The 51,761-nt window shown below is 37.3% G+C and overlaps 2 protein-coding genes across 5 annotated transcripts; one reads left to right on the forward strand and one right to left on the reverse strand.

Annotated features, from left to right (window-relative positions):
* Positions 1-1,678: 1,678 nt before the first annotated feature.
* Positions 1,679-31,720, reverse strand: MOV10L1 (Mov10 like RNA helicase 1). Its single transcript, XM_064732723.1, has 27 exons — positions 31,543-31,720; positions 30,248-30,432; positions 28,075-28,231; positions 27,557-27,669; positions 26,518-26,708; positions 24,339-24,479; positions 23,228-23,454; positions 22,901-23,096; positions 20,270-20,464; positions 18,801-18,915; positions 17,306-17,483; positions 16,609-16,679; positions 16,152-16,243; positions 15,346-15,404; positions 14,683-14,798; positions 13,562-13,592; positions 12,273-12,451; positions 11,624-11,770; positions 10,725-10,846; positions 9,819-9,918; positions 9,278-9,442; positions 7,685-7,858; positions 6,780-6,929; positions 4,437-4,544; positions 3,596-3,733; positions 2,747-2,838; positions 1,679-2,226 (listed from the first exon to the last, which is right to left on the reverse strand). Exons 1-27 carry the CDS (start codon positions 31,619-31,621, stop codon positions 2,217-2,219), a joined length of 3,531 nt encoding a protein of 1,176 aa, XP_064588793.1. The 5' UTR covers positions 31,622-31,720; the 3' UTR covers positions 1,679-2,216.
* A 4,634-nt stretch (positions 31,721-36,354) lies between these two features.
* On the forward strand, positions 36,355-50,374 carry MLC1 (modulator of VRAC current 1). 4 transcript variants are annotated; one of them, XM_064702774.1, is made up of 12 exons: positions 36,355-36,469; positions 37,146-37,329; positions 39,422-39,511; positions 41,510-41,563; positions 41,713-41,814; positions 43,457-43,558; positions 44,456-44,527; positions 45,003-45,119; positions 45,835-45,891; positions 47,012-47,134; positions 48,507-48,674; positions 49,818-50,374. In XM_064702774.1, the coding sequence occupies exons 2-12, from the start codon at positions 37,150-37,152 to the stop codon at positions 49,890-49,892; spliced, it is 1,140 nt and encodes a 379-aa protein (XP_064558844.1). In that variant the 5' UTR covers positions 36,355-36,469; positions 37,146-37,149; the 3' UTR covers positions 49,893-50,374. The 4 variants fall into 4 exon arrangements, with proteins under 4 accessions (XP_064558844.1, XP_064558846.1, XP_064558847.1 ...); XM_064702775.1 differs by lacking the exon at positions 36,355-36,469 and adding an exon at positions 36,495-36,567 and having other exon boundaries at positions 49,818-50,020; XM_064702776.1 differs by lacking the exon at positions 41,510-41,563 and having other exon boundaries at positions 36,369-36,469; positions 41,728-41,814.
* The last annotated feature ends 1,387 nt before the right edge of the window (positions 50,375-51,761 follow it).

Genomic DNA, 51,761 nt, shown 5'->3' on the forward strand with positions numbered 1-51,761 from the left:
AGACATGCCCAAGCACGTTAGGACCTGACATACAGGGAATGTCTCATGGACCTCTCTTCTGCATTATCACCTGTGTGGTTTTATGAAAGAACTGAGAAGCCACAAAGCACCACCCAGCTCCCTCAGCCACCAGCTAGAGCAGCACCTTTAGCACCCCTGTGCAGATTCAATACTACCACCTTTCCTTAAGAGTGCAGGTAAATTACAGTAGCTGCACATTGTGCATTGCAAGGGAAAGAAGCACAGCGCATACCAGGAATGGAAGTGACATGAAAGGACTGTAAACAAGACAAACAGAAGCTTCCCATCTTTTTCCCCTGCTTCCTTTGTTTCTCTGTAGCCTATACTCCTATCTAACACACTTCTGTTTGATTTCTGTTTAATTTTTTGACAAAAAGCCATCTTGCTGTGTGGGGGCCTGAATATATGTTGTATTGTAAGACCTTGTGGTTCTGAGTTGCTCCAAACGAGCTGCAGCTGCAGGGTCCTTAGTTGGGCAGCAGCTGTAGCTCGTGAAGGTAACTGAAATAAATAGGGGTGGGTTAAGAGCCCAGGAGGAGCCCCTGAGAAGACAGGAAGGACTGTGCTGCAGAGAATGAAGAAGAGCCCCAGCAGAGAGGCAAGAACAACACTGCAGCGAAGATTACAACAACTGGTGCCCCGTGTGAGGAAGAACACTACAACCAAACATTGAAAGAAGGTATGGAATCCCCCGGACAGCTGAGAGCTGGGACTTTGGAATATCAGCCAGAGAGCTGGGACTATAGAAGATAGGACAGCTGAGAGCTGTGGCAGCCTGAGAGCTGGGACTGTAGAATATAATATGGCCTTTGAATTAAGGAGCTGTAGCAGCAGAAAGCTGGAAGAATATGGCCTTTAAAGAAAAGAGCCTTGGAACATCGAAAGACAGCCGAGAGCTGTGGCAGCCTGAGAGCTGGGACTGTATAGGGATATGCATATATTCTATGTATGTATCTAGGACAGCTGAGAGCAGTGGCAGCCTGAGAGCTGGGCCTGTATGTGTATTGTAATTGTATAATTGTTAAAAGAAAAGGGGGGAAATGTGGGGTCCTGAATATATGTTGTATTGTAAGACCTGTGTGGGTCCCAGTTGCTCCAAACGAGCTGCAGCTGCAGGGTCCTTAGTTGGGCAGCAGCTGTAGCTCGTGAAGGTAACTGAAATAAATAGGGGTGGGTCAAGAGCCCAGGAGGAGCCCCTGAGAAGAAAGGAAGGAGTGTGTGGCAGAGAATGGAGAAGAGCCCCAGCAGCGAGGCAAGAACAACACGGCAGCGAAGATTACAACATTGCTGTACTGGCAATTTTTAAACACAGTGTCTAATTGTTGTGCTACTCCTGAAGTGGTGTCTGGCAAGACTTAATCACCAAGGAAAGGACAAGGAAGAGACAAAAATACTGTTTAATGGGAAAGCACAGTGCCAAATTAAGCCAAGAGCAGAAATACTGCTAATCTATGGTTTTGTTTTAATTTTCCCAAAATAAACACAATACTTTATTCTATAGCACATTTACAGGAGGGCAAAACAGTTTTAATTTTCTTTTTCTCTTTAACCCATCATTTAAGGCATTGCTCTGGCATGCACCACAGCAGATGGCTAAACTACAGTGGAAACCACCTGTGTAATCTCAGCTGTATATACAAAGGCCTTAAAATCTGGAAGTAAAACTGGAAGTAGGGTTTTGGCTTAAGGTACTCAGTATCAGTTGAGTGGAAATATTTAATGTATCATTTCAGTTCACATCAAACATATATTACTGTAATGCTCCCACAACAATGACACATATTTATGTTCTTGGGACAGTCCAGTTTTAGGTGGCACTACACAAGGCTGAGAAAACTGAGAAGCTGAAACAATTATGGAATATGGAAAAGCTGATGTAGGAGTCCTTCAATACTTTTCTCCTGAAGTCTGGAGGATTCAGGCATACTGTTCTTTGCAGAGGCCCATTAATACACATTTTAAACAGAAAAGCTAATAAGATGCCCCTACTACTTTACACTATTAATTTCGATTTTTTCACTTCTTAAAAGAAAAAAAAAATCTTGTTTGCAGAAACTTCTATCCATTTCAGAACATATACCTCTCCCTGAGGACAAAAAGTGCTTGATCTGCTCAGGACTAAATTTCTTATAAGTACTTTTAGTTTCAAAACAGATGAATACCAAACTCTTGAATGCATCTTGAATACCAAAAAACTAGTCACACCTGTCAATTAAAGAGAGTAACATAAAAATCTTGCTTACCTTTCCCATAAACAACAGTTTTGATTAAAAAAAATAGTATAATCTAGGGTGATTATATATAATCATTGAACCCTATAATACCCATTGAACACTGTATTCATTACATGTTATCAGAAGAAACATATTTAAAATGTCAAGCACATTGTTTTTAACTACAGTGAAATCACCTTAAATACTTCTGCTGTACCCCCCACCTTAATGATGATCAAATATGCCATTATCATTTGGGGGATACATAAGATACCAAAGTCAACAACAGCTCTTATTTAATAATTAATGGTCAAATTCTTTTATGGGGCGGGAGAAAACAGGGTTACATTACACCATTATGTTTACATAATGTTTACTTAGGAATGCAAAATCCAATCCTACTATGGTAACCCAGGCTGTTGTACTGATCAATCTTCCAAATGACACCAGCTCTAAAAATACTTTAAACTGATCAATATCTGGCAAGGTTAAACTGAAGACCAGACACTTACTTGTGCAGGTGTTCCAGCTCTGTGGGCAGGTCACAACCTATATAAACTCTGTTCATTAAACTGTATTCTAACAGTGCACAAAAACAGGGATCCTACAAGAGAAAATTAATATATAACTGTAATCATGGTGCTCTGAAAAGGAAATTTGCAAACAAATTAACACGGCACATGAATGTAAGAGACTTAATAGGATCTCTTCCAGAAACAGAACTCTACAAATGGTGCAAGTATGGTGCAAAATGCGAGGAAGGTACCTACAGCTGCTCTCACTTACATAGTTACATATCAGGTGTGGGGGAACTAAATTTTCATTCAGACCATTTCTGGAACACTGTTTTCCTTGTTGTTTGTGAAGTCAAACATAAAATGAGATATCAAGACAAGCTGAACTTATTCCTGTGGAAGGACCATGCAAGAGTCCAAAAGGAGTCCTCCTCCCTGGCACTTGTTGCATTAATTGGGAACAATCACTTCTGCCACCCTCCACTTAAAGTGATGCAACTACATTTTGTGAAGAACCTAACTGTGTGAGGTCATTCAGAACATGCTTAATGGACTTGCATGCTGCTGGAGAACTTGAGAGGAGGTCAGAGCCTCCAGGCTGGAGACAAAAAGGAGCTAGGAGTCCATATGCAGAGAGCATGATTTCCCTTGTGCTTGGAAATCTGCTGTGTGTGCCTGAACTGTCTGTTCATACAAAACACACGGAGATCAGATATTCCCAAATGCAGACTGAGGACAATATTCCTAACATGTTCTGATGCTTCCTCACATCAGATTAACCACAAAATCATACAACTGCTGGGGCAAATAACATATGCAATTCAAAGATATAAACCCAAAACTTACTTTCACAAGAATGTGAGGATTTCCCACGACAATCAGCAAAGCTTTTGCTCGAGTAATTGCAACGTTAAATCTCTTTGGGTTACAGAGAAAGCCCAGAGAGTGTTTCTCATCATCAATTACCATTTTCTGAGATCGCACCTAAAATTAAGGATAGTTTTAGAAAGAAAATGATGAGAATACAACATACCACAGTGTAACTTTAACATAGTATTTCCTTACTCCAAAAATCCACTCAGCTGAATGACAATTCACAATGTGTCTTTCAGTATGCCTTCTTCAGTAGCCTCATCAGTGTGCTTTGTCTTAGCATAGGAAAAACAGCCAAAGCAAGTAGTGTGTTAAAACTATTACTCATTTTTTTACCCATTTTTCATCCATACTTGAACCTATCTTTGAAAAAAGAAAATTTTCATTATCTAAATAATGAGTTCTTATAAATAAGAATGTAGTACATACCTAGAAATGCTTTAAGGGACTTCTAATAGTGAACTGAAAAGCTATGGTACGATGCTGATCATCATACCACTTGTGAAAGTAAGTACAGTACCACTGCCCTCAGGAAGGAAAAAAAAAAGTGAGAAAATCTTGGACTCTTCCTCCAAGCTGCAAGTATGAAGTACTACTACCATAATTTAAACAGAAAGCAACAGATTGTTAACAATCCATATTTTAAAGAGAAGAGTAACTAAACAAGCATGCACTTAATAAGCTCTGCTACCAAATACTGTGATGGACTGACAAAAATATAGCTTCTAAATTTTTTAAAGGCCTATATCAAAAATGAAACACAGAGAATTAGACACATAAAAATTCTCAATAGTACCACAGTAAATTTACGCACTGTTGATAAGATGATAACCATGTACTCCTGCCCTTGAAACTCTTCTACTGTGCCAACCTTTATGTCTTCCAAATCAATACTTCTGAGAAGAAATCTAATTTTTTCCACCTATCAAGAAAAAAAATGTGGTTGAGGAAATTTAGTGTAACATTTGAGAGTGGACTGCTTTAAAACCAAAACCATACCACATACACCAAGCTTTGCAATCATTCACTAATAAGATTTTCAAATAAAATAGTAACTTTTCCTACAAGAAAGTATCACAAGTAATACACGACTTAGGTAAAGGAGTACTCTCTACCATAAACTGAACAGAAAGCAAGAGATTTTTAGTAGTCCAGATTTTAAAGATAACTCCGATCCTTAAACCCTCTTTTTCCAGTGGGCATCATATCCAAAATGATGCATATGACAGATCCAAGGACAAGCAGCTTCCATTAGCCCTTGAAGAAGATGACTATGAAGATTACACCTTTGCTTGCCAGGAGCATCATGCAGAGTGAAAGGCAAAAGTGGGGTATGATCTTAAGTACCCACCAAAAGAGAAAGAGAACAAGGAGTCTCAGGCACTGGGATCCTGGTACATATGGGATTACTGCACTGCCATCTGCTAAAAGTTGTTCAGAGATTATAACTGAAGTGCTCCAAAAGATTTAAGAAGAAATCCTGCCTGACTAAAAATTGCAGTCAAAGACTACTTTCTAATCAGTGTTCCTGCAATACAAAGTGACTTTTTTAATGTGGACATTACTATCATATGCCTTGTATTATAGGCAGACGAAGGACAAAGTCGCATTAAATCATATGAAATCATTGTTTATGGAGTGTAAGAAATTCAGTCACATCAATGGTATGAATACTTATGAATATTTGAAAAAACAAATAACTGTAAACACAGGAAGGCGCATGCACCTGACCAGCTGGATCAATAAAAGCAAAGCTTTAATTTGCAAGTGAGATTTCTTCACAAGGGCTTGGTCTTTTTCATACACCACAGTGTTTTCCCCAAGCCACACGTGCAAGGTTATGAATACTGAGATGTGAAAACCAAGGAGAATTATGTGCACCGGCCAAAATTTCCTCTGGAAGTGAAAGACGATTAAGTATATTTTTAAAATGAAATTAAATAGCACATACTTAACACACCTGGATATAAATACTTTTAAAAATAAAACACAGCATTTGAAATTCATGCTTAACATTCTCTAGAGGTTTAAATAGCATTACAAACTTCAAGTCTGACTACAGGACAGCTAAGAAGTCACAATAATTGTTTCCTCTGGTCTCCTCAAGACCACAACAAGGTGTCATGCCATCTACTTCATAATAATTCCCTTTTGGTCCAGTCTTCAGTGCAGAGAGTGACAGAATCAGACTGCTGTTCCAGCTGTTGGATAATGGATTCTTAACTTGCACTCATTACTTCCAACAACTGAAAAATCTGCTTTTGTTTCCAAATTGGTCTCCTTAATTGCTTGATTTTTAAAACTGAAAACCCAGTAGAATGCCACTGTTGCTGTCATTATTTTAGACTTCAATGGCAGCATTGCAATGATTGATAATACACTGTGTATCAGGATACACCACACTGGAATTTTAGGATTCGCCCCCCTGCTTTAAGAAACACAGCCACCATATAAATACATGGGATGAAATACAGTGTGGGAACTCAGCACATCACTCCTGATGTCCAGAGTTGCCGAGAAAACCCTTTGGGGGCTCGGAAATCCTGGAATGTTGCCAGAAGTGCTTGGTGGTTGGATTTTGACCCTGCACGGGACGAGCCACCTCTATGAGGACAAGAGGTGTCCAATTCCTTCACCACTTGGGGATAAGTGGTGAAGGAATTGATTATTCACAGGGTGAAAATACAGGTTTTGGGATTTTGGTACAGGGGGGTTTTTAGGAGACAAGATGGAGGAATTAGGGCGTGCCTTGTCCTTCTTCTCTTCTTCTTGTTACCCATCTTTGGTGGTGATGCTGGCACTTTAAGATTGGTTCACATTAAATGTGCACTTGTTAATAAGGGTAAAAGGTATTGGAAGGTAAAGGTAAATATCTTATACGTAGTTTTTAGTATAAAAATGGACAACCACCCAGTGGGAGGTCAGTGTGCCCATGGCTGTCTTGCTGGGCAGACCTCTGTCAGGCTGGGAGACAACTTTGTAGATAAGAAATAATAAACAATATTGAAGACCGAAAAATCTGCAGAGGGCACTCGTCCTTTGGAGCGTGGTTGTCCCAAGGCCATTCTACACCCGACCGGGCAGAGACAACAAGCTGAGAATGAAGAATACAGCAACTCTGAGGCTCTGAAGACATCAGACCTGTTGAACATTGTACCTGTTTCCGGTACGGAGCAATCACTCCAATGTCTGTCACTGGCACTGCAGAGTATTCACTTCTGGCCAGCTGACAACAGTATGTCATTACTTGGACTGCCTCGGCTGGATTGAACCATGAAGGACTGCGACCTTCACGGGTTTCACTGCCCTGTGTTGGGGAAAGAAAATGAGATGATAGAGATCAGGTGCAGAAATGACTATGTACTTATTAACACATTATTCTTATACCTCCTGAATGCAAAAAAAGTGATGGGATATTATATATAATTTCTCTCCCTCTCTACACACCTTTTCTAGAGAACAAGTATCACCTCACATTTTATATATATTTTTATACATTTATAAATATAAGTGATATAACAAAAGTATTTTAAGTATGCTACAAAGGAGTTATATCTCAACTCAGAATAACATGTGAATAAGCTGACATCTTGCTTTTTTCAAGGTGGAAGAGTTCTAAACCAAGCCTCTCCAAGCAGCAGATATTACCACTTCTTACTAACTTCTTGGAAGATTCAAGAATTTTTTTCCCCCAAGGTACTACTTTTTCCCCTGCCAAGTTGAGCTCTAAAGATCCTTTAGTTTTAGAGGCTTGTATCCATCTGAATGTAGGAAACTCTCATCAAAAGCAATCTAGAGCAGCTGATGGTAACACCAGTCTGGTCATCTGCTATGAATTTAAACTTCCATGAAAACGTCTCCATTTCAAGAGGCAGCTGTTCAAGTTCCTAGCAAATATGTGACTTAAGTATTTGTTTTTAAAACCAGATGGTCAGGAAGTCACATTACCTGTGAAAGGCATATTAAGCTTTTTTCATATCCTTTCTAGAATTTATTGTAAAGAAATCAGCAAGCTGCTAGCAAGCCTATACATTTAGTTCACTGTATGAACATTTCACATACCCTTATTCCATGGAAAATTAATGGAAATCCCTTCCTGGGCAATTTCTCCCAATTCAAGAAAGAAGTCACTACTGAGGTATCTGCACAAACTTCTAGCTCCTTATGATAAAACAATTTAGATGGTAAGGCAAGCAATGCAGAATGAGACCTGTAGTTCTTTGTGAGTTTAGTGATCTGCAAAGACAAAATCCAAGATCTGTAACTGAAGCAGGTAATTTATTCATCAGACTTCTCAGAACACAGCTACTACCTTACCATCCACTAGCATTTAGCATTTCTAAGGCTGCCGAAGAACTGTATTCAAGGCAAAAACTGCAGTTGTGGTCTTCTGTAAGTAAGAAGTACACCAAAGCAGTTTTTTGAAGGACCATCTCCTTCCCTTCCAAAGGGGAAACAAAGAGAATTGAATGTACATGACAGACAAATGGGACATTCTCCAGTTTCTTGAAACATTTGATGTATAGACACATTCTCCTTTTTTTAAGAGTCAGATTATTTCCATGGGATTTCAATGGATTCAATGTCTTTTTCTGAGAAAGTCTTGACAGGCAAACAGGGAGCATTGGAACAGCTGACAGAAGCTGGCCTTAAAACATCTAAAAGTTATTTGTCTTTAAATGAAAAAATAATCTTAAGGAAGCATTCCAGAAAGTAATAACCAGCTCAAAGAAACCCAGTCCTGTAAAAGGGATAACATAGGATATTCCAGTCAAAACCTATCCTTAAAGCTCTCCCATTTCCTGATCTCTCACTATGCCAATTCTCCTTAAGCACTGTGTAAGGAACACAACAACCAGAGTTTGTGCTAACAGATTTTAGGAGGAACTGTGACAGGTTTTTCAGCAGGCTGAACCTGACCTAAAGCCTAGGTCCAAATACCCTCACTTTCACCCTCAAATGTGCCATCAGATTTCCTCCTTTCTCTACATCCATGGTCATTTAGTCATCTTTTGCTCTCAGTTTAGTCCTTTGAAGTATGTCACCATGAGGAAGCTGAACATCAGCCCTACGTTTGGGATTCAGACAGTAATTAAAGCAGCTCAAACATCTGGAATTGTTTAAATGCTATGCTACCTCTGCCACTTAACATAGATTTTAGGTACTTGCCCATACAGAAATCTGGGGAAGCTAACCTTCAAATGAAGACATGATACAGAAATAAGAACAATTTCTCTTCTTTCCTTTGTGAAACATGATGTTTGCAAAATTAATCTTCAAAGAAGATACTCTGTTTGTCTTTTTATGTTAAAAGCAGAAATTGTACTTTTTCATCTGTGGAAAATGAAGCAATGGCAAACCCGGACTATGAATGTGAAAGAGAATTTTTAGCTATTATTTACAACTGTGCTTTGTGCACCATATTTGACTTATGATACTTAAGAATAGAGGATCCCTTCAAAGAAAAGTTTTACCATGATGGAAGAGTCAGTATCTTTACTATTCAGACTACATATGCAAACTAATCAAGCTTTTCTAGAGTTCATGCTCAAGCTAGACTTATCATTAAGCATCAGGGAGCAAAATGGTGGCAAGAAACCACAAGTTCTCCTTTTTTGATTGAGCTGGAAAAGACTGATGGCAGGCTTAACTCACCAACAAAGGATTGTATGCTCCACAGGCCCCAAAAGCATCCTCATCTCTCAGATATAGCTCTCTTGATGACAGTCTTTCTAGCAAGGACATACTTAATCCAAAAGACTGTGCAAGTTTAGATTTTATTACTGGCCCTAACTGCTTCGGATCTCCAACGAGAATTATCTGTATATGAAATTTAAAAACATCCATTTTAGATCAAAACAATTGTTAATGAAACTTTATTTTATAATGACATACATGTTTCAGAATTCAAAGACCAATTCATATCAAGTATTCTGCTTTCCTTCAAACATTTGTTTGCAAAGAACAGAACACATCCTTTATTGTGGTATCTCCCACACAGACCCAGTCCTCCCAGCAGATTTGCTCTAGAGGTAAAGAAACTTGTTAAAGTGTTGAGAATTAATATTATGCATGAATAACCTCTATTAAAAAACTCATTACCAGAAAATGGCTGCTTGCACTCTACATAATCCACAAAATATGAAAATAACAAACAAGCTTTTTCCCTTTCAGTAAATGATGTTAAGAGAATTACCTGTCCATCAGCTTCTGAAATCAACCCAATAGGAATGAGACTCTCTGGTTCACTTGCTTGACCTGCCTCATCCAGAATCACATGAGTGAAATGTCCAAGCCTATAATTAAGTAATATTAAAATGAAACAGGGCTGTTTTCAGATTAGTTCATTCTGCCACCCTGTGGTTGACCTCAGCAATTGTGTTAACATCCTTGTCAAGTGTGCCAGGCAGCCTCAAAGACACAGAGCTAAGATGGGTATTTCCAGAAGGAAATACAGAAAAAACAATCCCCTAACTTTCATTTTTCTTCTTTGATTTCACTTACATACACTGATATACACAACCTTTAATTAAAGCATTGTAGCAGCGTTAAGACAGTTAGAAAAGCTCCCCTTATTCTCTGTTTTCCTAAGATATTGAATTAAAACAATGCACTTGGTACAGCAAAAACAATCCCTAAGCTTTGTTTCTGCCAAACAACTTGAGATAGGAAAGCTTTAGAACTGTCCTTTTCCGAAATTAAAATCCAAGTCAGACACAACCTTGGTTAAAAGAACTGGATATGACAGTTGTTTATAGTTATTAAAGGGGACTTGATAAAAACCAAATACATGGTAATTTTTAGTGTGGCAATCATTTTGAGCCAAAGTGATTGTCAAGAGCAATGTAATTCCCACAGGGGGCAGAGGAGACATTATTGTTTCAAAAATCTTAAACATTTCTCAAGATAATTCTTAAATTTACCATGAGGAAAGTTTCTGCTTAAAACATTACTAAAACCAAGTGCTTTGCTCTCTAACACAATACAGGTTCATGCAATAAACTATTAAAACAGCCCAAGTTACAGGTGAGTCAGTCTGTAAAAGCTCTGGGGTTTGTGTCATCCAGCCACTTCAGTGATACTGCTATCTATGGTACTGTACCGTGTATCTGTTTGATAAAACAATCCTGCACTGCTGCATGTTGTAATTACAATCCTGGACCACAATGCCTTCTGAATATCATCACCATCTTTGCAGTAAGGTTTCACCATGTCATCAATTTGCTGCAGAAAAAAAAGTAAAAAAAAACTTGTAAAAAAACTAAATAAAAAGGTAAAACAACTTGCCAGCCTAAAACAGAAATTTTAAATGTGAATAGAAAAACTCTCTGAAAACTATTTTAAAAGCTAAGCAAAACACATAGACTAACACCCATTCATACACCAAAATGAATGAATTAATTTTCCTAAGACAATAGTACATATGCAAGACATCTGTGCTTTATTGTAAGGATCAAAATGGAACTTTTGGCTATTTTATGTACTCCTATATATACACACACACACATATTTGTGCATATATACATACACACACATATGTGTATATATACAAATGTATATCTCTATATATACACATTTACATGTAAATACATATACATATGTATAAATATATATGTATATATATGAAATGAACCCACAAGGTGTGTGTCCTGCATAGAGATGACAATCCTACTTGCTTATTTTTTGTGCAAGCAGTCTTAACCTGGAGTGATAACAAAAAAACCCTAAATGAAATCAAAACTCCCCACCAATGCCTATTTGCTGTCTGTAGAGTAATGCACAGCACGAAAAAGGTGAAGATCTTATGCTCATACAATCAAATTAAGGATTATGATCAACTTTCCAGTTAATCTTCTGGAAAAGCTGAAGAAATGTAAAACTTTGGATGCTAAGCAAACCTAAGCAGCCTCATAGCCACTGAGAGTTAAAATACTAAGTCAGTATTTTAAGGTAAAAATATTTAAATGGAAACCTTAAGTGGCAGGCATCTCTAATATTTACCTCTGCTGACCTGAAGGCAGCATTAACTCGAACCATAGTTCCTGGTTTTAAGAGACTGCTTTGATGCAGTCTCAAGCAAATCAGATCTGTTGCAGCATTTGATGGTGCACACACCAAAATCCGACTGTCTGGCAGAGTAAAGTGTATCTACATTAAAGAAGATATTAAAAAAAAGGTTATTTAAGAAGCAGCAGTAGTGCAAACATTCCCATTTTATTTCACTGAATACAGAACCCAGGAGGAGTTCTGCACATGTGTGATTTCCATTCATTCTTTTGCAGCTCAGTAATGCTCCTGCCAACAGTCATGACTAAGTAGTCTCAAACTGAGTGTACCCAAACAGAACTAATTAATGATTATCACATTAATGTACATTGTGCTTCATGAATACATTATGCACTACTGGAATCACAAGGTAGATACTGCTCACTGAAGTTTTAAAGACAAAAAGGCTTGAAAATAAGCCATTAAGAATTCTGTTAAACCCATATGAAGATGGATTTTCCTCCTTTTATAGAGCTGTAGAAAATTATTTTAAAAGAGTATTTTGAAAATGCCTTTGGAAAAAAATATGCTGGCACTTACAGAAATACTATAAATGTTCCAACATGGAAAAGACTAGAGATGACTATTTGTTATTTACTACTACCTGTAAAATAGCTTCAATTACTGTTACTGTTTTTCCAGTTCCTGGTGGTCCAAAGAGAAGATAAGGTGTTGGGCGACATTCACCACTCAGTATCCTTTTCACTGCCAGCTTCTGTTGCACATTCAGCACAGGATTGAAAAATTCCCCATCTCTGTGTTTAAGTGCCGCAGTTTCACCAGCTGTAATCAAGACAAGCATATCTCAGAACCTCACATATATTTTTAATGTAAGTAGATTAAAACAATTCCAATTCACAATATGCTTCTGCACATATTTTGTTTTCCTTTTGTGGTAACAACCAATGAATTTCTCTAAAATTCCATTTTCATTGAATATCAAGTAGAAAATAAGCCATTCATATTTCTAAAGTGTACTGGCTCTTTATTGAAAAGCAGAAAAGGACCCTGATTACATAACCAAACAATCAATAAAAACTCTATTCAGTAATTTTAGAATCAAGTTCACTTTCTTGTCCTAGAACAGCAAAACTTGAGAAGCTTCCAGTAACTGGCACTTTGGGAATGGTACCAGTATTACATGATCAGCCCTCTGCTACAACTGCTGGAATTCTTTTTCTTAATCCTGTCTGAATTAGTTTAACTTTAGCTTTCTGCAGTAGAATCTTATTAACCTTTGGACAGAGGTGCATTGTAGGTAATTTCTCAGAAATTCTTAAAAATACTTTTGATCAAAAATGGCATGATCACTCTCCTCTCAGGCATTTCATTAAAATGATATTTAAAGTCATACTTTCAAAAAAAAAAAAAAAGCATAGGAATAATCTGGGATACTTGAAAAAGTTTTAGCATCTTTAGCAAAACTTTCCCAAAGATGAGAAACAGCATCCCAATAACAAATTGAAAACTCTGAATATGATCAAAAAGTCATGAGTAAATGACTGGGAAACAACTATTTATTTATTACAAAATATCAGATGCTTGCTCCCCCTTCCCCCAAACAAAGTGTTCAAAGCCAGCCTGGATGAGCTCTGGGCAACCCAGTCCAGTGGGAGGTGTTCTTGACCGTGGTAGAGAGGTTGGAACTCGATGATCTTTAAGGTTCTTTCCAACTCAAATCATTCTAGATTCTGTGAATTAGAGATGTGTAAGTCATGCACCAAAAGCCTCCATAGAAACTTCCTGCTAGTATTTCTAGAATTTGTCTTTAAAGGCAGAGCCTGATTTACTGATGTGATACTTATTATTTAAGCACAGAAAATATACCAAGTTGGCTTTTTTGCAGAGTTACTCTCATCACCTCTGTCATGTTCACCTCCCTTGATGTCATACCTTTTGTCTGTTTGTTCTGCTTCTTTCTGACCTGCAAAGAGAAAGTGAAGATAAATGCATTTATAACCTTATGAAGACAGGCAACTATCTTCCCAGATACTTTTGAAGTTGCTAAGCTTTAATTTTTTTCCCATTAAATAGAATACCTACTGTTAAGACAGAAAGGTAAGAATAGTAGGAGAAGGTGCCAGGAATTTCCATGTTAAGTTTAAGATTTCTAATACTTTGGCTCTGTTAACATTAGACATTTATTTCATAAATACTCTGCAGCCTCAGATGAGGATTCTGAAGCCACAATTACATAACTTGTTTGCTTCCACACCAGCAGTCAAATTCCAGACCACTTTGAAAGATACATGCATCTTCCTTGGTGGACATGTCCCTTTAGATGGCAGCACAGGAGAAAACTGCTTGTACGGAATGTGGTGTTGGCAAGGTTCTGGACATCATCTTAAAAATACTGGTTCCAAATCAGATTGATTGATTACTCCTTGTTGTAAAGCACAAACTCCAGGTGAAATAATTAGGGAATTAGGAAAAAATCTTGAGTGTAAAGGTGGTGAAGTACAGGTTATGCAGACACTGAGAAAATTCTAGACAAAAAAAAAAAAAAAAAGAAATGCTGCCACACGCCCCCAAGCTGACTTGATTTAGTGCTGGTGACAGTCTTGCTTCAAAAAGGAAAGAGAATTAGGCAGCCTCCAAAAGTCCTTTCTACATTTTACTAATATATTATAAGTGGTAGCTAAGCCTGGGTAAATCTACTCAGAAAAGGATGATTTTTCTTCTATTACAAAATTATTTCCTGCCACATTGACTGGACTTACAGTATCAACTCAACAGTAGCTATGAGAACTAGTCTAAGGCAAATCTGACAATTTCCACCACAATCACACACTTTTTTTAATATGCACTTTCCATTTTGTAAGCTTTATAGTATCAGCTGTCATAAAATCTCCCATCTCCAGGCAGCAAACAAAAACTTGTCATTAGAATGCAGCAGAATACAACTTTGATTCTTTGATACTCCATTATGCAATTCCCTTCAGTCGCTGTACAGTAAGTATCTGGTACCCATCTGAATGAAGGAACATTTTAAGGAACATTTACAGAATAGTTACCTTACTTTCCTGCTGTGAAGGTTGTTTAAGGCCATCATCAGCAGCACAATACTCTGTAGCATTCTGGGTCTTGATAGCTTGTGGTGATTGTAACATAAGCCTTTCTGGAAATAACACTAAATTAAGCAGAGAAAAAGAAAGTAGAGAAATTTCAAACAAACACTTTGCATATTTCACTGATTAATTTTACTGTTGATACATCAGCTTAGTCTGAGCTGCCAAAATTGGTTTATAAGAACTAAGGTAGTAATAAGTGAAGTTCACATGCATTGTTCAACTCAACCATGGAACAGGAAATCAGTGTTTTTTAATAAATTCTGAGGTAATACAAAGCACAGCCATTTCAGAGGCTATTATTATAGCAGTATGCATGATTCCTACATTTCTTGTTGGCTCTAACAGTTCACAAAGTTTGCTTCCTATCCTCCTGCCTGTGATGGCCAACAGATGAAATAATTTTGACAAAACCTTCTACATATTCAGTATTGTTTTTTCTTCTTAAAAAACAAACCAAAACAAAAAGCCCCTAAGGCATGGAAAACTCCTGTAAGAACAAATTACAATGCATTCTTCCCAGTATGGCCTGATGTGAAAGCAATGGAATCCACAGGACTCTGCACAAAGAAACTCCTCTAGACAGCTTAACAATCAAATGAAATGTACCTTTTTCACCCAGGTACACAGCTTGCTGAATGGCCAACTGGCATCGCCTGCTAGGAATGCTGGAACCAGAATACAGATTTGTAATTAAAGTAAAAGCTTACATTTCCATATACTGTGAGAGCACACTCCTAGGAGTTACCTGGTACTTTTTACTGTGCATAAAAATAAAGGTTTTATATAAAAATGTGTGTTTTTTAAAAAAAGAATCTACTGAGAAATATGTTGCAGAGGTATAAACAGCTTAGCTATGAAAAATATTGACACACAGTCTCTGGCTTTTCCGTGATACAAAGATAGCCTGGTGTTCAACACTTTCAAGGAAGTTCTTTGCAAGGCTGAATTTACAGAGAAGATTTATTATATAACTCCAAACAGATAACAACATCCCATTAATTAAACAAAAGTATAAAAGAATGGGAGATTATTACCAGCTACTTTTACTTCCTGCATAGTCTTGCAGCCATATTAGTACATTAAAAAACCAAAAACAAAACCAAACCACCCAAAACCTAAGAAAAATACCCCCAAACACCCCACCTCATTCCTCCCCATTTTGCTATCTGGCATTAGTGTGGCTGTCTAGAAATGATTAAGATAACAACTCTTTGGACACTTTTACAGTTAAAGTCTTTTAACCATGAATATGGTGGCAAAGGTGGGTTGAGGAAAAGAAGTGAAAAACTTGGCAAGATCTTAACTATGTCTTTCTCTGTGTCCACCAAAATAAACAGCTGATGGTCATATTTTAAAAGTCATTCTACTAGAGGAATCATTAAACACAGCTTTCTGGAAGCTTATAAAAACACCTGCAATGAACAAATTCCACATCCATGGGCTCCAAGCTGTAAGCACGTTCAAAGTCAGCATTAACCTTAAGAGTAACATCATCTTCACATATCTGTTACAAAGATAAAAAAAGTCAGGATACTGATGAAGATTTAGTACTTTAAACATAAAAAAGCACCTCTGAAAGCACTTAACCCCCCAACAACTCCAAAATGTAAATCTAGATTTACCTACTAACAACACATTACATATCTAGATTATGTTAAAAGTGCTTTCAGAGCAGGCAAAGATTATAACCTCAAAAGAATACGGAAGCCAGAGTTATCAAAAATACAAAATCACCGTTCCAAATATAGATAGAATAAACCTATCTTCTCAGAAGTCAGGTTAAAATAGTCTCTAACTCCAGGAATTGCAAGCTTCCCCTATAAAACCTGTGGACCATGTTATTTTCAAGAGGAGAAACACTTTGCTTACCTCAGAGACATAGGCAATGTACTCTATTATATGATCTGAGTAGACCTGACTTTTCAGTATCACCTTATCACCTAATTGAAAACAAAGTTAAAAGGCAAAATACTGTTACAAGGAATAGCAACATTTTCACTGCAGCATGTAATTTCTCCTTCCCTCCTGCATGTTTAATCTAGGAATTTGGAAGAGGCTAACTTCAGCACAGTTGCTGCATCCATCAGTACTGTTTTGAAATGCCATATGTAGTTGTATATTATAAAAGGTATCTAGTACTGATGCCATCAGACAGCACCTCTTGAAAACACTATCTTGTATATTACTTGAAATTCTAAATTTAATTTTAGCTGCTTTCCCAGTCTTTTTGCTACACTTATTGCTTTTTAAGCTATTACTACATTGCACAGTTTATTTTTGCTGAAAGCCTCACTGATTATTGTAAAAGAAAAATCCTAAAGTGCTGAAACATCTGTAAGAACAGACACATGCAATGCTGCTTCAGATAGCAGCCACTGCAAGACTGAGACACTAACATAGTGTCCTTGAGTCCCCTGTCCCTAGTCCCCGGTCAAGAGGCCTAAATGAATAACTTTGTGCTCAAACATCTGAAAGACTCCTTTAAACAAATGAATAAACAATACAGTTTGCACTGTGAAAACATAGATCAACATGCCATTTGACTTTATCTCACATTCATTTCTACCTGGAATCAGGCGAGGTCTGCCCTCTTCTACTCCTGGCACTTCCAGCACCAACAAGTTCCCATTCCTTTTTAAAGTAACCCCACTCATGTAGTAATCTTTTAAATCCATTTCTGCTTTGATCTCTTCAAGCCATAAAAGAGTAGAAAAGTTTGCTTTATAATTATCTAGATTAAGACGCTGAAAAAAAAAACCCAGAAGACATTATTGTTGTACACTAAGATATAGAATCCACTATAGCTAACATTAAACAAAACACTTCTTGAGACAGACTGCAAAGCAACTGGGTTGCCAAATAAGATACCTAAATACATGCACCCATACACTACATAATATTTTAAACCTCCTTAATAGCCAAAATGAGATTGGTATAGTCCTTGACCTCAAATACAATAGCCCCTCAGCTAAAGAGTTAACCAATCTCTCCCTAGTACAGCAGCAGTTTCACCATCTGGATTCAGGGGCAGTCTACAGACTGAGTTCTAGGCTCAGTTTATGCCCAGAGAGCAAAAATCTAAATAGATGGACAGAGACAGCTGAAAAGAGAGAGTCATGTCAGTCTTGGCCCTGGCTGATGATCATGTAACTTACGGCGAGCTCAAAGAGCCTGAATTTTCTCCCTCAGAGCTTAACGAATCTCACTGCAGAGGTATTCTCCAACAGCACCAACTTCTATCTAAACTTAGGGTGTGGTTAAAAAAAGTAACCATTAATGGCAGACCTTCACTGTAAAATTATTATAAACACTACAAAGCTTTATCTTCCTTTTTGAGAGAGGATGTCTAACCTACTACACTTAATGCTGTGATCCCAAGTTTAATGTGAGATGTTTAGTCAGCAGACAATATAGCCTCTTACTTTTTAAAAAGGTGCCAGCTCCAGTTTATAAGTACTTAAAATTTATAAAAACAAGTGAGTTGCAGCCATATTCTACCAGAAATCAGAGCAAAGTTTTGGAGAAGGAATCATTGTAGTATTCTTGTTAAGACTTTATAGCTTTTTGGGGGGTGTTTTATATGTATTCTGAAACTACTATACTTGTGGGAAGAATTTAACAAGATTTAGTGAATTACATCTGAAGATGTTTACAAAAAAAAATTTTAACAACCAGAAAAGAATCCTCTGTTATTGCAGTAATTCAAGAGATTGCGATTTTCTATGAAATAACAACTTTCCTGACATCTCAGAAAACCCCTTCCAGTGATGCCTAAAAAGTGAGAATACAGAGAAATCTTCGTTCAGCTTCTGTGATATCCGCTCCCAACAAGCTTCAATTCTCTTTTCAGATTTTCCCATTTACGCTTTTGTAAGCTTGAATTCTGTAACATACTGAAACCCATGGAAGTTCTGGGATCCAAACTGAAGTTTAAGTCCACCTGACAAGTGTTATGTCATCTTCTCTTACACTAAGGTCTATGCATTCTTCCTAAGTTAAAGGTGCTTGAACAAAAACCCCGTATCAAAAATATTTTTTAAATAAAACCTACACTTACATACCTCTGCTAGGAGGGGCTGAAAGGTCAGTATGTCTAATTGCTGTTCCACACATTTTCTTAACTCATCTGGTATGGTAAAATGCGGGAGAAAGTTTGAACACCACCTTCTCTTATTTCTAAAATGAAAATGTACAACATAACATTTAGCTTGCTCAAGTAATGTACGTAAAAAACACCTGATTAACATGCCACATCACCATGACTATAAACCCAAAACACACACACATAACAGACTAGTGACTCCTTCAAAGGGACAACTGAGAAGTTTGTTATACTGGGAAGAAAGGTAAGAGATCTTATGAAGATGCTCCTTGACACTGTAGGGAATAAAATGCACGTGGCCAAAGCTCAATTGAAGGTGAAGCTGTCCAGTACTGTGGGAGACAACAAAAATGTTTTAAAAATATGCCAACAGCAAAAAGTACTATTGGCCTATTACAGGATGAGGATGGTCACCTCACACACAAGGACACAGACAAAGCTGAGATGTTTAACGCTTTCTTTGTCTCTGTCCTCAACATCAGTGAGGGGCTAAGGGAGTGCCAGTGCCCTTAGCTGGAGAGTCATGACTGAGAATGATAAACTCCAAGTTGAACCTGAACTTCTGCAGGATTTGCTGCTCCTGCTGGATTGCTGTAAGTCTATGGGACCTGATGGTATTCATCTGAATACTCAAAGGCCTGGTTGATGTCATCACAAGACAGTAAAGCTTTTGATACTGTGTTGCAGAGGATCCTTCAGGACAAAATATCCAGCCCACAGCTGGATAAACACATAATGTGACGGTGAACAATTGGCTCACAGGTTGGGCACAAAGGGTTACAGGGAAGGGGGTGACATCTGACTGGTGACCCGTCCCTAGTGGGGTTTCACTGGGCTCCATCTTAGGGCTGATTTTCTTCAACATCCTCTCAGATGACTTGGAAGCCACATTTGAAGGTATGCTGAGTAAGTCTGCCAATGATACGAAATAGGGAGGAGCTGAAAACTCCCTCAATGCAGAGCGGTGCTGAAGAGAGACCTACACCAATAAGAAAGATGGACAACCACCAACAAAAGTTTTGAATGAAAGATGGGAGACATTAGTCAGATGTAGACATTAAAGTTGTGTAATGAATTAAGAAGCTTATGATCTCAAAAAACTATTCCCAGTTTCCCATTTTTTTCCACAATAACACAATTGTTACTAAGTAGATAACTAAAGAAACAGTGTTTTATCTTATTACCACACTACACATTAGAAATTCTGTTTGAAAAACCTACAAAGAAATCAAGCAGTTAATTACTAAACAACCTCTTCTATCAGAAATGTCCACAACCATCTTGTTTACAACATATACATGCATATGTAAAACCATGTAGAGATTCTCCCAGTTTCACATTTTCTTTCTCAGCATTACAGAACAGATATAACAATACCAAACAGAGCAGTGTTAGGTAAGTATTATTTTATACTCAAAGTGACAGTACCTTTTTTGTTTAGGGGCAGCCACTGTTGTCTTCCTTAGCTGAGAATCTGGAATACTTTTAGGCTTTCCTGGAGAATAAGGTTGTACAGGTGCTAGAAGTAATTCTTCTTCATTTGTTACAGTGGCTTCAATATAGCGGCCAACAGTAAAATCAGAAAAGCCAAGCAGCAGGAGCTCTTTACTGTATCCATGAATCCTTCAAGTAAACAGAAGTTATCTTCTTAAAACCAACATGGTCACACTTTATTTTCCCCAGCCATGAGATACATTCTCATTTCAGTTACATATGAGAATTGCTAATTTAGGGCAATTCCTCAATGGTCCCCACCTCAAGTTCAATCCAGGTATCCCAAAAAATTAAAAAAACCCACCCACCCCACTCAGCCAAAAAATACCAACTCAAAATCCCAGCAAAAATCTCAACCCCACAATTTCATCAAAATCTTGGGTAAAATGCAAAATCCCTCCACTCAACCTACTAGGGCATAGAATTAATATTTCTGTTACAAGGAACATCTTGGAATTACTGCTACTGCAAAAGAAGAGCCAAACAGGTCCAACAGAGGAAGCTGAAGCAAATCCCTTCACTGTCTGCAGTAACTGCTCTGCAGCACCTTGTGAAAGGCTACTCAGAACTGAACCCTAACTTAAACACATGAATGGAGAAAGCAGGAAAAATCCTCTAATTCTGGAAAACATACTTTATATGTGCAAGTGTTGCTTGGGCAGTGACACATGGGATAAAACAGGAGGTTTGTTCAGACTGGTTTCTACAAAACCTAAGCACTTGTACAGTGCAATTCCCTAACTACATGGTCCAACACTGCTACCAAGTGCCACAAACAAATGCATCCCTGAAGAATTCCAGCTTACCTTCTCCTTGGCAGGAAAACCACTTTTGCCAACTAAGACTACCTGCTCAGGTTAAAACTATATCCTCGTTTTCTCTGATATAAAAACTCAAAACAGACACCAAACTGTCCAAATTTATGGTCTACAATTGCAGTCTCTATGGCCTCTTAAGTGGCCAGCAAACCCTTGTTAACTTCATGCTGCAGCCTCCCATGAAGCTTTGTGTGGCTTACTCTGTATTCTTAGAAGACTCTAAGACTTTGTGTCTTTTATGGATTTACAGTGAAATATAAATCATTCTTTCTACATCTCTATCCCCATGAAGGCAAGCCATGCCTGCAGCTCTATTCTTCAAACTAGAGCTAAATCATCCTCCTAAGAAATTTTTTACCCTTTACTTCACTATTTAAAAATGAGAAGTAGTGTGAATATTATTGCAGCATTACTTCAATGAATGAAACCTTGTTTTCCTCTGTCCAATTATTCCTTTACCATCCTAGGAATCAATGGCTGTGGAACACAAAGTCTGTGGAGCTACAGTTGGAAGTGAGGGAAAGTTACAGAAATGTAATACTCCTACTTGAATGCAGGAGCTCCCACAAAGCCACTTTTATTCTTAACTGAATGAAGAAAGTATTTTGTACAGCTGAGTATTTTTTGTTTTTCAGGGGTTTTCTAAGATTTGCAAACCACTTCCTCTGTGAATTACACCTTCAGTGAAGAAAGCTTTTTCTTTTCTATTTCAGCATACATAACTTACATTTCCCATCACAGAACAGGAAAACTTGAGATCAGGGCATGTAGCAATATGAGATACTAAAGACTAGAAGAAATGCATCAGACATAACAGAGGAAATTTGCATTAGCTCTAGTGCTCATGGAGCAATGGATTTACTACTAAGAATATATCCATCTGCAGATATTATCCTCACCTCACTGTGTCATTTTAGAGATGTAACCTACTCCCACTCATATTGTTTCATTAGCTACTACAATTTTATTTCAATAAAAATTCAGAATCAAGCAGTGAAATGGTAACTACTTTCAAGGTCACAGATTTCCAGATGATTTGCTAACATGTATTGGCTTACTTTACACTACACCATGTTTTGACTGTGGTAGAGTTAATTTTCTTCACAGTAGCTAGTATGGGGCTCTGCTTGGATCTGTGCTGAAGAGTGCTGATAGCATAGGGATGTTTCTACAGTGTTGAAAAAGGCTTGCAAAGAGTCAAGGCCTTTTCCCCTTCTCATATTGTCCCACCAGTGAGGAGTCCAGGGGTGCACAAGGAGTTGGAAGGGGACACAGGCAGGACAGCTGACACCAACTGCTCCAAGGGATATTGCACATCATAGGGCATCATGCTCAGTACATAAAGCTGGGGGAAGGAAGAAGGGAGGACATTCTGAGTGACAGCATTTGTCTTCCCAAGTCACCATCATGTGTGATGGAGCCCTGCTGTGCTGGGGATGGCTGAACACCGGTCTGCCCATGGAAGTCAATGTACTCCTTGTTTTATTTTGCTTCTGATAGTGGCTTTTGCTTTACCTTATCAATTCTCTTTATATCAACCTACGAGTTTTCTCACTTTTACTCGTCCCATCGTCCCTGTTGTCCCACAGGAAGGAGTGAGCGAGCAGCTGAATGGGGATCAGCTGCCAGCTGGGGTTAAAGCACAACATGCCAAGAAGAGAACTGTGCTCAGAAACAGAACTGTTAAGTTTATTTTCACTACTTCTTGGCATTGTATTGGTTAGAAATAATGGAAAGAAATACTTACACAGCTGTGCATATAATCACTATGGATATTTTTTCACCTGGTGCTATCACAATTTCTGGAGTAATATTGCTGTGCTTAGTTGGTTGCTCCACATGGTCTTTATGCTCACTTTCTCCATTTTGCATATTTTCATCTTTCACCAAGGAATTGTTTTCCTTTGTCCTTGATAAATTTGTATCTTGAAAATTAATTCCTTCTGGAGTAAATGTATAACAATAAACTTTGTTATCACAGTTTCTATTGCTAACATAGGCAAATCTTCTCAAACAAACCTACTGGTCTCCTGAGGAGCTAACATTCAGCACTCAAACACTCATTTCACTGTACCTGGAATGACTCCATTCTTCATAATGGATGTATGCTTCAATGACTCACATGCTGTTCCTTCACTGTTGTTAAATGAATTAATTGCAGCTTTTGAGAGGTTTTCTTGATTTATTGGAAAAGATGGACTGTTTTCACAGTTTTGAGGAATCTCAATACTGAATTGCTTGTCTTTCACCCATCCAGCTAGTCTGCAGCTGATTAAGGACTGTGGTAGGCTCCCTTTATTCCTAGAAGTAGTTATTTGATTAGTTACATAATTAAGTGCAGGGTGAATGTTCTTGAGAAGTTTATTTCTACCTGAAGTCAAGTACAATTGTCTGCAGCAGGTTAGTTCCCCTTATTTCATAACTGCTATCAGAAAGAAATTGCACTGCTGCTTCCAGCTAATGAGGACAAGAACCTCTGCTTTATGTTAATATTTCTAGGTCGCATCAACCACCACATAAAGCATATACAAAAACCATGTGTAATATAAACAATGGGAGCTTAAAGTTCATCACTGGGTAACCAACTCTTAGGAAAGAACACAGAATAACAAGGAATGGATATGCAGGTTTGTCTTCATTTAAGCCTTGAGGCCCAGATGTGAAAAAAACCCCACACACAAACAACTCCAACCAACCAACCCCCCAAAAACCCCCACCACCAAAACAAAACCCTCCCACAAGGATGCACCAAATAGTTCTTCAGCATCCAAGTTCACAAAAAAAGAAAAAAAACAGAAAAAAAAATCTGTTCTGCTTTTAATACAGAAATGTGCAACAGTCCTCTTGTTCTAAGATTTTGAAGATGGCAGAGTATCTGCAGCTTAAGTTAAACACACAAGTAAAAGCTTTTGCTTCAATCAGTGCTCTAGGAAGGATTTTACTAGGATTGAAAAGAGATACAGAAGTGGAGAGTCTCAAAACACTGTCCGCAAGATAAATGCTCAATATCAAAAAGGCTATCCTACAGACATTAAATTCAGTGTAAATTTAATTCCATAGTATCTGGAGGTTACTTAAATAACACAAACCACAAGGCTCAACTAGAAGAGACTTCTGAATGTAAAACAGGTTAACAGATAGAGTGAGAGAAATAAAGAAATCTTCAAACAATCAGAAAGGCTTACTCTATCCAGACCATCATTCTTTTAGATTCCCCCAGCTTCAGAGTTCCAAAGTCAGTCATTCTTGATACTTTCAACTCTCCTTTGTCTCTCATTATATCTTCATAAGGTTCATCCACATTACCTTCATTAGAGTGAGACTGTCTGCAAAAATAATTTTAAGTAGCAGTTTTTAAACACTAATAGCCTCAGGAAATATCTTTGACTCAGCACAAGTTTAGGAAACTATATGAAGGCACAGTTACAATATTTCAAAACAAGCAGGTGAGATAGTTCATTTTTTTTCTCAGCCATTTATACTTCCAAGAAAATTAGATTAAGTAATTTAAGCAGCAACAAGTCTTTTGTCAGCAGCACAGTAAACCAGCATAAAACTTTGGATGCAAGACTAAAATGATTGGAGGAGTTAACAAATCCCTGCTAAAGAACTAAATCAAATGGTGAGTGAAGGAATTTCATTTTCATGGCTCTCTTTGGGAGCTGAACAAAGACACAACAAAGAGCAGCTCCTTAGCAAAAGTCATGATTAGCACTGCAGCTAAGAGCTAAAATGACTAGACTGGAAGTGTTTCACCCTATGCACTTGTGTCTTCTGCTTACTGTTCCTATCTGAAATCAACAAGCTGAGGACAAAACTAACAAACAGTTGAAAACCAAAGATTACCCTTGAAAACTTTTATTACACACAACTAATGAAAAAGGCCTATGAAACCAGGCATGTGCTCTTTCCTGTCTGAAACACTGAGCACAGGTCTAAACTCTTGGTGTCTTTTACCTGCAAAACAAATTTCCACATAGTTCCTATTCTGTAATTAAGAAACTATTAATTTAGATAAAGTGGCATGGAAATAACTTAGAAATATTTTAATAATCTCACTAATATGTACATACCCTCATTAATCCTGAGTTATCTGACATACTGAAGCAGAAAATGAGTGCAGCTGCTTTTCATTAGCTGCATCAATTTACTAGCCAAGCCCACTAGATGTCTCCCCCTGCAGCCTAAGCTGCAGTTTTTGAGATGGTAGATGTACACTAAACCTGAGAAATCAACCCTAAGGTGTAATTTTGTAACTTGGCTTCGGTAATAATTTTCTATACAAAATCCATCATTAAAAATAGGTGCAACTGACAAAAACAAATTGTGAACAATTTGTACTGTTTTGCAAAATCATGTAAACACTTCAAGTTTCATTTAGGTGCAACTTACTATATTTGTTATCTCTAGAGAAAACAAAACAGCTTATATCATTCTTTGTAGATCCTTTGAAGACATACATATGGCCATATGGCCTTGGCTAAATTTCTTAGACATCTCCCAAAGATGATGTCTGAAAGATATCAGATGTCTTTTTGCTCTCCTTGGACTTTCCAACTGACAATTAATTTTTGGCCAGCAGAGTTAGACTATGTAATCCTGCCAAGACCTCAGCATGGAAAGTGACTTTACAGTTAAAATATCAATTTATTCAGGGGGTAACTTTGTGTTTCACAGTACAGACACTTAAACTCCAAAGTCAAATTCCAGATCTTTGCTGAGGTCCGTTATTGACCTGTTGCCATTTTATTTTTGTGTAGTTATTTTCCCTAAGTTTTGCTTCTTCTCCATACTGAGGATCACCTACTTTTTTCAACCTCTTCTGCAGTGTATCCAAATCCTCCTCATACCACATTTAACATCTAAGGGCCCTGCAGAACCTCTCAGATCAATACTTGCAGGTTGAATTAATCCATTATTTAGACCATGAAACTTTTCCTTTTAGGACAGATATCTGAACAATCACTGTAACTTGAGACAAATAGATTAAAGAAACATGTATTTTAGATGAATTTTGCTGTGATTTGTTTTCAAACAGTGAAGTCCCTACTAGAGGAGCACAATGAACTTGGCATTTTACTAACATACATAAAAAACTCCTTCCCTGCCTAGCAATATCCCTGAGAGCAGCTGCTACTTGTTTTGCTTCTCTAGTAGCACTCATGTTCCCACCTTCTGGAAGGAGATAAAAACCCAAACAAGGGCCAAACCATCTCATGCTCTGATTTTACCAATGGTCTATTATGCCTTCTAGTCACCTAGGGAAATAGTCACAGTATTTCTTGCTGAACAGATGCAATAAAATGTCAAGTGCATAACTACACCACGTCTCTAACTGCTATAAAGAGAACAAAGTAATGTTACCCATCCTGGCTGACTGGCACCAAGCAGAGAGCTCTCCAAATGTAACAGGACTGGCTGCTCTCCACCACAATCGTGTTCACTAGATCATGTCTCCGAGGTAGGTAGCCGTCAGGAAGTCTCAGTGAATCCAAAGTGAAAAATATACTGTCATCTATTGTCCCAGCTCTTCCACAGATGCTGGAAATGCGAACCTGTAATAGTTTGTATTCACTGTTACTTGACATTATCTGTTCAATACACATGATATTATCACATGATATTAATACACTTGATATTATCTGTTTAACACACATACTATTTTTCACCTGAAGCAGCCCTTCTAGCATCAACAAAAATGCATTCTGAAATTTCAGTTATTCATAGGAGATAAACACAGAGCCCTAACCCAGAATCACTGTGCCTGCTTTCAGATTTAGAAGAGTAAAGAAACACAAGTACTTCACATAAGCATTAAGTTCCACTGAAGTGCATGCTACAACATGCACTAGAATTAACCATGATACCTCTCTTGTGACATGTCAACTTAACTAATTTACACTTCCATACTAGCAGTAATGAAACAATTTTTTCCCTATGCTTGACGTGCAAATATTCAATATATAGAGTTAAGACAAAAACAATAAACCATAAACCTAGTATAGCATATGCATTACTAGAGCAAACAAATGTTTTCATTAAAATAAAAAGAAGGGACTGTGGTTGTTTTTAAGCTGAAACACTTGAATAAATTAAACTTAATAAATTCCCAATCATTACACATCCTCATTATAACTAATAGCAAGAATTCAAATCAGCAATTCATAATAGGTAAGTTAGTTACTCTTTCTGTTCAATAATGAAAGTTATGTTTGCATTTTCAAAATTATTATTTTTTACAAAATTATTTTACACACATTCTCTAAATGGTTGAATTAATACATTTAATCTTTTAATTAAAGATGTGTTATAGAAGATCTACCAATATTTGTAACTGAAACCAATTTGAAACCCCACTTCACCCAGGATTCCGATTGCCAAAAACAATGTGCAGAACATTTACCTTGTTTACTTGTTTATACCTCAAAGGCCTTACAGCAACTGCTTCAGTCTTCCACGTTGTCGAGTTAATATAGTATTTTGCTTGCACCCAGTCACCTTCACAAGGTTTGAAATCTATACAAAACAGAACATTTCTCAAGGTTAATTACTATTGATACCATTTACACTACTCCCCTACAGAATTAGTGCAAGTTAAATAAAAGCCAGAACAATGCATTATTCAGACCCACTGAGCCCAAAGTTTCCTTTGCTGTCCTTTGCTTTGCAGGTTGTGGCAAACTACATAGGAGATGCAAGTTGAAAAATCCACCTGCTAACATGTAACTTATGCTTAAATGCAGGCTGTGCTCAGTGAGAATGCACTGGCAGCTTTCTCCATCCATGCCTGGCTGTTTCACTGTGTTTCACTGCATATTCCATTAGAAATTATTTGGGATGACAACTGCAAGTTTGTCAGAAGGTATTTCTATTGTATACACAAAATTATTAAGAAAGAGGAAACAAGAAGTCCCCACACACCTTCCCAGACGTTTTGCATTGCGAAGTATGTATTCTGATTAATATAGCCACCATCCACAGAGAGAGAGGTAATATTGCCAATTAATGTTTTCTGATTTAGTTCAGAGGCATCACAAGTAGGACTGGACTCTTCTTGGGTACTCTGGATGGTGTCTACCTATTAATACAAAAATAACTCAAACATTTAAACAGTTGACACTTAGAATTAAATACATATTCCTACAATAAATATACAAAATTTCAATTGCTAATGGAGACAAAGCTTCTTACTACACAATTACTTACTATAGCTGTTACTTTTTGGACAGAAAAAGAGTAAATAATAAACAGTAACTTCTCTTTTGAAGAGAAACTTTAAAACTTCTCTTTAAAAGAGCGATGTATGTTCCAGTGCTGACAACTGCTATAATTACATGCTGATTTTTCAAAACTTTCTCATACCTCCCTTGCTCTAGGTCTACTTAAGATTTTTCAATTGACAGGAACACCATATCCAGCAATCTGTCTGTACAAAACTGGAAGTAGAAAATGACTATTTCAGAAAGCAAAAAATATGTTTTCAAGATGGTATTTATAAACACTACATGTATTTATATAGAGACTGACCCAGTCACTTTTTAGTAATTTGATTAAGAAAACCCCTAGAGCAGCTTCTAACAGACTCTTCATATCACCACCTCAGATATAAGTTTACTGAAGTCTGATCCAATCTGAAGCATACTATCATACTAAATTTTATGATTTATTTTGTTGAACATAATGCTTACCATTTGCAATAGTAATGAATAGTGTAAGTCTGTGCATACTTCTGAGGTTTGTAAACACTAGTTGACTATAAATAGCTATTTTGTTTTTAGCCAATACTGCTTTATTGCATTAAAAGAGTTACTATTACATAATACTTGACAACATGAAAAGTTACTGTAAAAAAATTAAACAAAAATCTATACTTTGTTCCGGTCGACAGACATATCTTCCCATTCACTAGGAAGATCTAAGAATATCAAACTTTCTCCAAAGTTTGCCTTTTATGGCTTCATTTGGATAGAACATGAATAAGCAAACTGTTCCTCAGAAGATTAGTAAATTGACACTTCATGCAAACTACACATGCACTTACACTTGAAAGTAATTCGTAGACCTAAAGAAATGTTTTTAAGACATGATAACACCTTAAAACTCCTACCATACATTTTCTTTTGATACTTCTCAATTTTTCTCTACCAATAAAACTAAAGTTCTTTCTCATACTGGGTTAAAAAGGCCTTCCTACTACCACTGGTAGCAGCCTGCTTTTAAAGCCTGCTACAAACCTATAATCATTCCATGCAGAGTTTAATTAGGACTGGACCTCAAATAAACTGAAATCCAAACTTTGGAGCCAGGATCTTTCCAAACAGCAGCTGAAACAGCATATTGAGCAGAGAGCTGACCATGCTCTTCCTAAAAGCAAGTAACATAAACCCACTGACACCACCAAAGTCTGAACTGCACCTTCCAGATTCTGCCCCAAACTGCATTGGCAGTGTCCAGGCTTCAGAGCTTCTGTCTGCAACAGAGGAGCACCTTTTAGATCACTTAAAACCCCAAGCTAAGTGGTAATATCTCAACTATTTGGAAGATGGTACTGGTACTCAAGTATCTTTTTGTAGAGTAGTTATTAATTTTGCTTGTTAGGAAGCTAAATTTTCTCCTCTAACTAGGGGTTTGAAAAGGGACTTAATTCTCGACCATGAAAAACAACTACAATTCAAATACTGTTGTCTGTTTTTATCAAATGTTCAGAGTATCTCAAGTTTGAGCCACTATATGAAAAGTAAGGCAATACATCACAAAGTACAGAATGGTTTATGTTTTTATTTATGTTTTTGGAAAAGTTATACAGATCTGGAGTAGCTATGACTAAAATTTTGATCCTATAATCTCAAGTAATAGCTTCTTATTCACTACATCTACACCTGTATTCAGAGAATCAGAATTAAACATAGTTTGAAAGGGAATGGAATGAAATAATAAAATGACCCACAAACCCCAGCTTATCCCCTCTAGGTGAACAGCTTGCAATTTCTCCTATTTTGTAGAATTTGTAAGGCTAAAACTATAGTAACTTCCAAAACAAAGCCTCAAGATAGTCATGGAGAAAGTGAGACTACTATTTATCTTCACCTCTTACCCTGACAGCCTTCAGGCCACCTGATGTTTTATCCTCTTCCACAGTGGCAATAACTTCTTGTCCAACAGCCAGCAACATGTTCTTTGTAACAACATCCTTTGTGAAGACTATTATGTCATCTATCATCCCATAATCATGGCAAAGTCTTGTCACTACTCCTTGTACTGTTTTCAATGCTTTTTCATCTGCATCAAAAGGAAAAGTGTTGACATAAACCCAAATCACTTGTTTATGGAACTATGCAAAAAGTTATAAAGGCTGTTAAAAGGGACATCCATTCTGTCAAAAGGCCAAATGAAAATAGCAACAGCTACCAACTAATTATTTTCTCAATTAAGTCTTGAATCTTATGGCAATTTATTGTTTCAACCAATTAAGAAAGCTAGTTAAACACAAACATTTTGAAAACAACATGCTTTAAGCTCTATTTAAATATATAAATTAATAGAATATCCCACACTGAAAGAGACCCATAAGGATCAACGGGGTCTAACTCTCTGCTCCTCACAGGACTACCTAAAACTAAACAATATGACTCAGCGCATCATCCAGATGCCCCTTAACTTTGACAGACTTGGTGCCTTTCCTGGGAAGCCTGTTCCAGTGACTACCACCCTCCCAGTGAGGAGCCTTTTCCCACTGTCCAATTTAAACTTCCCCTGATGCAGTTTCCTTCCATGTCCTGGTGTCCTGTCACTGGTACTCCAGGATAGGAGACCAGCATCCCTCCCGAAGGTGTGGGCTGTGCTGAGGTCCCACCTCAGCTTTCCTTCCTCCAAGCCGAGTGACCTCAGCTGCTCCTCCTCAGTCACACCCCCGAAACCTTTCACCGTCTTGCCCAGCCTCCACTAGACTCACTATAATGGTTTGATGTAGGTCTTGTATTGAGGCCTCTGAAAGTGCACAGAGGATTGTGAGGCTGTCCCAGTGCAGAACACAGCAGACAATCCTCCCTCACGCACCAAGGATGCAGCGCCTGATGCACCCCAGCAGGACATGGCCGGCCCCCAAGGCTGCCCGGGCACTGCTCCCACTCCTCACTCCATACTCTCAGCAGCAACAGGAACCTGTCCTACCCAGGAAAGGGCAAAAAAAGTACTTCCGGGAAAACTTCCACATGCTCTGGAGTCAAAATGATGCCTTATCATCTCAATGATGCCATATCATCTCAATCTCCTCCTTACATCCCTTCCTAAGGAAGCAGGGCTGTACTCAGCTCCAGGCACGTGGGGGACGAGCACGCCTCACGGCTCAGAAACTGCACCACAAACCCACAACAGGCCCGGAATTCCTACCAGAGGTCGCCCCTCTCTCATCTTCACTATCTGCGCGTCTCCAGAAGTAGGAGACCACCTTAGAAAGGAGAGAGAGCATCCCGGAGCGCCTCAGCGAGGAGCCGGAGCCCCAGGACGGCCTCAGGACCCGCACTGCGTGCACAGCCGGGACGAGACGTCTCCCTGCGGCCGCCTCGAGGCCGCGCTGCTGCCGCGGCCAATGGTGACGCTCGCTCCGGGTCACGCGGCAGCGCCACGCGCCTCGGGGGCGCTCGCGGGCCCGCGCAGGGGCGGCCCCGGCGCCGGGAAGGGCCCTCGAGGCTCCGGGCTGCTCTCAGGGAGCGGCCGGGGCGGGGCCGCCCTGTGCCGGGTCTGCCCTCTGCAGGTGCTCAGCAGGCTGTGCTTGAGGGCGCGGGAAAGGTGCAGTCGCACGAGGCTACCACGAAGAGCTTAAAGGAATAGGGTGTGTGCAGCTTGTTGCTTGCTGGTGGTGCTGTCTGAAATTGTGTTCGCAGTGTATGGCAGCGTTCCTGGGATGGGACGCCCGAAGCAGGGAGAACCCACGGACCGGCTGTGACTTCCCCTGGGCTGAGCTCTCCGTGGCTCTGGGAATACGCCGGGCACGGAGTCCCTCCAGTCTGGTGAAACACTGGGCTTGGGAGAGTATGCATGTGGAACATTGGTGGATTGTGATGGTTTCAGTAGCAGCCAGTTTCAAAATGATAGAATAAACTCTAGAACATGGTAAACTTGCCAAACAGGGGGAAAAAGGTGGTTTTGACTTGATATCATTAATAAAGGAGCTGCTGTAGTGCCTGAGGAAATACGATATTACAGACTTGTTTACTATCTCTGTAGTTCTAGAGTTACTGTCTCTCTAGTTCTGTGCTTACTATCCATCTGTGCTTACTATCTGTGTAGTTACCATCTCTGTATTTTTTTACCAGTTGTGAAAAATGCATTTATTTTATGATTGGCTTTTCACAAATATTAAAATGAATATTATATGGGTTGTGTCAGAAAGTAGTTCTGTATTAATTTTCTTAAGTACTGTGTTAAATACAGTTTTAGGTTATGAAAATTGTTAAAATAGAAACTATGCTATGTAAGATGCTTTGTTTAAAAGAAAGGACTTGCAGTGAGATAGCAGCCACAGGACACCTAAATCTTTCAGAGAAAAAGAATTTATTGCCTTCTTATCAGAAGAAACTAACTTCTTCCTGCCTCAAAGGCGCTGTTAGGATTATGAGGAAGAAGTTGATGAAGACCAGATGGAATCCTGTGTTTGAATGGAATTTATGCATCATGTATGAAGTGTGTGAATATGCATCGGGCTATTGTTCTTAAGGGTTAAACCTTTGTTAACGAGTGTCCTTTTTCGGGCTTGTGATGCCCAGAAAAAGGTACCCAGATGTCTGTAACTCTTTGTTTTTGTTGTCTCATATTGTCTTATTTCAATTTGTCCAAATTGTTATTACTCTCATTGTGTTATTATTTTTTTAACCATTTTATTACTATTAAACTTTTAAAAATTTTAAAAACAAGTGAGTGGCATTTTTCACAGCAGTTCTCTTCACAAAGTGCAGTTCAGATATCTTGTATAAGGCCTCTTTGCATTTTGTTCAACAAATGCTGTTTCACAAAGCAAAGTTTTTTGAGTTGATGAGCTCAGCATCCAAGTAGTTTAAATAGGAGCTGCCATATAAAGCTGTTCCAGGAGATGCTTTCAGGAGGTTGAGCAGAGCAGTGTGTAATTTTTTATAGAAACCACAAAATGCACTGCCTAAGTTGTGTGACTAAAGCAGCAGTTGTCTTTGGCAACTTTTTAGGTTCTGGCTGTATGGTTCGCTCAGCCTTATTTAGGACAAGAAGGGCTAGGAATGCATTTCAGATGGTTTAACACTGTTACAGAGTTCTGTACAGTTCCTAGAGCAGAATAAATTCTGGTTGCCAGTAACTGCACACAGGTTCCAGTGTCTCATTCTGAAGTAACTGCAATGATGCCATTGGAAGGAGAAATGTGAGTGTCTGTAGTCAGTGCTGGTTTTAGAAAAGTGCTGAGAGAGCGTTGGCCTCTTTTGGATACATTGATTTAAAGAATTTTAACTACTGTTTTCTTTCACTGAGTTTCCAGTGGGAGTGCTGACGGGGGACTGTTAGCTGGCATAAGTGTGGTGGATGAAGAGATTGTGTTTCTGGAAAAGATGGTGGTTTACATGAAGGACTAAATCCAAAGTATTATACTGGCGGAGCAAATGTTATTCTAGGGGAGCAAAGCATCAGTTTGAAGCTATTTATCTACATTTTAATCTTGGTTCGGTACATGCCCCAGGACATGAGCTAGGAAACATGGACTGAGGAAACAGCTTCAGAGAAACAAAACAGGTTAAAGATCTGGCTTTAAAAGAGGTGAAAATACTCAACAAGGAGTACAGGTCATGAACTAAAGTAGCATAATTAAATATTGTGTGAAAAACCACAGAAGTGTAGTGCAGCTGTTAACTCATCAGAAAATGGAAAAGTTGGTCAGGATGCTAAATGTAAACTTCACCAGAGCTTCAGGTGTGGTGTTCATTTAGATTTTGGAATGTGTGTGTGAATCTTCATTCAGGGCTAGGGAACATGACCCAGGACAGAATGCTTTTTCCTTAGTCCTTGGTAGCAAAACTAGGACTCTGATAGGTTTATGTACCTTTTTGCCATATTATCCCTTGGCACTTGAGTTATAACTGGTAATCTGGTTTTTATCTTTTGTCATTACTGTGGGGGATGCTCACATTGCATACAGCCTGTGGCAAATGACCAAGTATCTGCTATAGCTGCTTCAGGCAGCTGCATTTATTCAGTGGTCAGTCCTGTGGTGGAAGTGTGATGTTATTCATAGCTGCTCATTATTTGATTTAATTGTCATTCCTTGACATCTTTTGGCCTAATTTAAAATTAAAACTCTTAATTTGTAAATCCTTTTCAGAAGCTTCTCATGTTGTGTTCCAGTTGTTATACTTGCTGCAGTCCTTGTGTAAAATTCCTATGCATTCTTTAGAATTAGGAGGAATCTCTTTGTACACCACATTTGTACCTTATCTAGTATTAGAAGGTCTTAGTCAACGACTTGGGTTCTGATCTTGCACAAAAAAGAGACTTTTTCTGCAATCAGGAACATGAGATGAAGGGAACCTAAAATAAAGGCCTCAGAAAATTTTTAGAGTAGAAACTGAACTTTGAAGTTTAAGTGTTTTTTGTTCATGCTGATGCCAAGTGCAGAGGATGCATTAATTATGCAATGGACCTCTGTGCAAAAGAGAAATGGGAAATACTGAGAAGTATACAGGAAAGGGGGTAGGAGGAATTTCACAATAACCTGACAAAACACTGTATAACCATGCTTAGAGAGGGAACTTTCAGGTACAATACTGGCTGAAACACTTGGAACTGTGAACAAGTTGTTCTAGGGTTTGAACCCTGCTCTGGTCAGTGGTGCAGGACTTAATAAATTCCTTTTATTCAAAGAGATTAGATCAAGTAAATAACTGACTATCTCACCAATTTTGTGTAAAAAATAAACAATACAAAACAAAACAAACAAACAAAAAAACCCCACAAACCTTCTCCCTAAACTGATCAAAAGGGTTAAAATATGATTGTGTTTTGTGTCTATGGTAATTTGTGTCAATCAGTTCCTAGTACTCACCGAAAAAGCTGTCAGATAAGCAATACCCATTTTCCATTAAACCATGGTCTTTGGAAAGTTGCAGATAATGGAAATAGTTGTGCAGTGTTTCTTCCATGAGCAGAGGAACAGTAAGGCTTAATTACATCAGAAAGTTTCTGCTGGACTGTGCAATCTTTTTTCCCCTTTTTTCTAGCACAGTTTACAGATGTGTCTATTGCTATGTATGGTGTACTAATTTCCCTGTTTAAATCTATTAAAACAACTGTAACATTTTCATAATCTTTCAGAATCGGCTGACATTATGAAAAAAGGAAAATCTACACTCTGTACAAACTGAGAAGTTGTGCTGTTCAGAAGTTTTTCTAGCATACTTTGAAGGTGATGCCCTTCAGAATACTGAAGATTTAATTGTGTCTTGGTTACAAGAGTGTTTAAAGTTTAGACAAAAGACCCTGTCATTGCTGTAGCTGTCAAGGTGCCAACATCTTCAAGATAAAAACGTCCTTTTTTTCCCTCTTTTCATTGCTTAATAAGCAGGAGGACTGGGTCCAAGGTACGCTGGCCATTGCATGTCACTGCTGCCTGCTGGGCTGAAAATATGTTGTTTGGTCATCTGGGTGCTCTGTGAGTGCGAGTGACGGCACGATTGAAATGTGCCAGCTTTGTCTGAGCACTCCAGAAAACTAGGGTTAGTGGAAAAAGAGGAGTGTTCTACAGTGAAAATAATAATCTTGATAGATTTCTAACCTCTAACTTTTGAGCTTCCCATCTTGTTGTGATACTTTAATAGTTGAACTTTTATCTGTAGGTTTTTTACCTGGGAGAATATTGCATTGTATGTGCATTTTGCTCTTTTGAAACAAGAGCTCGATTGTTAGATATTGTGATCTCTGGGTATTATGATAGCCAAAAGTGGAAAAGTGAGGAAACTTTTATTTAAGATGCTAAATAAGGGGTAGTACTCAAATAAAAAAGGGACATAAAACTTTTAATTTGTTGGTCTAATTTGGAGGCAGCTCTACGAGATGTAATACAGTCATTTTCTAGTGTGTTCTCTTCATTAAAATTCAGGAGGCATTTTCCTGTTCCCTGGCTTAACTGAAGTTCTTGCTGTGCTTTTGTTCCATATCTGAATAGATGTTGTTGAAAGCCAAAGTGTAAGGGAGAACTTTTCAAAGCCGGCATGACTCACTGAACGGTGAGAATATCACAAAGTGTACAGGCAGCTGTGTTCACAGGGCTGCTTTAAACTGACAGTTCACTTTTCAGTGGAAGGTAAGCACCAAGGTTTCTAACTGCTGAAAAATCTACAGTACCTTAATTCTAATATAAGATGCTCCTCGTGGTATTTTAAGAGGTTGGGAAGCAGAGAGGTGAGCATAAAAGGATGAAGTGAACAAGAGAAACGGTTGATACAGGGTAAATTAGAAACAGTTTGCTGTAGCTGAGTTATTGTGGGTGTGTGTGTTCATGGGACTCATAGGGAAGTCTGTCATTTTAGATAGCTGATAAAAAGTGTTGAAATCAAATGGAATTTATATTGAAACCTGTTTGATTTTCTTTGCTGTCTTAGAGTTGAAAAAGAAAAAAGCTTTGGTTATAGAGGTATGCACTAACTAAACACCTCTAAAACTGGTTCTTAGATCTTGAAATAGAAATTTACTAAGGTATCATAGATACACAAACTTTAAATATGTTGGTACTTTTACTATGTCATTATGAACTGTGGCTGTAGGATAAAACTTAGTTAAGGTGTGCAAGTAAGTTGTTAGAAAGTTTACATATTTTGAGATGTAAGTACATTCAGTAGCTAAACATTGTGTTTATTCATTTCGTCTTGAATACAAAAAAACCTAGTTGAACACTGATTTTGGTATGTGAAGGATCTAAATTATATTTTTTTCTCTTTCTTTGTAACTTGCATTATTATAATTTAATTGCCTTTGTGAAGTGTTATGACCAGGGAAGAAGGTTACAGAGAAGAATTTAGCTATGACAGGATGCCAACTTTGGAGCGGGGAAAACAAGAGAATGGAAATTATATACCAGATATCAAATCCAGTGACCTTCAGCTGTCAAAGAGGCTGCATCCTTGCTTTAGTTACAAAACATGGATATTTTCTTTGCTGATGGGAGTAAGTACTTTAAATTATAGCAAATTTAAAAATACAGGCCTTAGTGCCCAGTTCTTAGTGCCTAGTGCTCTGTTCTGTTTGACATCATTTGAAGACTAAGAATTTCATCACTGATAGTATTGGAAAGAAATCTTTGTAAAAATAGAAACATATTTAGCAAATTTGGAATGTAGACTGCTGGTATTCTTTGACTATTTTTTTACTAATCAGAGGTGGTGTGTGAAGGCTTATTTTTTATCATTGATATTAATCATATAAGTAGAGAATAAGTTTGGTTGTGGTAAATATCAGACCATGTGTATGTATAAGCAGTGCCTTTTGGTAGAATATATAAAGTATGCACACCATATGTATTCTTTTAAAAATACTTTTAACTATTGAATGTACTCTGGCTGCCATGATAGCATTTTGGCATTAAAAAGATGTGTGGTACTTGATTGCCACATTAATCTATCAGGGTTCAATAGCCACATAATTATTTGGTATAATCATTAGTGTGGTGAGGTATATACTTGTGCTTCTTACACAAACAACACAGTGAATTTTTGTGTTCACTGCTAGAATCACAGGATACTCATCTTGCATGTACATCATATGCTTCTCCATGTTCTGAGCCAAGTTAATTAAACTTCATTATAGCAATTAGAATTTGATCTTTTCTTTTTCTGTCAGCTTGTGTGTTTTGAAGCGTACTTTTTATTAAGAACTAAGATTGCCCCACTGTTAATATGGTAATTGCTTGTTTATGCACAGTGAATAAAAGTATTGCCTTATTTTTGTGGAAACAGCTGAGCATTTTTTCTTTTCTGACAAACTGCAAGGCTTGGATTTCCTTTCAGATGTACTGTCACATGAAAAGAAGTGCTGGCTATATTTGCATTAAATTTTCTCACACTTAATTGTCCAAAAGAACAACTGTCTGTAATTTACTGAGTAGTTGTAAATTTTTGGAGATAATAATATTTAATGGTCATTTGCTGAAGTCATATTATCAAGGAGAATGAATTTCATGGGAAAATGAAAATAAAATGAAAATGCAATTTTATTAATAAACTCTTAGATTAAGTTCCAATTAGATTTTTCTTTCAAGTGTTTAGTGTCTATCAACCCTTCTGAAAGACAGTGTCCAGAAGAGAAAGTCTGCATGCTGAGCACTGTAAGTCACAGTGAACAGAACCATCTACTTCAGGGAGCAGTTGCCAACTGTACAGTGACATCAAAGTGGCTGATGGCCTGGTTTGGTGCAGAAACCATTTGATGAGCATCAAGCACAATTTCAACTCATGGTTCCAGAGGCTGTTCTAACAGTCTGCCAAAATTCTCTGTGTATATTTGTCCATGCAAATATGCTTTCCTTATTTTCTGTCTCTTTTTGACAAGGACTCTTTAAATACCCCAATAATTTTCTAACATGAAAAAAAAAAAACAAATAAAACAAAAGAGCAGTTCTGTCTCTTACCTTTCCTAGCTCCTTCAAAGAAATGCCTACTTATAGGAATGACAAGGAAAACCAAAATAATGTTAGTAGAAGACACTAATGGCTTATTGCAGAGTGTGTAACTGTGGTAGTTATGAAATAAACCTTTTAAGGTAAGAGGAGCAGTTGAACATTTTTGGATGTGCCACTGAATGAAGACAGGAAGATAATTTGGAGGGATGTAGGAATATAGTGGAAGAAGCTTCATTAATGTATCCCAATACTATTTTTACTGCTGTGTTCTAGTTGGCAATTGCCCAGCTGCCCATATGCATAATGAATGTTGGTGGACTCAAGCAGGGAATGCAAAGTAGAGACATAGCTGAGGTTTCTGAAACATTTTTACCCATAAATACTGCAGTTACCTTTTGAGTTATATTGAGGTATTTGCCAGGTCAGGACAAAATTCTTGATTTAAACATGAACATTGTTCATTATTAGGTCTTGGTAACCAGCAAAATATCTTCAGAAGTCAGCGTATTTTGATATTTTTCTTCAAATTTATTTACACAAAAACTGCATTCTTAAAAGTAAAGGGGTTGAATACTGATAACTGACTAGTTTTTTTTTTAACAGTTTTATTAATATAAATTTATTTTATTTGTTGCTTTGCAGACCTGCCTCCTTATTACTTCTGGATTTTCACTATATCTGGGAAATATTTTTCCATCTGAAATGGATTATTTACGTTGTGCAGCAGGTTCAGTAAGCATTCTTAATTATTTGCTGTGGCTGTTTGACAGCAAATGCAATAGTAAATAATTTTTGTGGTTTTATGTCTTTTGTTCTTTCTTTTTCTACTGCTTTTCCTCATGGAAGATTTAATTATATTTAACAGTTCATTAAATGGACTTTTGTTGCATGGTTAAAGGAATAACTGTTGTCATAAAGACAACTGGGTTTGTGCTACCATTTTTGTTTATCAGCTCACTACTGGCATGCAAGATTAATCTGCTGAGCAGTTTTTTTGTGCTTGATTTTAAGAAAAAATTTGTTGCTATGTATTTGGAAAGTTTTCTGGCTATATGCTATCAAAAGGTATTTAATATTATATCTCAAAGTGTTAATTTTTCAGTTTATTTTGCCATAATATCCATGTACCGAAGCAGACTAAAATTCTCTTGAATTTTATTATTTTATTAGTAAAATAATGCATTAAAGTAAAATAATATGCATTAAAGATGGCTGGCATTTTCCAGAGCCCAGTATTTTTTTCTGTACTTTGAGGCGCACATATACATGTTTACTGCATTATATATACTTAGTTTCTGCTTTATATATTAGTAAGTCTCATGTACTTGCTTTGTTTATGGCAGTGCTCGGTCATAGTTATTTTCTCGACTTGTATATTTGTTTTTAAGTTAGGTGCAAGATTACTTGAAACAAACAAGTCCCAGGAGTTGCTCTGTGAATGAGTTATCACTTGGGTTTCAACTCAAAGTGTTATAGTTGGAGGAGTTTAAGTCAGTATCCTCACAGATACCTCATTCCCTGCAACATTGGTTTAGTTACTGAGATGTCTCTTTCTCTGCCCCAATCTTGACTCTTTGAACTTCATGTTTGAAAATTTCCAAAGACCTGGTAGAACTTTGGCTGCAGCAGGTTATCACATTGGGTTTGAAGGTGTGTGTCAGTTTGGTGTCTGTATGTGAGGAAGGTGTTGGAGCTTCTGCTGCAGATGGTGATGTTGGTGCAGTCAGAAGAGCCTAGAGAGATGTGGAGCCAGCTGGCACCAAGTGTCTCGTTTAGCCCGAAGCTGAGTTGCTCTCTAGACTGTCACCATCTGGACTAGGCATTCAGTTGCCTAAACATAGTCCTGTAGCGTTCTAGGAACTCCTGTGTGTGTCCAGGGCATAGAAGAATGTTTTAATTATGTTCAGTAAAGGTCATTTAGGTGTTGAGGAAGTGCTGCCAAGAATTTTACATATCAGTATTAATCTCTTTATAGTGTTCCATTGTTAAGCCATTAATGTTCAGGTGTGTGGGAAGAGAATTAGAAATGTGGCATTTATTGCATGATTAACATAAGAACACTTTTATTATCATTTTAGTAGGCTTTTGTGTAAAACAGAGTTGGATCTGTAATGGAACCATGTCTGTTGTGGTGGGAAACAGTGAAAGGATAGAGAAATTACTTTGTGAGACTTTTCATTGGTGCATGACTTTTCCATTTATCTATGTCCTCAAGTAGGGAAACGTAGTTCCCAGTGAGCCAAAAGGACATCCCAGGCACAATTCTCCAAGTGTGTCTTGACTCAGCAGATTTTCACAAGGTTCTTCAGAACTGTTTTGAGATTGGGCAAATTTTAGCATACTCAGTGAGGATGATGTCTGTCTAAAGAATGCGCAGGCCTAGTTTGGGAGTAGCACTGTTTTCTCCTGCTCAAGGCCTCCTAGAGTTGATTTAAACTAGCAAAGGCATGAAATACCTCATGAAAGACTTTCTTTCTTTTACTCATCACATTTTGCTGGGTAGTTAGTCAAAACTGAGGGATATGGAAGGTATATTTAAACTTGTAATTCTCAGACACTGACTGGGATTAATGAGTTCAGTCAAGTGAAACTTTTTCTTCAGAGTTTTTGATCTTCTGTTTGTCTAAGTGTACTGAGTATGAATTCAGACACATAAAATACATCTATAGAAGTATATATAAAATTCATTGTGCAGAAGATCCCACTAGTCTTTTCTTTTAATTTTCCCAGTGTATTCCTTCAGCAGTTGTGAGCTTTGCTATAGCAAGGAATAAAATTAATGTGGTAAGTATGAAACTTTATTGTCAATTTTATGTATCTTTCTATATATCTAGATCTATCTATATAATCTATCTCTATATATCTGTATGTGTGTTCGTATTCCCCCCATGTTTAAAATAAGAGAAAAAACCCATTCTGAAACTGTTTTTCAGATACCAAATTTTCAGATTCTCTTTGTCTCCACATTTGCTGTTACAACGACATGTTTAGTTTGGTTTGGATGCAAACTTGTCCTCAATCCATCAGCTATAAATGTAAGTTACTAAAACAATTACTAATTGTGATACATTTATCTTTGTTAAAAAACAAGATGGGGAGAACATTGGGTGGCTGGAGATCACATGTCATTACTTTGCTGCCAATATCCCAATATTCCTGCTTGGTCTGTGAGGAGAGATCATACAGCAGTAACTTTATGTTTCTCTTTGCCCAATGTTAGTTACCTGCAATAAGATTGACAAGAATATAATTTATTTACTCTTACTTTTTCAATTTTTGTTATTTACTTCTTGTACCTAGGACTAAGTGTGATAGTCCCTCAGTTTAGTTACAGTGCTTCTGGACTCAGACTTGTGCATCTACTTGATACTGCACTGCCAAGTATAACGTGAGGCCTTGCCAGCTCATACCAGTGTTAGTGCTGTGTCAAAACATGTCTAAATCATGGGAATTTTAAATCTGGATTAAATTGTTCTGCAGGCCACACATTTAAACTTCTTCTTTTGCCTAAAAATTCCTGTATTCTTTATTGTAACACATTTTCTAGAAATTTACCTCAATGACATTTATCACTCTTTGCAGAGTTAGTACAACTGTACAGTCTGTTGGGTGCAGCAAAGCACATAGTTTCAATTATCATTTCCTAAGCAAAAGCGAATTTCAGTGTCCAAAAAAGCCTCCTAAATCTGCCACTTACTACATTTTTCTAAAAACATGTGCTGCAAGATATGTGTCAGAGAGAGATGGAGATTTCATCATCAACAAAGCAGGTCTGACATGAGGAAACAATATAATTCTGTTCTAAGTTGTTGAATAATGGTTTGCTGTAATTGTATAGGTTTGGAATGGTGTCAGTTCTTCCTAGACTTTTGGTACTTTGCCCCAATGGCCTGACTGACTACCAGATATTTTTTTGGGCAGCTGATGGAAAAACATGATGCTTTTGAAGACAAGATAGGGAGATCCACTCTTCCTAACTTGTGTGCCTCTAGGAAATGATTCAGTCCATGCAGTGTAGGTGTCTACCTCTTTTCATGAGAATAATAAGGAACAAAAAAGCAACATTAAGTACTACATTCACTTATTTGTCTCTTGAATATGACCAATGGCAGCATCCATGTTTTTGCAATGTAGTCTGCAAGCATCGTGAACCCATGAAGAGTGTTTGTGAATGCTTTACCAGCACTGAGCAGGGCACAGAACTGGGATCCTTGGTGAAGTTCTTTGGTTTGTGTTTTCATTCGGAGTCCAATATGGGAGTACACTGTTTGAGATTGCAGCCTAGGAGTTGTGACCTGTGGCCCTCCTTCCCCTGAGAATGTTCCATTAGTTGCTGCAGTGTTCTGAGTTCACATAGAAGGAGCTGCAAAAAGCAAATGTACCCAGCAACCCTCCCTTCTCATAAGCTCCTCTTCTGGAAGACAGTGATAGAATCTTCAGGCAAAATATTTCCATAAATGAAGTAAATGTTTCTTTCTTAGGTTAGGCATTCTGAGTATTATGTTGTTGTTGAAGTTTGTCAAGAGCCAAGAAAATAGATAACAAAGTATGTAATCAGTAGGTGTGTCTAAATCTGACAGAAACTAGACAACCTGCCTAATCATGCTAGACTCAGGCCCTTCCTTTGTTTTTCATATGGAAGGCATAACTCATTTATGTCTGGGATTTTACTGACAGATAAATTTCAACTTGATTCTACTTATTCTGCTGGAAATCTTCATGGCAACTACTGTGATCATTTCAGCTAGGTCTACTGAAGACTGCTGTACAAGAAAGAAAGTAGGTGCCCTTAAGGATTGTGCATGGTAAAAATTCCCCATTTTCTTGTATTACATGTGCCGAAAATTTATTGGCAACACCAGTATATAACTTTGCATGCTAAAGCTATATTTGAACTACAAATAAAAGTACCATACTGAACAGTTATTTCTTCTTTTAGCTTTTAAAAGTGCAATGACCCCTCTCAAAATTACCCATTGAAAATTATACAGCACAGAGTTCTTTGAATATCCCATGAATGGGCATGGCAAATGTTTTATTTTTGTTTTGTAGAATGAAACTTGATGTTTGAAACATTAAAGTACTACAGCTTGTATGTATGCAAACAATACCTTTTTGAAGCCTGATGTAGGGAAAGTATTTGTCTTGTAAGTCAGTTTAGTGGTGTTTGCCCAACAACTCTTGGCTTCAGGATTTGCAGCTATTGATAAAATTTTCTTTGTTCACTAGTGCTTTCCCAAACCCCACCCTCATTTTTCTACAACAGTACTTCTTTTAGAATGAAGCAAACACGATGTGACACTGGAAATACTGGTTGATAAGGTGATGTAGTCCCCTGTCTCCTTTGGCCCCTGCTGCTCCACATCTGTAGAATCTGAAGGCTCAGGAAGAAAGTATATTCTTTGAAAGTAGAAAAGGGAGACAAGATGAAAATATTTCATTATTGAATGGTGGCTGTGGAACAGCTAATCTGATACTAATTAATTTGGTTTTAATGTAATTGATGTGGTCTTACCCAGGAGAATACCAAGATATGTCACTGTCACCTCTTCTGGGCCAATCAGATATTAAGTACCACTGTTAGGACCTGTAAGAGGTTGTATAAGATACTAGAAAGAAATGTGTATTTGTATATTTTGTACATTTTTTATCACGATTTTTTTTATTCCCCTCTAGAATGCTGCACACGACTGTGCCATTGTTTTGAGCAATGTCAGCTTTCCTGCTCGCATTCTGAAGTCGTACTCAGTAAGAAAAGCATTGTTTCGTTGAATCAATTTCTTATTTCACCTTCGTCAGTGCTAAGGTTCTTTAAAGCCAGGAAGAGATCACTGTAGCTAAGAATTGAAAGAATAAAGACAAAAATGAGAGATATATAGTAAAATATTTCCTTTTAGAAGATTGCAAGATAAATCACAACTGCTCTTTATTGTGAGAAGGAGACTACATAATTACTTAAGGATAAATAGTGTAAACTGAACTATTGTTGGGGGGAGCTAATAAATGAAAGTATAAATATGTATAATGAAGCTGATCTTGTTTTCACTTAAGCTAGTTAGTGTTTTGCCATATTTTAGATATGGAAAACATGGACTTTATGCCTAGCTAGTAATAAATGCATTTTATGCATTTAATAAATGCATTTTATTCTTTCCACTATGCAAGTAGTAAATTTCATGTTCAAATATGTTATTAATAACTTGTGTGCTCTTACTTGTTTTAGGTAATTGAGGTGATTATTGGAATTTCATCAGTATTTGGTGGAATAATTGCTTTGAATATGGATGTTCTAGTCTCAGGTCCCTACCTCTCAGTAACATTCTTTTGGATCTTAGTTGCTGTAAGTAGTGCAAATAGAAGCTACTCTTTTAAAACAGTGTATTGTATTCAATTTTTTTTCCACTTTTCTCCTCCCACTGGAGTATTTATTTGGCTCTAATACTGTTTGGGAATTGCTGCTTAGCAAATTAATTGAAACTTCAATATACTTAATATATTTATGCAATATTTTTGATCTGTTTTGGTTTGCAATACTTCAGTAAATTGTTCTGATACATTCTCAGTCCTCAATTCAGTAAAATGGAAATGAGTATTAAAACAAGGGTATTTGAAGTGAGGTGTTCTGTCAAAAAAAGTCATAGGTTTTTAGAATAATTCACACTGCAAAAGAAAAAGTTTAGTTTTAGCATGGTAGAATCCTTAGAATATCTTATTTAACCTCTCAGTTTTACCTGTTTTAAAAGTCTGAGACTGTGATTGGTAACCCTTATCCTTAATAACAGCCTGTACCTGGAGCAGTGGATTCATAAAGGATGTTGTGCCACCCTGCTTGCCACGAAGGAACTGATTGGGAAAGAAGACAATGACCACTAGGTTTATACATGTGTCTGTAAAATCCCTTTGCATGAAATGGAAAAAGTTCATCAACAAGCTTTTCAGCATTCAAAATTCACAAAAGAAAAGAGCTGTGAATAGTGGGAATTACTGTAACTCAATTATAATTTTTGTAATTTTCAAGTTAATAAATACTTATTTTCTTGCACTCTTTTGTTTAGTGCTTTCCAAGTGCTATTGCAAGTCATGTAGCTGCTGAATATCCAAGTAAATGTCTGGTAAGTGTGTAAAACACTTGGAATTTTTAATTAGAGTGGAATAATGCTAAGAAACTCTGATAGTAGGCACTAATCAAGTTTGCTCACTTGTTTTTAGCTGCTTCTACAAAATGTGACAAATATGTAGCAGGAATGTTAGCTGGTATCCCTTAAAAGAACTCCAGCAGGTCCTTTGGAGGCCTCATTTAATCAGTTCTAGAAAAGAATTTGAAGAGTTTGGTAGGTTGTCTGGTGGGGTTTTTTTAGTTTGTTTTGTTCTGTTTTTTTTTTGGATATTTTGTAGTGATTCCTTGGGAAAGATACTACTATAGAAAACTGACATGCCTAACATGGTATGCCAAGAACTGCTTTCAAGCTCCTGAGATGAAGTTCCCTTTTTCTTTCGTTATCACTTGTGGTTTCTGAAAGAAGAAAATTAGGTGTGCAGGCTGTGCTGGACCTAGAACCTATTTTAAACAAATTCTTCATCTTCGTGATTAGCAACAATAACTAATAATATTCAGTAGAGTGCATTTATTCCTTGAATGTTCTAGATGTGTAGTTAAGGCTCCCTAAAATATCTGTTCTAATTAATAGTCATGTGACCATATTTAAGTGAGTAATGAGGCATAACCACAACTGAAGTCAGAATATAATCCTGTAGGGGTGATATTTGAGTGAAGCTCAGCTGCTGTTTTGTGGCAGTAAATTTGCCTCAGGACACTCAAATTTATTTGCAAAAGATATTTTAGGTTGCAAGTCTGCAATATCTGTTTTTAATTCTCATTGCTTCATAAAAATTGAGGAATAAATGGGTGGCTTCTATACTGGCTCTCCAGATTGGGTATTACTTCCTCTAGGTGTGTATCAAAGGCTCTTGTAAAATACAACAAAAATGTCATCATCTGTATTGAATGAAATATGAATTACAAGCTAGCAGTGTTTTGGCTAGGAAATTTAGGTTATACAAAGCTTGCTTCTGTATCTTCATGAAATGTGGATAGCTGTTAGTATTTGTCTTTTGTGTATAATCTTACACAGTTTTACACACTTCTGTTATGCTTGCTTCAAGGAGTCATAGCTTACAAACCAGAGTTAATTTTTTAGATTATTATTTAACTTTTATTATCTTATTTTTTAGGTTGAGGTCCTGATTGCCATTAGCAGTGTTACCTCTCCTTTGTTGTTCACTGCTTCTGCATACTTATCCTTCAGTATCATGCAAGTTGTTGACATCTTTAAGAGTTATCCACCTGCTGTTAAAGTATGTGGTTTTATGTAATTGAAAAATGAACTTCTATATGTTACAGTAGCAAGGCAGTAGCAAATTAGGGAATATATGAAGACAAGGTACTGCATTATAAAGATTGAATGAAATGTTATGGAAATTATTTAAAAACTGTTGTTTGACTTTTTATATAATTGAAAGTATGTTACATCTATTGGCACCCTGAAATTATAGTTTTAAAAAGATAGCAAAAATAATATACAGTATGCTAGACTCCTCGAGACTTTTATAATTTGTAGTATTTAAATTAAAGATTCTAGGAGTCTTTGAAGAGTACATTTTTCTGTTTCTTAGGATGCTTACCAATCATTGGGATTGTAAGCTTACAACTGCATTTATTCAAAGTCTGGATTTGGACAGAGAAGAAAAAGTTTTCGAAGTTTAAAGCATTTCAGTATGAAATGTTACCTGTGCATTGCTGAAGAGCTTTCTTGTGCTCTACTGGCAAAGTGTTTGCCAGTCCCTGATGTTGTTCAAAGAACCACTTAGGGGCATTAGACCAATGTCATTAAGAGTCTCCACTAGTCATTAGGTAGTATTGTAACTTTAGAAGAAAAGAGGGAAAATGTTTATTAAATTGGTATCTCAGGGACTGGAAAATCAACTTCTGAGTATGTGATCGTGTTCTTATTCTGGAGGAGTGTACTGTGAACCTCAGGAATAGTGACATTTCACATCCCCTCTTTAAGTAGCTTCTGTCACCCATGTTGGAGACAGATGACTGCACTGTCTAGACAGTTGGTGTGGCCCTGCAGAGCATTTCTTACATTCTCACTCTGCTTTGTGTGTGCTTACAAGAGTGGGCTGCCCTGCACAGAACAATGAACTGTGGACGTAACAGCAGGACAAAGAATGGTGACTTCATTGGCAAGCAGAGCAGTCCTACAGCACCCCAAAAATAGTAAAGAAAGGCAGGTCCAGCCATAGTAGCCAGATGCAGTGATTGCCAGGCAAGTCCACAGTACTGAGGCAGATCCAAGGTCATCCAGGAACTCAGGTCAGCAGGGCAGGGTCAGCGCCAGCAAGGCACAGGGCCAAGCCCAAGCACAGCTGTGACATTGCGTAGGTCAGAACCAGCAGTTAGACACTATTTTAGAAGATAGTTTCCTCAATTCTGTTCTGTTTCCAAAGGAAAAGATAATTTGATAAATTAACATTTTCTTAGAAGCTATAGATCTCTTCTACTTTCAACAAACTCAAGCCCTTAAATTTTGGTTGAAACGTTATGCTGAAATAAACTGTAAATTATAATTTGATAAAAAGTCTAGATAGGAATTTTTAAAGTATAGAGATTGGAACATTATCAAATATTTTATTCAAGTAATTAACAACATATGTCTGTTTTCAGCAATCTTATGATGTTCTCCTGTTGCTTCTGATGTTGATGCTGCTAATTCAGGCATGCCTTACTATTGGAACTGTAATACAGTGTGTGAATTACAAGACAAAAATGAAACTACAAGATTCAGCATGGACACCATCACAGGTTAAGAAACAGGAATACAGAACAACAGAGGTTTGTATTTATACCCACTAGAAAATTTGAAAATACCTATTTTAAAATACTTTTTTTGATAATGTTTTGTGGTCTTAAATTCTGATCTTAATTCTGACCACAATTAAAAGCTGTTCTATGAAACTTAATTTTGTAATCAGGAGATAATAGTTTCCTGGTTAGATGATAACTGGGCATAACATGAGGCACAGAACTGTACTCCTTAGGCTTTCCTTTGCTGTACAGATCTAGACCCTGTATCCTCAAAGACTCTCAGAGAGTAACTCATGTTTACTTCACTAGAAGGAGAGTGCTGGATTCAGTCCAGCACTGGATAGAAAGCACTGGGAGCAGAGACTGAAATCAGTCAAGTCAGTAAACATCTGCTAATGGAAAGGGAAAGCTTTGGAATTATGTCCCTTCAGGCTGCTGAGGATATTTGGTGTAGGTTGTTTATTTGCTGGATCTGTGTCCTGGGCCTTAGGTTCTGTATAAAAGATGAAGCACAGGAGCATTTTCACTGCTGCAAGTCATGTCTTGGACCATGGGTCATGGCATGGCTACAGAGATCTCTGCTGGAGATTATTGACAAAAGTGTTCCTGGTTTGTGAGTCACTGAGAACTTAGGTGTTAAATGCTAAAAGAAGCACTTTCTCTGCAAAAGCAACACTTTTTTGCTTACCTTTTAGTATTTAAACACATGAATAATGTTATAGGCGAAGTTGCAAGTCCCTTTGGCTTCTCAGAAGTCTGTGTTCTTACTTTGCTTGCATGTATGTAAGTAAATCTTGCTTTAGTTGCACCATGGGGGCTGCTTCTGGCTTTGGGGTTAAAGGTTTAGGTGCGAAGGCTTTCAGTCACATTTTAGAAAAAGTCTTGAAAAAATATGTTAAATAACATGTTTAAAATAGGAATTTGGCCAAGTTTCTTAGACCCAAATATTTCAAGTATTATACAATTTACACTGTTATATCCTAAATAGAAACTCTGTAATATACAAAACTATACAACTTACAAATATGTAGAATATTTTAATAGCTCTGTATGTACCTATTCACATTTGCATTCTGCTAGATTTTCTCAGGAATTTCTTTGCTTGAACTTCAGTTTTTAATCAAAACATTTTTTCATGTTTACATTTGTCTGAAATTTGTTTACTTTTAGGTTTCCAATAATACCTTAAAGGATTTTGACAAAGATAAAGCTTGGAAAGCAGTTGTGGTGCAGATGGCTCAGTAGTTTGGATCCTTCAAATGCAGCCAACACAGCACAATCCAATAAAATAAATCAACTGTTTGAATGAAGGTTTAAAAACTTCAATTTTTAAACAGCAATATAGTTGCAGCAGTAGGAGCCATGGAATAACACAGTAAATGATGTATCTTTCTAATAATTTTAAAATTTGTTGATAATATTTTTAACACATCTGTCTTTTCTGTTGGTATCTGTAGTCTAGTGTTTAGAAGATACCTTTAGAAAAAGGTCACATGGATTTATGCTGATGGCAAAGTGAAATATTGGAATATGTAGTAGGCTTCATATATTTGCAAGAGATTGTTGTAACTGCAGTTATGCAGTCAGTGTGACTGATAAATGCTTTTGTAAAGTTATGAGTACAAGTCATAATTGATGTTTTTGCTTATACTTCACTTTTGTAGGAGTTGTAAAGTGTTCTGCATCTTATTGCTTTTATATAAATAAAAGTCTTTATTATGTGGAAACTTGAGAATGTGGATTGACATTCTAATCTGAAGGGTGAAAACAGAATATTCTTTCCCATTCAACTTCAATTTCTGGACTATTAAAAGGGGGGAGAGGCTTTTTCTGAGTGCCAGGACACATAAACTGCTAGCCAGAACTAAAACATCCAACAAACAGAAAGCAACTGGCCAAATAACAGTAGATACTACTGATTTTGAAAGAGGGATCTTTTAATTTTTTTTTTTTTAAGATATATTACTTTTCATTTATTTCTTTTCCTAATTATTTTTAAAAGCTATGCAACTTATCTGCCCTAAAACAAGGAACATCCCCCATACAGGTGACCTTTTCTTGTAGCTGAACTATGGGTGCAATTGGGTAGAATTCTTGTGAGACCATTCTCTCAATGTAACAGGTAATTAATTGTATATCTGCTACAATCGTACCAATTTTACAAGTAGGAAAAGTTAGGTTGATGGTACACTATTTTTTTGAAAGTTGCAAAGAAATAGTTACAGTTCTACCTAAAAATAAACATCTAACTTCCTAAATCTCATGCATGAAACTGGAAAAAGACTGTAGACAGTGTAGAAGTTCTTAATGAATCATTTAAAGTACAAAGATATTAATTTTAATAAGAATAGTGTGAACATAACCATTTCCTTGATAGTTTGTTTTACTTTATATGGTAAAACACTTTAACAAAATCTGTATCTTTAATAGATTATCTCTATGTTTTCTGTCAAGTGAAGATGGGCATTGGTTTTTCAGGGTAGATATAAATAGATATTACTTTTGTAAATGATTTAGGTGGGCAAAGAAATTAAGGGAAGTTGTACAGCTGATGGAATTTCCTTTCCACAAAATGCTTGTATCAACAAAGCAGACAAAGGCACTTTAACTTCCTTTTGAGTCAAATGGCTTGAGGTGCTCTCTTAAAGAGTGAGAGCATTTCAAACAGCTCCTGATTTTTTCAATTTTTTTTTTTTTTCTTCTGTCAGGAGTGACTATGAAGAAACAAAGCACATATAATAGGATTTATTTGCATTTCTCTTGGGGAACTAAAGTGTTTTAATAAGAAGTGAAGAAAATAGAATTAATCAAAAAAGAAAGAAAAACTAAATAGCCTAAACAGGATGACTGAGTTAAAATTTGAACTGACCCTGAGATAAGAAATGTTTAAGACATATGAGTATATCTGAGGTTTTTTAGTCATCTTAGATTAACAAGGGATGGGAATAAAAAAAGAGGTTGTAATAGAGCTGCCAGCCATAGACTCTGCTTTCCAGTGAAGATGAACATCCCAGGGCTCCCTGCCTGGCCATGGCTCCCTTCCTGCTCTGTTCAGCACAGCAGAGACTGGACAATCTCCCTGCATGCCTGGTAAACTGGGAGCCCCAACCATGG

Source organism: Zonotrichia leucophrys, chromosome 1A (genome assembly GCF_028769735.1).
Source record: "Zonotrichia leucophrys gambelii isolate GWCS_2022_RI chromosome 1A, RI_Zleu_2.0, whole genome shotgun sequence".
In the NCBI taxonomy this organism is placed as follows: Eukaryota; Metazoa; Chordata; class Aves; order Passeriformes; family Passerellidae; genus Zonotrichia; species Zonotrichia leucophrys.

Coding starts and splice junctions, on each gene's coding strand:
- MOV10L1 (XM_064732723.1), bottom strand. CDS start 31,621: ATGCTCTCTCTCCTTTCTAAGGTGGTCTCCTACTTCTGGAGACGCGCA. Junction 30,433..31,542: donor TGAGAGAGGGGCGACCTCTG/GTAGGAATTCCG, acceptor CTTTTGATGCAG/ATGAAAAAGCATTGAAAACA. Junction 24,480..26,517: donor GTGCCAGTCAGCCAGGATGG/GTAACATTACTT, acceptor TTATTTTTGCAG/ACAGTCTCACTCTAATGAAG.
- MLC1 (XM_064702774.1), top strand. CDS start 37,150: ATGACCAGGGAAGAAGGTTACAGAGAAGAATTTAGCTATGACAGGATG. Junction 45,120..45,834: donor TCTTTTGGATCTTAGTTGCT/GTAAGTAGTGCA, acceptor TCTTTTGTTTAG/TGCTTTCCAAGTGCTATTGC. Junction 45,892..47,011: donor AATATCCAAGTAAATGTCTG/GTAAGTGTGTAA, acceptor CTTATTTTTTAG/GTTGAGGTCCTGATTGCCAT.